This window comes from Xiphias gladius, chromosome 19 (genome assembly GCF_016859285.1).
Source record: "Xiphias gladius isolate SHS-SW01 ecotype Sanya breed wild chromosome 19, ASM1685928v1, whole genome shotgun sequence".
Taxonomy (NCBI): Eukaryota; Metazoa; Chordata; class Actinopteri; order Istiophoriformes; family Xiphiidae; genus Xiphias; species Xiphias gladius.
The window spans coordinates 1,001,695-1,072,498 of NC_053418.1; the positions used below are offsets into that span (position 1 = coordinate 1,001,695).

At 46.2% G+C, this 70,804-nt stretch overlaps 4 protein-coding genes and 2 non-coding genes across 6 annotated transcripts; 5 read left to right on the forward strand and 1 right to left on the reverse strand.

Moving 5' to 3' along the window:
- Positions 1-420: 420 nt before the first annotated feature.
- LOC120804648 (actin, non-muscle 6.2) lies at positions 421-5,863 on the forward strand. Its single transcript, XM_040154138.1, has 9 exons — positions 421-553; positions 2,025-2,149; positions 2,247-2,375; positions 3,022-3,132; positions 3,358-3,442; positions 3,598-3,759; positions 3,941-4,132; positions 4,521-4,702; positions 5,270-5,863. Exons 2-9 carry the CDS (start codon positions 2,027-2,029, stop codon positions 5,411-5,413), a joined length of 1,128 nt encoding a protein of 375 aa, XP_040010072.1. The 5' UTR covers positions 421-553; positions 2,025-2,026; the 3' UTR covers positions 5,414-5,863.
- Positions 5,864-13,956: 8,093 nt separating this feature from the next.
- LOC120804649 lies at positions 13,957-21,052 on the forward strand. The gene is made up of 3 exons (XM_040154139.1): positions 13,957-14,267; positions 17,170-18,110; positions 18,797-21,052. Exons 2-3 carry the CDS (start codon positions 17,344-17,346, stop codon positions 19,050-19,052), a joined length of 1,023 nt encoding a protein of 340 aa, XP_040010073.1. The 5' UTR covers positions 13,957-14,267; positions 17,170-17,343; the 3' UTR covers positions 19,053-21,052.
- A 6,187-nt stretch (positions 21,053-27,239) lies between these two features.
- On the reverse strand, positions 27,240-33,169 carry LOC120804647 (cilia- and flagella-associated protein 157-like). Its single transcript, XM_040154137.1, has 8 exons — positions 33,012-33,169; positions 31,957-32,228; positions 30,994-31,147; positions 30,633-30,873; positions 29,492-29,592; positions 29,021-29,171; positions 28,326-28,483; positions 27,240-27,765 (listed from the first exon to the last, which is right to left on the reverse strand). Exons 1-8 carry the CDS (start codon positions 33,092-33,094, stop codon positions 27,468-27,470), a joined length of 1,458 nt encoding a protein of 485 aa, XP_040010071.1. The 5' UTR covers positions 33,095-33,169; the 3' UTR covers positions 27,240-27,467.
- Positions 29,216-29,289, forward strand: trnac-gca. Its single transcript has one exon. It is a non-coding gene; the product is annotated as a tRNA-Cys (tRNA).
- On the forward strand, positions 30,517-30,588 carry trnac-gca. The gene has a single exon. It is a non-coding gene; the product is annotated as a tRNA-Cys (tRNA).
- Positions 33,170-63,807: 30,638 nt separating the features above from the next.
- On the forward strand, positions 63,808-65,204 carry ier3 (immediate early response 3). The gene has a single exon (XM_040154512.1). The coding sequence runs from the start codon at positions 64,116-64,118 to the stop codon at positions 64,707-64,709; it is 594 nt and encodes a 197-aa protein (XP_040010446.1). The 5' UTR covers positions 63,808-64,115; the 3' UTR covers positions 64,710-65,204.
- Positions 65,205-70,804: the final 5,600 nt, after the last annotated feature.

The window sequence follows — 70,804 nt, forward strand, 5'->3', positions numbered from 1 at the left end:
CTCCACTCCTCCTCTCCCAGACGTCTCCAGCCTCCACGTCATCACAACCAGTCCCGTCTAAACTAAGGCACCTCGGGGGTCACGCTTCAACAAGGTAAGAGACAGGTCCCCCAAGTCCACCATGGAGCGGAGACCCGGACGTGGGGCGGGAGCCAACCTTCCGGCGTGACGGGCCGGTCGCGGCTCTCCCGCTCCGGTGGACTCCGTGATTTCAGTGAGAAAAAAAAAAAAAGAAAAAGCCCTGCGGGGCGTTTTCTAGCGGGAGGAAACCAGTTTTCACCCCGCACAGGCGCGTACCCCCTCCCCCTTGACGGATGCCTTCTCCAGCCAATCGAGACGCGAGCTGGGACGACCCGAAGGCTCGCGCTCACCTGGACAAATCAGCGCGGCAGGTGAGAGAACGTTACCTTTTATGGACAACGCCAGCGGTCCCGCCAAGGCCAATAAAACCGGTGCGGCTCCGCTGGCGGTGCTGCATTTACCGAGCACAGCTGGGGCCGAGAGACACCCGCTAGACCTCACCGACAGACTCACCCAAGACTCACCTGCACAGGTAAGAACCCTCCGCGGTTTCTGATCTCACCGCAAAACCCAAAGAAACAAAAAAAACAAAAAACGCACCAAACCGCTGCAGTCGAGTTTAGGCAGAGGACAGAGAGGAATGGATGAGACTCGCTTCCAGCTGAAGACCGGACGTCTTCTTCCTTTGGAAATGAAGAGAAATGGTTTAACTTAACTCACAAGTCTCGCGTCGGCCAGAACTTTTCTGACAAGTTTTATTTGGTTGTTTTTCTCCGAGTAATCACACAAACGGGTGTAGGTCTCTCAGGAGTTAAACCAGTATCTGGTCGGAGATCAGCATGTTCAGGAAAATGCATCTGACCGGGTTCTCTGAAAGTCTGAGAACGGGCGTTTCTCAGCAGCTAAACCGGGACAGAGACCGAGATCCATCCTGAAACCAATCATGCAAAAGCAAATGGTCCCAGGAAGCTTTTTAAGCTTCTGTGTCTAAAGGCTTGTTGAAGGAGCTAAAGTCTAATTATTCCCTCGCGCTTCCTGAAATGCCTCATTTCTTTTAATCAGTCAAGTTGGTTTTTTTTAATTTTTAAATTTATTTTCTATTTATTGACTGAATTTGCAGCTGAGTTGCTGGTTACGTCAATGAGCGGATGTGAGTTGAGCAATGTCCTGAGGGGAGGGCTGGGCCTTCCCACATCCTGGCTGCTCATTCAGCACGAGAACCCGTTCCCCTCGCTCACGGACCTGGTGCTGCAGTTAACTCGACTCATCTCACATCCAACGGTTTCACTTTAAAATATCATCCTTTTTTTTTATTTTTTTAAATTAACACGTTGCATCAGAGAGAGAGAGACACGTCCTGGATCAGAAGAATTTGCTAGAAAGGTGTGGTTTTTTTTGTTCCCCCTGAACTGGTTCTAAAACTGTCCCGACTGGGTGATGGGACTTGCAGCTCACGAGTTTATCAGGTTGGATGACTCGAACTGCCACGCCTGACAAACAGCTGTCGGTCTGCGTGGGCCTCCAGAGAGGGAACGTTTTTAAAAGATGTCCTGAAAGTAAAGCTGGTTCCAGAAAGACTCCTCATGATGGACTGATTTTTAAAGTATTTAAACCCTGCGAGGAAACGATCACACATCTTGACATGTTTCAGATGCATTGGATAACTTGTGCTTAAATCTTTATTCCAAATGATGTTTTATTTTTAAAAATGCACATTAAAAACTGACTTCTGCTTTTATATTTGTATTAAATTAGCATTGAAATCTAAAACACTGCACGCGCCCCCAAAAAGGTGCTTTTTAAAAACTGAGAATTTTATTCAGATTAACAGGCTGTTAACTAAAGTTTAGAGACACACTAAACAGAGTAATGGTAAATTAACTAATAGTAACACTAATGAAAGAAGCAACAAATGGAGAAAATGAAGGGGGGCGCAGAGCAGCTTAGTGTGAATGAATGGAAGAAGAAAACGCAGAACGCTTCATTAATCTGTTTGCTTTCAGAAATGGATGACGACATCGCTGCCCTCGTTGTTGACAACGGCTCCGGCATGTGCAAGGCCGGTTTCGCCGGAGACGATGCCCCCCGTGCCGTCTTCCCGTCCATCGTCGGTCGCCCCAGACACCAGGTAACGTCCTGAGAACCACCTTCTGTCTCTGGACCGTTAAAAACCCTCAACACGGATCAATTCAACGCGTTGTTTTATGTTTGTCGTGTGCGCGCAGGGTGTGATGGTGGGAATGGGGCAGAAGGACAGCTACGTGGGAGACGAGGCTCAGAGCAAGAGAGGCATCCTGACCCTGAAGTACCCCATCGAGCACGGTATCGTCACCAACTGGGACGACATGGAGAAGGTGAGGACATCGGCGTTATGTTTTACATGAGTTTACGCCTCTGAGGCTCAGCCGGTCCTCCAGGTCTGATGGGGACACAACTGACCCTAGAATCCGTAGCTTTCTGTCCTGCACAGTGAAGTGTCAGAGGTTCAAACGAACACATTACTGTGGTTTTTGGACACGTCCGTGCTGGAACCAGAACCACTGCACAGAAAATGTTTGTTTTTTAGTTTGGGATTTCAAAACGTGAGTCCCACGTTCAGAACTGTTCCTGGACTCTCGTTTTGCCACAGATGCAGTTTTAACGCGTCACGTGTGGTCAGGCTGATCTGGATGCGCCCCCTTGCACAGGGACGCTTGTGTAGAATAAACCTGTGTCTCTGCTGCTGTAACATGTGAATGTCTCTGTTTAACTTCCTCCTTTTTTTAATCCATCCCTGTGAATAAGAAGCAGCAAAGTGAAATCCCTGATAATCGACATGCCGTTTTTGTTTTTGCTGCTTTAACTTCATTATAATGAAGCAAAACTGGAAAATATGTAGAAACATGTTAAAAGCTGAAAAGTGCAACGGGAATGCAGGACGTGAACGGGCAACGATCGCAGCGAATGTGTCGGATGGTTTTTCTGTTAGTCACAGTCCTAACAAGCTGTCCTGTCTTGCAGATCTGGCATCACACCTTCTACAACGAGCTCCGTGTCGCCCCCGAGGAGCATCCGGTCCTGCTGACCGAGGCTCCGCTCAACCCCAAGGCCAACAGGGAGAAGATGACACAGGTGTGTGTGCAGACGGGTCAGGCTGAACTTTAAACCGCTCATTTTAAAGCTCGCGCTAGCACTGTCCATGCTAGCGACTGGGTCGGTATCCTCGGTTACAATACATCCAGTGTGTAAAAAGGAGGGAAAACGAGCTACCAGTTTTTAGTCTGGTCTTGTCAGTTCGCGTTCTGGCGGTTGTCACTGCTTCCACAGTCACGCACATCCCTTTTGTCTTTGGTCCAGATCATGTTCGAGACCTTCAACTGTCCTGCCATGTATGTGGCCATCCAGGCCGTCCTGTCACTGTACGCCTCCGGTCGTACCACAGGTGAGAGAGAACTAAACCGGTCCCTCTGAGCTGTGAGACCTTAGAGCACTGTCACAAACTGGCCTTTGACAGATTCACTTCCTGCTTAAAAGCCTAACTCAGCAGGTTGCTGATTGGTGTGAAATCAGAATTTTTATATTTTCCCCGCCTTGCAGGTATTGTGATGGACTCTGGTGACGGTGTCAGCCACACTGTGCCGATCTACGAGGGCTACGCTCTGCCTCACGCCATCCTCCGTCTGGACCTGGCTGGCAGAGACCTGACGGACTACCTGATGAAGATCCTCACTGAGAGGGGCTACAGCTTCACCACCACTGGTACAACACACTGACTTTTACCTCTGAGGCAAATGGTTTAGGCTATTTTATAATTTTTTTTTAAAAACGAGTAAATGTCTGCAGACTTTTTGAATCATCTCAATCAAGTTTTCTATGGTCAGAATATTTGTGGAACCTGTTCCGTCTATTCTCTAACAAACATCTCAACTCTGAACTCCAGCCGAGCGCGAGATTGTGCGCGACATCAAGGAGAAGCTCTGCTACGTGGCTCTGGACTTTGAGCAGGAGATGCAGACGGCGGCTTCCTCCTCCTCCCTGGAGAAGAGCTACGAGCTCCCCGACGGACAGGTCATCACCATCGGCAACGAGAGGTTCCGCTGCCCGGAGACGCTCTTCCAGCCCTCCTTCATCGGTTTGTAACACACACCGACTGATGCTGAGAACCTGATCCAGGAGGATGGTTGGGGGTCTAGCTTCAACTCTACTTTTCTTTCCTGTTGAAGTGAATTCAGTGAACAATTTTGTGCAGTAAACATCCAGATTCACAAGGTCCCATGACACAATCTTTTTAAAACTAGAACTAGCAATCAGTCCAAGAGGAGTCCAGACCTCTTTGGCACTTTGAGTTTCTTTCAAGTTTTCTAGTTCTAACGGTCTAAAGACTCCTATTTCTATCTGATCTTTTAAAAAATAAAAAATAAAAATTTGTAAATGTTTTCCTCTGCCATCAGGACGTCGTCATACGTGATTCTGGTCTTGTATGTACCAAACAATATAACTCCCGTTCTGTCGGTGTTCAGGAATGGAGTCGGCCGGCGTCCATGAGACCACCTACAACAGCATCATGAAGTGCGACGTGGACATCCGTAAGGACCTGTATGCCAACACCGTGCTGTCCGGCGGCACCACCATGTACCCCGGCATCGCTGACCGCATGCAGAAGGAGATCACTGCCCTGGCCCCACCCACCATGAAAATCAAGGTACAGTTTCTGTTCATGCAGATCCGTGAAGGACAACTCATCACATTCTAATTCACCTAATCTGTCGTGAGAGGTGAGGACTGCAGAGCTTTTTCAGACCCTCAGTCTGCCTGCAGGTCTGTCTTGAGTCTCTGGACTCTGTCTTTTTATAGGTTTTGCTGCTCCAAGTGAACACACTTGGTTTTTCTCAGGGTCTGATGTGTAAACCCAGATTTTTAAGAGTTTTTAATCCCATATGATCAGTTACTTTAACCTTGGGATATTTAGTTTGCGAACAAACTAAGACGACAACTTAAAATAAACGCTGCCCCGTTTCCATACCCAGTGCAAGTAGATTTTGAATCTTTAGTGTGAGACTCAACTAGACAGTTTGTTTTTTAAATCTGTCAAGCTGCTCTCAATACACTCTGACCACATTTTACAAAGTGAAAACGTGCTAAGATTTTCCTCATAGTTTTGAAAATTCACTTTTTCAAACACTGATGTGGTTGTGACTGGAGAACTCAATGCTTCAGTTTTCAGACTTTATCAACTTTTTTTTTCTCTCTCTTCCGTCTTCACCTTCAGATCATCGCTCCCCCAGAGAGGAAGTACTCGGTCTGGATCGGCGGCTCCATCCTGGCCTCCCTCTCCACTTTCCAGCAGATGTGGATCAGCAAGCAGGAGTACGACGAGTCTGGGCCCGCCATCGTCCACCGCAAGTGCTTCTAGGCAGCTCCACGTCGTCGTCCTCTGCCGCGGCAGAAGCCGACATGCTCTTCATCTGTTCCATCCAACTAGAAACGTCTCTGGTTTATCTTGTGTGAACAGACTAAAAGATTCGAGATGCCACATACAAGAATAATGCAGCGACTGTTTACATTTTAATGTCCTCAGAATCTTACTGAACCTCCTCTGACCTTTCAAACATTTCTCAACATGTTGGTCTAACTCTGCTCACAGCTTTCGCTCCTCCTGGTGATAACCTACTGATGGTCAGAAAACAGTATTATCACTGAATCTTTTTTTTTCTACTTATTTAACAATCTAATGCAATAATTGCACATCAATATTCACCCCCCCATCCATTCTGTCAATTGACTGTCTTGAGTCAAGCTGTATCGGTGGTCTCCAGCAGTGTTTATACTTATCAATAAAATGCCAACAATTGTTTACAGCTTCTCTAATTTGGTCCTTTGCTGTCTGGCCTTGCACATTGCGAATTTTCGTTTTTTTTACACACGGAAATCTGAGTCCTCCGCCCGCGTTCTTACCGCCCAAGCACCGTTTCAGCTGGGAGGTGACTAAAATGTCAATAGGCTCATCTAGTTTGCCTTTTCTCGTTTGCTAAGCGATCGAGCTTGGACAGCAGTGTGTCATCTCAGTGCTACTGCTCTGATCTCTGAATATTTGTACCTGCAGGCAAGATTCAGGGTTAGGAAAAAATACTGGGTGGCTGGGGATTTTTAAAAAAAAAAAAAAAAAAAAAAAACACACTTCTCTTAAAACATCTCTATTGAGATGAAAACACATTAAAGTGTGAAGTCTATAATGAAAACAAAATTTTGTGTGGGTGTGTCTAAAACATCTTAACTCTTTGGGAAACCAAACCAAAACTGTTGCTGTTTAAGATTTAAAAGAGAAACCTTTTTAAAGGACAGCCATCATTAAAAGGCAAAGTGCTCAACCTTTAATCCTAAAGAAATGGCTTTAGTCCTCACAACTGCTGACTAAGTTGCCCGTAGGTGTGACTGTCTCTTTCTGTGTCAGCCCTGTGATAAACTGGCAACCTGTCCAGGCCCAACCTAAGCCTGGACTGACTCCAGCCCTGCAACCCTCGAGGGTGAGCGGTGCAGCTAATGGATGTCACTTCCTGCTAATGTCCTTGGGTGAAAGAGAGTTGCAAGTTGGAAAAGAGGTTTAAAAATCATTTTTATGGAACAAAAGTGTTTTTCACAGATGCTTTTAACAATCAGATGCTCATCTGTATGACCTGATGTAATTATACATGAGAACAAACTGGTGCTATGATGAAATAGGAAATCAAATTTCAAGGCTATACACACACATTACATATTATGCAAACAAAAAAACCCACTTCCATTCAATAACCTCTGATTTTATTGAGCAGAACAAAAATGTATAAAATAAATAGATTTAGCTCCACAGAACAAAGTAGTGTTATGAAGACAGGCCACTGTGAACTTGACCTACATGGCCGGATGTCTCAAGAGAAAGATCCATACACACACGTGTATGTGTGTGTGTGTGTGTGTGTATATATATATATATATAATGTGTCTGTGTGTATATATATATATGTGTGTATATGTATATATCTTGCTGATTGTAGTGACTGGTTACTATCTACTGTTATCTCTTCTGTGCTCCGTAACACTGGCCTGCCTGGAATTCGGGAGTCTCCTGGTTTTGTTCAGACTTTTAAAGGGAGTTTGAACCCTGAGGTGCCACTATGAGGACGGGACCTCTGGGCAGAGAGAGAGACACACACAGTGAACCGGGGCTTGAGAAAACCTACCTTAGCTACCATAAAGGTCTTTACACGTCAGGAACGATGTGATTAAACAACATGAAATAGCAAATGTTCGCGTTTAACGCACCACATACATTCGCATCAAACCTTATGCGATAATGTGAGTGTGGGTTCGAAAATATTGCTCTGACAAAAATGTAATCGTCAAATGATATACATTTTAATATAGTTCAGCTAGCATTAGCGGAGTAGCTAGTGTTAGCTGGTTGGCAGAAAAGGTTTCACAGAGTCCCCGTGCTGTTTGTCCTTTTTTGTCCCAAAAATACAGCAACAACCAGACGATCCACCATGTCGAACGTTTTTGTGTTTCCTCCCAGCAAGCTGCATCGTGATTGGTCAGATGTGTTCCTGGAGCTGCCAAAAAGTCGTAAAAAAACCCCAAAACAGAACCCAAATAGACCTTGGGGCTAAAAAAGGCTTTCTTGCACAGCTAAATTCTGTCATTGACAGGATACTGCTTCAATAAATATTACTGGCGTGAAGTTGGTGTGGCAATTCCACACTGGTGTTTAAAGACCTTAACATCTGATTCTTAGTCTGGTGGGTAGATCCATTTTCTACACCCCTCAACACACTCCTGTTTATTAGTTATTTGTGTTGTCAGTCATATGGCAGGTGAGTAAATCAATTTCTATTTTCTCTCCTCTCTGTGTTCTACTGAACCCCTTTCAGCCAGGAGCGTAAACTTCGGGTGTAAAGTCTATAAATGTAAAACTGCATCTTTTGCCTGGCTAGCAAGTTGTAGGACCCTTCAAATGAGTTCTTTTGCTCTGGCAAAAATCTGTAGTGTGCAAGGATGCATACCTAAATCAGAAGGCTTCACTGACAGCAGCAGAACATTTGGTCCAGGGAAACGCAGATTCCTGCATGTTTTCACCTCTCTTCTCACTGGGTGCTCGGACAAAGTGAAGATGTCTGGGGCACAAGTTACACATACGGTGAGTTGCATGAGTATTTGGACGGTGACGCAGTTTTAATGATTTTACCTCTGTACACCACTTCAATCAAGATGTGACTGAAGTGGAGACTTTCAGCTTTTAAGGGGTTTAACAAAAATATCACATTGACTCTTTAGGAATTACAGCCATTTTTATACATAGTCCCTCATTTTCAGGGGCTCAAAAGTAATTGGAAAATTGATTGACAATCACTTTTCAATCAATCACTTTTAAACCGAGTTTCTGGCTCTGCATTTAAAAACGCAGGCAGATTGACTGGACTGTCCCGTATTCAAACCAGTGCGACACCTCTCTAACACGAGGTCGGCCAACAGACCCCGTTTGGGTTCTGGGCACGACGAAGCGACGCATCAAAACATCTCGCCACGATACTCTTGCTTTGAAAGGCTGATCTCCACACATAACGATCAGGTTTGGAAATTTGAGAAGTGTCTACAGTATCCTGGGAATAAGGAGTGAATTCATTTCTACTAACCTCTCAACACAGTTGTACATTAATGCATCAGTGGTAACTGGAACACCAACCCAACTGTTCCCTGACCGCCACAAAAAACGGGGAAAAAAGGGGGCTGCGTGAAGCCTTTGCCCAGGTGTTGCTGACTACTCTACCTAGAACTCAAGCAGGGCTAAAAATGAGTCTCTGCTGCTGCACATGCCCTCAGGGTCTGGTCAACCACTTTTGGTCCAGATGTATTGAAGTAGCTAAACTTGTGGTCATTCCTTCCTAAACTGCTGCAATATTACTCCTAATTTGTCAGGTACTTTAGGTCGGTGTAACACCGCAGTCGGATATATGGCTGATTCCATGTGAAAGACCACAAACAAGGTCATTTCTGCTTTGGCCACTAGATGGAAACATAAACCTGGAAATGGCGCAGTCACTGCATTATTCAGCTTATCCAGCTGGCCTGGGTATGTAGCTGCATTTTCTCTATTTCAATCAGAGACGTTTATGTCCAGGAATCGACCATTTATATGAAATGGTCAAACAGTTAAGATTTTGCAGGAAAGGCTCTGCTGCTTGAAGGAGCTCTCAATGAATCCAAGACGCTACAAGGATTCTGCTGAGAGCTCATCACCCAAAACAGAATTATTCCTCCCGGCTTATTAAGTATTAGCAGGACAGAATATCTCGGATAAACATATGGCAGGATACTAATAGTATCATAATACGAGGCTTCAGATTGTTCAGGGATGTTGCCCCATATTCAAATATAATGTTTTGTATTTAATGTGAATATTGAGCCATTGAAACATAATGAGGTTCTAAAGTTTGCTTTTACTTCCACTACTTAGCACGTTAACTCGAGTGCACTTTTTGGCCGCTGTACCCATCTGTGACCACTGCAACGAAAAGGCCGTCGCTTGTGATTTATTTACAGAAGCCAATACGCCTCATGTCGAGTGAACTGCAGCAGTAGATTCATTTAATTCGCTTACACCGGCTGGTTTTACTTTCGACTGGTGATGGAGCGCGTGAAGCACGAGACCTGGTCACCGTCAAAACACAAAACCGCCGACCGCAGCACGCCGACGTCTTCCCGATGCCTGGGAAGTTCTAAACTGTTTGTTCACTGCCGTAAACTGCTTTTTGCTGAATACCAGATAGATTCCAGCTGTGTAACAAATGTGATGGGACGCCCGTCCACATGTTGACATTCTGACCCATGAGTCCTTACTACATTATTACATGAGTACTAAGTAGTCATTACTAATATTGTTTTCATCTTGTGAGTCTGTGTGTGTGTGTGTGTGTGTGTGTGTGTGTGTAATAACTCTTATCTTAATGTTTAAGCCTAATCAACGACCATTTGTATTCATGACATTATAAAAACTGTTCCTGAACCTACCAACAGCTCCCACAGGATCCAGGTCGGGACTGACTGCCTCCCCAAGTTTCATGCTTCCACGACCACTGGATAAATAAGACCCCGTGTCCTCAAGTACGTCACGGATCACGTGATCTCCATCGTTCTCCTTCACAATTTGGCTGAAGCGTGCGAAGAGCTCTTCAAGTTCAAGGTTCTCCTTCTTCAAGTGTCTGTATCGACACACTCTGATCATGTCTTTTAAGGGCGAATGGCTAATGTAGTTTTGACCTGAACTCTCCTCTCCACGGGCTGATATCAGCACGAGAGAATGATCAAATGATTGATCACTGAAGAGTTGAAGGACTCTGCAGGGACTCAGTTTGTGTTCCTTGGTGAAGTCTTGGGGCTGTAGAAGCAGGAGGAACATGAGGTCCAGGATCAGGGAGTCTCGCACAGGTTTCTATAAACTTTGTCAGTTTGTCTCCAGAGACACTGGGGAGCAGCAGATCTGAGGTGTTGATGAGAACTGCTTCTTTCTCCTCCAACTGTCCACTGACTCTCTGACGACAGTCTGGTTCTTCCTCTGTCTTGAACTTACTCTCTCCCAGTATGAAGTTCCCCACGTCTCTCCTCTCAGACCAGCTGTTCCCCAGCAGAACAACCCTCGGTTCAGACACTGAAAAGAAAGCACCGAACTATACAACCATGTGTAAACTTAATCCAGTATCACCAGCCGAAGCTATCAACCGGAGAGGGAATGGCAGCTGTTTAAAGGCATATTCCGAGAAATTCAGTCTGCCATGAAGAAACCTGCCAGTGTATTTCTTTTAACCTGAAAATGTCTAAAAATGTCCATCGCTGTGGACATGCGTGTATCTGTCCCTGAAACAAAGTAAGTTTAACATCCACTTCATCGGGAGAGCTGACCTATGACACAGATCTACAGATCAGTCAAATCTGGCAGATACAGTTTGGGTGAAATTACAGGGTTCTCCACATGTGAAGTTTGTCCATTTAGGTTTACAAAGGAAGGATCTGCCAATGTAGTAAAAGTCTGCTTCTAAGTTATACAATTTTTTGCCAACTACAAGCAATGAAGTGCACCAGCTATATTTGAAACACAATTATTTATTCTACCTTGCATTAAGAATAAACACAGCATCAGGATAATCTGAAAATAGAAAAAAGGTGACTGTTGATTGCGATATTATGAGTCTGCAGCAAGTTTCAAGCCTCTACGCATTGATTTTCAAGGAAAAGGAGGCCAGTGGTTGCCTGAAGAGATGGAAAAACTTTCAAAAACAAGAAAAATTATGTCATGGTGTGGAAAATGTTAGAAATAAAGTGAACTGGTATACTGTGACGATCCTAATAACAATGTTAAAATGTCAGATTAATATGAATATATGACAGTATACAGTATGCAGCCAAATACTGATCTAGAGCTTTCTCCTGCTCCTTTTCTGAATATGATCCAACCAAACTTGGCAGCGACACAGCCACACTCAATAAATCAGAACTTTGACCTGCAGTTTGACTGTTAATCACACCTCTGAGAGCGATGAGGTGTCTGTTGGGAGCGTTGGTCAGCCAAAAAGAACTTCACACCAAATGACTGATGTTAAGTTTTTATTTCATTAATTGTTAGTAATCGTGCATACATTAAATCAAGAACCATGGCTCTGAAATTTCTTCATGTTACACGTTTTCACGAGCTTTTTACTGATCTGACGCCCCATCAGCTCCTACCACTTGTCTGGGCCTTCCGTTACCAATCCCTGTTTCACAAATAAGTCAGTTTTCAGATCTAACAGTTATGCTTCAAAGAAACGAGACGAATCATTACAGCATATGCTACATAAGGACCACACCCATGGTTAAACAATGGATCTTTGCTTGTCATATCCACTCTATCTCCCCATGTTTCCTGTCAGCTTCTTCACCATCAACTATCAAATAAAAGGAATAAATGTCGACTCTTGGTAGGAAATGGGAATCAAACAGCAGTCTCTTTTTACTTGAACGTAAACAGTGGCTTCAGAAAGAATTCAGACTCTTTCTTTTTTTGATATAACATACAGTATGTTTAGAAAGGCACACACCTGTGTATATAAAAGGTCCCAGAATTCACACTGCATGTCAGGACAAGAACCAAACCATGAAGTCCAAGGAACTCTCTGTAGACCTCCGTGATAAAACTGTGGTGACGCATAGATCAGGGCAAGGGTGTAAAAGCATTTCCAAAGCTTTGGGTGTTCCCAGGAACACAGTTGCCTCAATAATTGTGAAATGACAGAAGTTTGGAACCACCGGGACTCCTCCTAGAGTTGGCCGTCCGGCCATACTGAGTATCCACGCAAGAAGGGTCTCGGTCAGGGAGGAGACCAAGAACCCAACGGTCCCTCTAACAGAGCTTCAGAAGTCCTCCGAAGAGATGGGAGGCTGGGGCCACGTTCACCTTTCAGCACGACAATGACCCAAAGCGCACAGCCAAGACAACGCTGGAGTGGCTTCGGGACTAGTCTCTGACTGTGCCAAAGGGGCTTCTACAGACAAGGTTCTGAACACTTTTGTGAATGAGAGATTTCAGTTTTGGATTTTCAAAACATTTGCAAAAAATTTTAAAAACATGTTTGCACTGTGTCACTATGGGTCACTGATCGAATTTTATCAATTTAAAATGAACACCATAAAGTGTACAAAAAGTAATTAAAGGGATGCGCCGACCAAGTTTGTTGGCCCCAAACCAAGAGTCCTTTAATATCGGGAATCTGCTGATACTAAGGCTGACCCAAAACTCATACTGTATTTACTCATTTTCGTACATTCGAAGTTATCGTTCAGTGTAATCATTTTTCTTGTCAATACTGGTTTGACGAAAGGCTTTTGTAATGCAACTACGCTGTAAAAGATGGGGGTCAAAATCCACAGTCCTCAAGCCTGTAGCTCTGGTAGTTGGCCGAATCCAAAAACCAAGTGGGTATCTTCTAAAGTAAGAGTCTTTCTAGCGCTAAATTCCACCTCTCTACAGCCATTACGTCCGCGCTTAGCTCTAAGGGACATGTCCTGGGTGTCGTATGTATAATGTACATTGGAACAAAACTCCAGCAATAAACCTACACAAGAGTGCGAGTAAGTAGATCCACAATATGTGTGTGTATGTATATCACACACACACACACACACACACACACACACACACACACACACACACACACATTTACGTTTATTAATTTGAGGTACGATCCAAACCACAGTAGAAATGAAACTGAAATCTGATTTCATATGACCAGAAGAGAGAACTGCAGTTTTTCAAGCGTCCCCTTCACTATTTGTGAAAAGGAGAAAATGGCCGCACAGCCGACACCACCGCTGGGAGTCACATGTAATTAAAATCCATAACTAGTATCATAAATTCAGATTAATAAAGAATTACAGCGTCAGTACTGTTCCTGAATATGAAATTGAGTTTGATAAGGTTATCAAGCAGCCATACAAAAGTTGGCGGAGTAGCTAACAGTCCACAGTTGCATTGCTTATCTGCTGCACACAATGAATTTTTCTGTGTTGAATTCTGATGAGTGTATCATAATGTTTAGAAAAGACGAAGAGACCCGGTTATTATTGGCAGTTTTTCTCAGGTGGATAACGTTTCATTTTTTTAAGGCCTCTCTGTGGTTGTTGTGCGTAGCTGTTAGCACCAACTGCTAATTGACCAGCTAACTGCTAAGGAAGCTAGCTTACTGTGGAAATTTAACTTTTTTGGTGTAAGCCTCACATTTCGGACGTTTTCTTGACCATTATGGAATAGTTGTATGAAAAGGGGTCGTTTAATATGCATTTAAAAATCAGTTAAAATACGTGAATAATGACGGAAAACCACGTCAACGAATGTTTCCGGGCTAATTACCGGGCGAGGGGCTTCAGCCTCTCGGTAAAAATGCAGAGCTTCACCTTCGGCTCTCCGCTAATCAGCGTCACTTTCTTCAGGTGTGTTAACTTTCGGACGCGGCCAGGAAACGCCTGAGGCCGGCAGGTGATTTGATAACCCGTTTCCTCGTTTCTTTTTTTTATTCGGCTACTCAGACGCCGTGTCGCCACCGCAAAAGCAGGGCGAAAGGGAGAACCCGAGCTTAGGGGACGACCGCAAAAACTCTGGCCGTCAGACCCGAGCTCCAGCGAGGCCCGAGTGCGTGACAGCGACCCAATGATGGTGCAGTGTGGGGCGGGGGAGGACATCAGTCGGCGGTGACTTTTAAATGGTAAGAGCAGTGTTTTCTGCTTGCACACCAAACTTCATTCGTAAACCTTATAGTTTTATATTTCCCGTTCACGTGCAACGGCACGCACCTCGTCGACAGCTCATTTTAGATGTTTTTTTAAATGAAAAGGGTCTCAAGTCAGATTCGGCATTGATGGATTAGTGGACGTAGAGGTCTACTCTGCAACCGGCTCCTGCCCCGTACCCGCCCCGTGAAGGCGCCCGGTGTTGCAGCCTCCGCCGAATTCGGAGGCCGCTCGTACATTTTCTTAGAGATTCTCACAACAACGCCAGGAAACCATGGCGGTGCTTCCCCCAGTGTCACTGGAACCTTAAAGCAATGGAAGATTGTTGAGCCTGACGTTGACCAGCCCGAGCTGAAGTCTTCAGATGCCTTGTTTTGTCCAACAGTCCAAACCCCAGTGATGTTATTGTATGTGAACATATAACGAGCGCGGCGCCGGTTCAGGTCCTGCTCGGCTTCTCATCAGTAGGTCAACGTTCAGTCCTCATCCAGCTTCCGCCTCACTGCTGTGTTATGGTGCTAACGATAACAACGGACGCTGCTGGTCAGAAACCTGATCAGAGAATACTGGACCACGGATTCAGAAGAGCTGCCGTGACACACACACACACACACACACACTTGTATCAGGTACATCTAGGTGAATCTAAGGCGGTGCGACCCACCAGGCCTGTAATAAATCCTCCCTCCTGAGGATTATAAAGTTGTGGAGGAGGATGTCACTTTGGAGGCCGGGACTTGCGGTGCTGGGTCTTCCTGAAATTTTCCCACCACATTTATATGAATTAAGCTGGAGGACATAGTTTTATCTGGGTGTACCTAATAAACTGGTGAGTGGTTGTAGATTAATGTAATCACTGGGAGTCATAGTAACCTTTTCCCTGAACTGGAGAATCAGTATTTTACTGAGGAACTTGACTTAAACCTTAAACTGAACCTGACACGGATTTATTTCATCACTGGACTCATTGGCAAATGTGTCAAATATTTTCCTTAGTGATGAAAGGAAAATATTTGTTCTGCTGCAATGAGCCATTTCCAGTTTGCAGCGCTGGGGTCTCTGCTTTAAACAGAACCAGACTTTAGATGATCCTGTGTGAGGTTTCGTAGCTGCAGCTTGTTTTCCAGGGAATCCACGCTCTGACCGGGCGCAGCCATCAAAGCGCCGCGCCGCTGTGTAATCGATGATGTCGGTTACGTGGATGAGTCGTCCCCAGACCTAACAGCCTGTCCACTGATGTCTCTCTCTTTATGTTTCTCGAGAATCGCTCATGCATCAAAACTTCAGTCCACGCTGCACTTCCTTGGGTCCGCGGCGATAAAAATGTGAAGTGTGACGTCGGTCGGATGAACACTTGAAAAATCACTTTAGTGATTGTTTGGTTTTTTTTTCAAAATAGTTTCCCAGTAATTTTCTGTCGCTTGACCAGTCGATTAATCAGCTAATCATTGCAGCCGTGTTGTCGATCTAGAACGGATGTTTTCCTCTCGACCCCTTGGATCAGAGATGGGACACCGAGTGTGTTTGAGGTGATCTGTTGATCGTGGCATCTGCCTCCGTGTCCGCGGCAAAACTACACATCATAACAGGAGATGTCAAGTCAGTGTGTGCGAAGACAGACTGAAGGTCAGAAACCCGAAACGTGAACGGACTGGCTCAGATACGGGTCCTGCAGTTCCTGGTTTATGTTAGAGGAGCCTATTTTTGCATGTTATTTCCCTTCTGTAAATAAAACGACCATGCAAATTTCTGTTCTGCGGACACCCGCTAAGCTGGAATATGAGAGCATTTGTTTGGTTTCAGCGTTAGTCATCCAGACGCAGACCTGGTGCGAGTTGAAGCAGAGGAAATGTGATCCCTGAGCTAATGTGTTAGAACTGACTGTAGTTCTCCGTAACTGTGGAGGTGGGTACCGTCTGTCTTCTAATTCAGTGACCGTTAGCTTTCTTTCGAATTCTGGAGAGTTAAAAGAATATTCCAGATGACTTGTGCATCACTTCATACATTCCCAAAATTCCACCTGCTAAGTTTGGTGTGTTTGGGAACCGTGGCATCTTGTGTGAAATAACCTATAGTTCTTTGCGAGTCTGGAAATTCTTGTGTGGGTGTCGGTGGTTTAACCTCGACCAGATGAGCGGTGTTACTCTGAGCCGAATCCAGATAGAGCCTGGTGGAAGATGCAAAGCGTCCATGGACACCGACGTTGCAGCAGCATGTGGTAGCAGAGCATCGTTCCAGTGGAGGAACATTAACAGTGTAAAAGTCCCGCATGGACGTCACGTCAGTGAAAGTGAGGAAGTAAAATCAGGAAAATGTACTTAAGTCATTAAAAATACTCAAGGCGGAAAAATGTCCCTTGTTACTGTTTTACTGTTAAACATTATATTGTTAGATGATTATTATTATTCATTATTATGCTTCTGAGCTGTTTCACTGTGTATAGGACTGCAACATGGGATTATTGTCATTTCTCGATTAATCGATTGATTGTTTGGTTTGTGAATAACTGAAATTATGATCAGAAAAAGCAGAAAACTGTCGCATTTGAAAAGCTGGATGGATGAAGGAACATGAACTTGATGACCAGATTAGCCGCCAGTTAATTTTCCGTCAGCTGACTAATCGTTTCAGCTCAATTTATATCGACTGTTTCATATGACCATTAATGCTGAAACAGAAAAGGGACAAATACAAACTATTGACGCAAAGATGCAAGAAATCTGTCGTCTAAAATATGACCTGGTGCTGAAGCGTTAAGGGAAAACCTGACGGGTGTCCGCATACATCTGGCCACATATCATTTAGTTTTGGTAAAGCCTGTAAGTGGCTTTAATCCCGGTGGTTTGCGGTGTATTGACGAGGTCTCTCCCCCCACAGGGCGAGTTCTGATTAGGGCGTCTGAGGCTGCATGAGGAGCATCTTCGTCACGTCGTCATCAGGCCTCCGTCCCGCTCGCGTGCGTTGACCCGTCGCTGCCGCCTGCTGAAGGCTCAGCATCCCCCATCTCTGCAGCTTCTCTCGCTCGCTCCTCCGTCCTGCTGTCCACCAGTCATGGATCCCTGCGGTTTCGGGAACCGGAACGCTCCCCCGCGCGATGCCGCTGCTGCCGGCCCTCCGAGTCTGCCTCCATATTCAGCCCCTGGCCCCTATGATAATTCCCATAATCCGCCTTTCTCCGGTTTACCATGCCCTCCAGTCATGCAGACAGATCACAGCTCCCTGACAGTCCCGAGCCATAGCTCTCCTCCCCTTCAGGCCTCGTCAGACCAAGATGGAGGTCAAAACCCGATCCTGTCCCCGAACTCGGACTGCTCCGCCTTGCCACTTCCAGCCCCAGATCCAGGCTTCGGCCTCGCATCCAGGCCTCTGTCTAGCCTAGCTCCGGTCTCGCCTCGAGCCCAGACTCCATCTCCAAACCCTTACCTCGCCCCCGCCACCCCCCTGTCCCGCCAGGTCTCCGTCGTCATCCCGTCCCCGGACCTCCGCCCCTCTCCTCTCCCGTCTCCGCGCTCCGACGACACCTGCCCGGACCTGGAGTGCGCCATCTGCTTCAGCGAGTTCAACAACATCTTCCGCTGTCCCAAGATGCTTCGCTGCGGGCACACGTTCTGCCTGGAGTGCCTGGCGCGCATCAACGTCAAGTCGGCCGAGCCCAGCGCCATCCAGTGCCCGCTGTGCCGCAGCCTGACGCCGTTGCCCACCCTCGGCCTGCCCAAACTGACCACGGACTCGGACGTGCTGTCCTACCTGCCGGCCGCCATGCAGAGGGTCTACAGCATCCGCTTCCAACGCAACAGAGGGAAGCTGGAGGTCAAAAGGTCAGGACTCCGGATTCTTAATGAGCTTTAGAAAAAAAATGTGATTTTAAGAGTTTTGAAAGTCGACTCTCGTGGTTTTCAGTTTTTACGTGTGACACTCATGTACAGGTTTTCTGTCGTGCTCTCGCCTCCCAAAAAAAACACGCGTGAACTCAGAAAGGAAATCCCATTAATTCAACCCGAGCTCTGCTCCCTTTACGCTCTGTGGACCCGTGGTGAGAGTTTTGGCCGGGTGTAGTGGTCTGTGATGCAGACATTGCCTGCACTGAGCCGAGGTGTTGCCGTTACACGCCACACTCTGGGACATCGAGGGTGTAGCAGTTTAAACGAAGGCTGCTCACACTCTCTGTGTCCTGAAGAGAAACGACAACCTGCCAAACAAGCCACTGGCAGGAACTGTTTGATTACGACATGGAAATAAATATGGTCTGACATGCCGGTCTGTTTTTACACGCTAACATCAGCTCAGCAGTCTGGTTTATTGGAGGAACAATTCCACATCCGTTACTGATTAACCTGCATATTCTGAGAAGGATCCCCGTCGACGAAAGATGTGATAGTCTACCTGAATAATATTCAGTTGCCACTGAAAATAATAAGACGCTCCCGATGATTTTATTGGATTATTGATTGTTGGTTCACTCTCAGCTTCATTTGACCAGTAACGCTGCCTGTTTCTCATTAAGGTCATCTGAAAGTCGTGGGCAGTGGACTCAGAGGTCGCTGACATCTCTGAGGTCCGCCAACCGCTCCCTGGACGTGGGGCTTCCCAGCCCGCCTCTCAGGGGCCGCGGCGAGGCGGAGGGTGTGGGCGGCGCTCTGTTCAGACTGACGGGCCAGCCGGCGTGCCGAGCCTTCCTCCTGACGTCTGTGGTGATGATGATGGTGCTGCTGACCGGCATCATCATCTTCCTCTTCACCTTCAAAAAAGACTCGGACTGACCGTGAGTGACATCGCATTACATCACATCCTGTTTTCCTCCGATGAAACTGCTTTTATTTCTGTGATCGGAAAAACGCACAATGGTGAAATTCCACCGTCTCGAGGGAATTCTGTGAGTGGACCCGGTTAATGAGCAACATCTGTTTCAATGCTGTGGTTAAAAGATGAAAACACATCCAGATGTGCAATAAAAACCATCGTTCAGCCTGTTGTGCAACAAGCAACTTTCAGCTCACCGATCACATCCAAAGCCGAGACTCCGAGGAAGAGCTGAGAATCAGCTGACATCAGAGCTGAGCACGTACCTAAGAAACCGAGAAGCAGTGGGCTCCAATCTGCCTCTTAGCTTTTCACTTGTGCCCAAAGTTTCAAACAAGCATCAAGCTGTCCTTTCAAAGAGAGAGAGAAATAAACACACACACACACACACACACTGCAAAATGGCCGACAGGTATCGGCACAGGTGGGAAATTACCTCGGAAGTCTGACAGGCAGCGGACGTAGTCTGCCCCTCAGCACTTTCACCGAACTTGCCAAAAGCTTCAGTTGTTCCCCTCGGGTTCGGTAAAAACTTCACACGATCACCAGGTCTCGGGCTACAAACTGGCGGTCAGGGTCTCTGGTGGCTTCGGGATGGGAGACTCCGGTGAAACGCAACGTGTAGCTGTGATTTTAGACCTGAAATGAGGCCTGTGACCGGCCGGTAACTTTCGGCTCCTCACCTCACTCTGAACACGATTACATAAACCTGTCAGCAGGGGGCGTCTTCCTCTTCCTCGTCCTCCTGTTCTCCTGCTGTAACCTGTCCTGGCGGCTTCCAGCTCTGTGAAAACACTGAACGTTCATGTTGGCTTCTGCGTGTGTGTGTGTCCCGTCTTTAAACGTGACCGTCGTTTACGGCAGAGTCTGTTTCCTCCTGCTGGAGCGGCAGCTCTGCCCGCGCTCTTAACCAAATGCTGCAAACGGGAGCCATGCAAATGACGCAGGCCCCAGTCCGAGTCCGAGTCCGAGTCCAGCAGTTTGACACGGGGCTCAGGCTTTAATATAGGGTCGTTGTTTTGACGCATGAACCGCGGTTGAAAACTGTAAAGGATTAGTTCACCCAAATTACAAAAAGAAGTTTCCCACCTAGGTGTCTCTCCACGCAGATGGTTTTTGTGGTGTTAGTTCAGGTTTTCAGGCCTCCTGCCTCAGTACAATGGAGGTGACTGGAATATGGTTTGAGGCGTCAGAAAGACGTCAGTCCTTCTGAGAGCTCTCGGCAGGGATTTTTGTTGGTTATCCAGAGACATTCTTTATGCAAAGACGTGATGCCATCTTAAAGACCATTAACTAAATTCCATTCTCCCCCACCTGGACAAATCAAGCCTAAACCGTCTTCCTGGTTACACACCACAAGGTGAGTCGACCTTTTAAAGGAGCAAAGGCTTGTCTGTGGTTGAAATCCCGAGGCAGTGAAGTACCTGGAACGAACTCTCAAAGTCAGAACTTTGTGTGTGTGTGTGTGCGGTTTGGGGAGCATTCGGCCCGTCAGCTCGTCTGCTACACCCTGTGGGACGGTCCCTGAGGTGCTGCACAGCGGGACTCTGTGTCTAGTCCAGCTGAGTCCTGTTGGGTTACAAACGTGGTCATGTTTCAGACCAACCAAGACATCGGAGTGACCAGTTTTCCATTGAAGAGATCATGATGGGTTGTTTTTTTTTTCTGGAGAACGACAAGCAAAACTTTATCAAAAAAAACACTTTGACTTAAGTTACAAATATTGATGTGATGATTCAAGAGGGAAAATAGATTTTATTTCAGTGTATTCCTGCTGTTATTGATTTCACCACTCAGGTTTTTATGTTGTGTGTACTGTGTGTTTTAAGGCTCAGACCTGTTTTACTGTGCAATGTAAAATAAATGGTTTTATATATTTTTATGTAACTGTTTTAGCGAAGGTTGCACGATCACCATGTTTGCCTCATGTTAAACTTGAATAAATTCCTTTTCGAACTTACACACACACCGTGTCTTAGAGTTTGAGTTGAACTGACGTCACTTCTAGGAATGTAATGGGGTGTTTTGGGTTTCTTTAAATTTAGAAAAAAAGGAAGCGATGTGAAGTTTCCACGTGGTAAAATATAAAAATCCAAGACTTGGATGTGATTTGGCAGATGACATGTTAGGAGACTTTCAGTTTTTTTAGGTTTCAAAGACAGTTTGGACAAACCTGAGTGTGTAAACTTGAAACTAAATCTGAGCCCAGTCCAGACAAATAAAACATTTTTTTTTAAGATTCTCAAACTATAACTTTTTGCAGCCCGATGCTGACGTGTGTCAAACAAATGTCAAACTTTCCTCCAGTGAAAAACTCTTTTTCTGGGATTTTCAGAACATTTGAAGCTGGAGAAGCAACATTAGGCATCCTCCCGGTAAAGTTCGTTTTCTTTAAGCACCTATAATGTGTTTTGAGCAGAACTATTACAACTTGTCTGTTTGTTTAACAACAGACGTGAAATCCTTCGTGTATCAGCAAACCAAAGTGTTTAGTGAAGTAAAGTCTCCGTCTGCAGGTAGAGAACAATGTTTGTTACAGGCCCGATTTGTCTTATAGCCCCAAAATGTCAAAATCGCCTCAGAGGGCTTTACAATCCGTAGAGCACGTAACACCCTCGATCCTCAGACCCTCAGTTCACATGAAGTAAAAACAGTGAAAACAGTTCACTGGCAAAAGCAGCAGAGGAGGGATCGCTTGTCCAGGACGGACAGATTTGTTTAATATATTTATGTGTACGGAGTAGATGGAAATGACAATAATAAAATGTGACAATTGGGTAAATGCAGAGCAAACACGTGCAGAAAATGATCCTAAATCATTTCAAGCTGCTTCCAGGTGCTGCAGAGAATCGGTAGGTAAAAGTTCCAGGATACATTCACACAGAGCGAAGAGAGGACGGATGCTAAGACGGGACGAAGCAGTTAACTGCACATGATGTGAGAACAGTTACACACTGTACAAAGGCAACACTGGCTGAGCCTCCCGGAGGACCAGGACCCGGATCGGTGACATCTGGATGGCGCTAGCCCACGTTCTGGTTTAAAACCTGATTGATCCTACCTGGATATTCGGGAAAACACCCGAAGTCTCATTTAATAAAAAATCCTCCATAATCCTCTTCATTGTGTTGCACCTTTAATCAACCAGCAGGTGGAGCTGTAGCATCTAGAAATAAAGTTTGTATAGCTACAAGAGGCCACTCTGTGTGTGCGTGTGTGTGTGCGTGTTTGTTCACAGCATTGGAAAAGGGAATTGAGAATTTCAACTGTCAGATTTCTACAGAGAACTCTATATAATAAAAGAGGAATTTTGAATGTGAAATGTGTGGGACCATATTTAAACACTCCTGTTTCCGTGGAGACCAGCCGTGCGAACCGCCGCTTGAATCCCACCCATCTTAGGGGCTCCCTTCCCGCCCAGGTCATCCGTAAAAAGTCTGAGAGCGTGACTACCCGCTACCTGTCAGCTGCTGCGTGGCCCTGCCGCACCCTGAGCGGTACGGCGCATCCCAGCTGGATGTGGACCGCACCTGCACAAACCAAACCAAGCTTTAACCTGCAGCTCACGTGGCTGAAAAGGCACGATAACGCACGGCACCCGTGGTCCCCAAGATGAGCTACGCTATTTGTACGCGGAACGGCTGTGTCGGCTACAGACGTGCAACCTAGCCTAGCTCGCTGCGGTGCTGCCGGCATGTTTTTGGTCCTTCTGAAGGACACGGACAAGCAGCGCATTGTGTTAAATTCAGAGGCCAAATTCTGGCTAGAAGATATCAGCGTTTAAATGGTGACAGACACGTGGCACAAACGAGCCTCGGGTGCGACAGTCGTCGGTTTTATCCTATGCAGTGACAACTGACAACTGATCTCAAACTGGTCCTTGGAAAGACAGAAGGAGAGCACGCGCTCTGTGACACACTTTATCAGTGAGGAAGGCTTTGTGTTGTCTCAGCCGCCGCCTCTCTAACACCGGGTTGTGTAACGAGACAGAAGGTGGGGATGAGACCCAACCAACCAAACGAGGTAACGCAATAACGCGTGACACCGTGCGCGTGCGCGCGGCTGGCAGACGTTCTTCTCGTTCACCAGACCATATAATTTTTATTTGGGTTCAACCTTTTGACCTGACGAAAACAAACTCCCACACGTCACTCAATCACTTGCGCTCACTTCACCAGCTAAATTTTATCTGACAACAGACTGAGGACTGAAGTGTCGTCCAGTGAGGGAAAGTGTGGTGGATGTCAGACTTCGCCCTGACACACGAACTGCGCCTCCAAACCTCGATCTCTTCAGACGCCTGCCCTTCTTCCCACATTTCTATCTGCAGTTACAGGACGGATTGGCAACCTTCAGGTCTTGAAACGGTTTGAAGGGAATGATAACAGCAGGCCAAAAACTCTGTCAGTGAGCACCTGGCTGTTGTTTTAGGACAGAGGTTTGAACCTGTCTTTTAACCTGCCCGGGACAAAGTCTTCTTCTGACTTCATGTCGCTAAACACCAAAATAATCAGCTCTCCTTCTCCCCTTTTCTTCCACAGCGTTCTTGGCAACAATGAACGTATTTACATTTTTTCCTCGCTATTTAAAACACGACCGTAATTTCCTCGATCCTGCTGAAGCCGGACACTTTACCCGCTGGAACAACCTGAGCTAAGATTGTGTTTTTTCTGTCACTGGACAGACAGGACACAGGAGGGGTTCTTGAGTTCATTGACCTCATTCTGAACAATTTCATTCATCTGTCCAGAACACACACACACACAGGTTTTGTTTGTGTGATAGAGGCTTGTTGTTGAAGCAGGAGAGAACATCCACATTGTCTCATGATGCCTCGCCAGTTTCCCAGGATTCCATTCTCAGCGTGAGCACGTAGGCTGTGAGAGTCTGAAACTAAACCAACAGTGTTACTGGACGGTCAGTTGGTCTGATGCAGCCGATCACAGGTCCGGGGGGACGGGGACGGGGACGACTGCTCTCGTTACAACTTCACGCTTCCGTGTCTGTCAAATTTGTATCGTCTGAAATTTCTTTCCGATACATTCAAGTGTTTTACGCTAACATTATAAATTCATGACTGAATAAGCAACAACCAAAGTTAAGAAAACATCTTTAGGTGTTACTCATTACTTGAACTGTTTTCAGGTGATTTGCCAAACTCGTTTCAGATCTGTGATGATCCCAGTTTCCTTCGGCGTATCCGTCGCTCCGCTTTTTGGGGACCATCTCTGCAAATTTGGACGTTATTTCTGACACTTGATATTCCCCACATCTTGCTGGCGTAGCTGTAACTTGTGAGCCTGTTATGTGGTCACATGGTCACGTGGTCACGTGTCGCTGTCCCAGTTTCAGTGCTGGTAACGTTAGATGAACCACCAGTAAGATTAAATGTCCTTGTCTGAGAATAACTAATGATAGTTAATGCTGGTGCATAATGAATAATGTTGGATCTCTTTGTCTTGTTTTATGGGCTATTTGGGATTTTCCTGGTAATTCATATATAATAACAACAATAGTTTAAAAAATGCAGAATTCGAATACGGATTTGGACATCAATTACCACGGCAACGGTAGAAGCTGCCAACTGTCATCAGGGTTTGATTCAAATGTTGCTAAAACCCAGCCCTCGTCTTTCGTTGTTTTTCAGCTGCATGTCTATTTCTATCCTTCTACGGAAAATTGTTCCTGGAACCGTGTGTAAGTTTGGCCCAGTCCAACTGAGTCAAACTCCTTGTGCGTGTACACATACGTGGCCAATAAAGCTCATTCATTGATGCGATTGGCCACTAGAGGGCGCACCAATCCCCAACTCTATTGTCTCTTTATAAACGTTGTCCTGGCTAACGTGTTAGCAAACAGTCGCTTACCCAACAGACAAACATGATCATCCCGTTTCAGGGGTGTTTACGTCCACATGACGGATGCGAGTCCAGTACTCCATCTCGTTTAGCTCTGGTTTGGTCTCAGTCAACTGCTTAAAAAAAACCATCTGGCTCTTTAGCTGCCAGATGTTCTGTCTTCTTCAGCAGCTGGTCTCTAACTGTGTCTGTCAGCGGGTGGTGGACAGCGGCTTTATCAGAGCTATTTTAATGAAAACAGCTGCCTGCTGCCGCTGGAAACAACGAGACTGAACCAGACAGAAAATGTGCTGCGAGACCAAAACTAGGAGCTAAAAGAGGCTAAAAAGCTCGGCAGAGCTGCCGAGACAATTCTCCGTGGGTTCGTTACCATAGTCGTACCACAGTCATTTGAATTACTCTTAATATAGAAGTATTTCCAAGTGGAGCTTTAAGGACATATGGCTGATGTTCAAAACTAGACCTGGATCGGCAACGTCTTCTACCTGTTAAAGGTTCTGGTCCACTGACAAGCTTTTGTTCTCCAAAAGGTAAAGATCTGACCCCAGTTTAAATGAAATGCTCAATATATACAGCGCTTGCAGTAACAGACTGCCAGTGATGGGACGGTGGTCTGCTTTTGGATCCCCCAGTCGGCTTTGGAGGTGAGATCAAGTATCTCAGAGAAAGTTGTTTGAGCAGAAAGTGGATGTGAAGGCAGAATGACTTTCTGCAGGAAAAACAGATGATCCAAAGCTTACTGAAACCAGATGTTGGTACAGCTGGAAGTTATTTGGAGCACTGCAGGAAAAGTGGTAAAATACACAAATGTATCAGAGCCTAATGACTGTGTGTGTGTGTGTGTGTGTGTGTATGTGTGTGTCAGTTGGACATTCCAGGCTGGCTCCAACTTCCTGTTCCACCAAAACTGCCCCCAAACACTGTGGTTACACTCTTGAGGTCTGCTACTGCATCATGTTAAATCAGCGCGCACACACACCGTCCCGTCACTGCACTCAGAGTCACCTGGGAATTTTGGTAGTAAACATGGTGTGTGTTTCACTCTCAGTGTTGATTGTATCATCCCGGATCAGCAACGGAATGACATGTAAACATATGTCATGTAAATCTCTTTGGTTCCTGGACTGTTGGTCAGACAAAACAAATCATTTGGAGACATCAGTTTGGGCGTCCCCTTTTTTTTTTTTTAAAGACGAACCTATTCAGTTAATTGAAAACAATCAGTTGGTAGAATAATCATGATAGTTATAAAAATGACTTTGCAATCTGTAAATGTTCAGAACAGTAATTATCTACAGATGAGCCGGGAGATCAGAAGCAGGATTACAGTGACTAAAACCTTTATTTTGAAGAGCAACATTCATCCTTCAGAATGTTGACTGGATTCGGTTCCCGCCTCTGAATCGATCTGCTGAGGAGCCAGAGCAGACGGGTCGACAGAGCGTGACGTCTCCTTGCTGCAGAGTTTCCCGAGAGACAGACAGAGCAACGGCATCTAAACAAAGAACCAACTATACATAAAAAACAACTACTTTTGTAAAACAGGAAAAAACAACAATCCTGGTATATTTTTATCTCTTTATTGTATTTTTGGCCACTTGGCAGCGGTGGAAACACGCTGAGAATGCAACACCGACATATCGTCCCGTTATAAAGTTGAAAGGGTGAACTTATCCACACATGCAGCATCACAGAGCAACATTAGCGCTCAGCCGGAGTCATTTCACCAGTTTTTGGCCACCAGATTAATATAATTCCATCTCCTCTCGGTTTAGCTGTTCTTGGTCTCCACCAGCTGCTTCACGGTTTTCACCAGCTGGTCTCTACCTGTGTCCGTCATTGGCCGCTGAGCAGGTAGAGTACAGTGGCTTTTTACAGCTGCTGCTCTGAACAGAGAGAGATCAACAGTCAGAGTAAAGTAGCAAAGCAGGAGCTGAGGGAAAGTGCAGAGTCTGCTGATAATTCTCCGTGACTGTATCTCTACGAGGGTCTTCTCTGATACAGTTAGTGCTCATGTCAGCCAGTGTTAATATAAAACTACTGACTGTAGCCGCTATGAGGAAGTGACTGATCCTTGATTATCAATAGGAAACGACATTCGAAAACTGAATCCTAAAATATTTGAAGATATAAAATTCTGAGTTTTAAATGAGGATTTTTTTTTAATATCCTGTATTTTTTTTTTTTTTTTGTAATTCACGTTGTTGTACACCCACTAAATTAAAATATGCCTTTTCTGTATTTCTGGTTTCCACATCTACATTGTTAAAAGTCTGAGCTGAAAAAAGAGCTTTTCAAAAGGCTGGATTTGTCCTGCGTTAGTACATTTCTTTTACCACCATGGTGCAATAATTTACTTTCTGACTACACCTTTAAATTTGGCGAGTGGGTCCTTTTTCAGCTTCGAACAGAGACGTGAATCTGTCTCCGCTCCCCTGAAGGATCAGGACGCCAAAACAATCTGGCGTCCGGGGTTTTTGTTGCTAATGGTTTTGCCATTTATACTGTAAGCAACCTCTATGAGAACAGATCGGTCAAGGGAGAAACGTAGTTCTTGGCCGACTGTAATGCAGAATGATAACACATTTTCACACGGGAAAAAGTGATTTGACTCAACACTGCCCCCCCCCCGATGTTTAGATTCTGCGTCATACCAAACCTGCTGGGAGGAAGCTGGGTTCTGGTGGACTGAGCACCCATCCTGGAGATCCCTGGTTTGTGCTTCCATGTGGGTCGAGGTACGAGGCCGAGGTCGCCCGGCCTGTAGCGGGCCAGCAGGAACAGTGGATCCGTGTCTAGGTTCAGGGTTTCTGCTCTGTGAAGGAGAGACAGGATGATACTTTACTACCTTTTTGACTTTCTGTGAGCTGACTGCTACAGATGTGTACAGATTTTACATTTTACCAGAGATAAGCTCATAAAATATCCCTTTTTTTAAGTCTTCTGTTCTCCCAAATTAATTCTCTGTTCTTTATTTACAGGAAAAGAAATGATGAAGACGTTGATATGTAACAACTCAAATCTGCTTTACTTTTTGGCATATGTGAAGTAATAGCAGAGCATTTAAAGCAGGGACGCAGTATTTAAAACAGTAAAAGTACAGACGTATTTAGAGAGGAGTGCATTGTTGTTGAATTATCAGCACACTGTCTCACTGTAGCGAGCCTGGTAAACGCTGAAGGAAAAACACCCCTCCCCTCCACCCAAATAAAAAACTTCTGGGATCTACATGAATGAAGAGGGAGCCGTAGTTTTGATTCAAAACTGTTCTGAATTTTCCTGAACAGGAAGCCAGCTGCCAGCAGTGTTCGCACCACTGTCACCACAAGTCATTAAAACTAACTGACACGATCCAGTGGAGAGTGGCTCCAGTACCCTGCTGGTGTGGGGCCCGAGGTCTGAGGTTTCTGTCCTCCACCGCTCTTCTCAGTGGGGTTGTTGGGGAGGGAGCCTGTTCCCTGGGGGGCGGTGCTCTCCAGGATCTCCAGCAGCAGGTGCATCTTCCACTGAGTCTCAGACGCCTCCTCTGAGTCCTGCAGAAGACAGAGAACACCAGAGCTTCAATAATCAGAAATAATCTCAGGCCTTAGTGGACGGGTGTTTGTTTATACTTCTTCTCCATGACATTACTGCACTAATTACAGTACATGTTAATGCAATACTATTGATAATACAGTGATGTTTGTGATATAGCAATATATCACTGTGAAAGTAATAATGATATGTGAGTAGTTTTCCATTTAGTTTCTTCTGGAAGTTCAAAACATTACTTGAAATGGAGAACTTGACACCGTTGCAGTGTCTCTGATTTGCTAAAGATCCTTAGTGAAGGCTCTTGATACTTCTTGCACCACTGGATGCTTGTCTGAGCAGCAGCAACCGTCCTGGTCTAAAACCAGCCAAACTGAACCGACAACCAATAAATCATCTCCTCCTTGTGAAACACAGCTGCCGCTGATGTTATGATATTCTAGGGCCAAGGCCGCAGGGTTTCGTTTTCAAGGAATCAGATTCTGCAGCAGGAACTAACGCAGCTGTCCTGATGCTCCTGGTCCAGACCGTGCTTTTACCGTCGGGATGTGTCTGAGAATGGTGGCTGCTTCCTGCATGTGGCCCTCCAGCTGCCACCTCCTGCTCCTCTCATTCTGTAGCTCCGCCCTCAGCCGACCCACCTCGTCTGTCTTTTGACGGCGCTCCTCGGACACCGAGGCCAGGCGCTGTCTGAAAACACACCAGGAAAAAACAGCTGTAAAGCCTCTCCCAGTGAGGGTATAGCTCAGTGGTAGAGCATTTGACTGCAGATCAAGAGGTCCCTGGTTCAAGTCCGGGTGCCCCCTCAGACTCATTAATGTTTCAGCTCGTCAGTAATATGTTTAGATTGTCTAACTCGGTGGAAGAACAGAGGCAGAGAGATAGGCCAATGATTAGTCTTAATAATCGGGTTGGGATACTTTACACCCTGAGGACTATAACGCTCTTGAAATGCCCCTCACATAACATGAGTTTTAGATATGGACAGTACGAAGAGAGGAAGATGTTACCGGAGAGCCTCCTCCTCGGCCAGCGTGCGCTCACGGGTGATGCTCCAGTCCTTCAGCTTCCCCTTCTGCTGCTGCCACTTCTTCGTCAGCTGCTCTGCCTCCTGAAGAAGAGAAGATGATGAATGATTTGGTGATTTTTGTTCCTTAGCAAAGTGATAGTTTTCTCTTTCCAATTATCAGCTGATTCGATGCTGATCATGTTTTTGAACTGCCATCAGAGGACTTTCATTTTTTTAACCATAAATAATATTATGCTGAGGTGGAAAAATGAAACACGACAAAGAAACACTTATGAAGGCTGCAGCCTTTTGTTTTAAGGAACTGCAGGCTTACTTTGCCTGTATTTCAGGCGCTCTCAGGTGCACCTGTGGAACTCATCAACGGAGGATGAAGAAGAATCCTGTGCAAACCTTACTGACCCATGTCCAATGAGTTTAAAGATGCATTTTCCATCTTGTTCTTGGGTGTATTATTCAGTTATCTATTGTTCAATTTCAGAATTACATTCTACAAAAAAATTCTTATATCAAAATCCCATAACGTTAAGGTTTGAGTGGTAACTTTTTTTATACACTCACCATGCACCCAATAAAAAATCCCACCCACTACGCTGTGGTGGAAAAGAAGAGAAAACCAATTCAAGAAGGCCACAACTGCACAAGCTCCTCTGCACAGTTGTGTTAAAAAAATCTGTCGTTTAATTTTGCCTCCCTATCAGCGACTTCTCTCGTCTGCTGGAGATGAAAAAGAATCCTGTGCCACGGCAGTTTAAAGGGCAGCTTTACATTTTTCAAATCTGTCTTAAAACAACACCCACGTGTCCACATGTGCATCGCTAGAGTTTCTGTTCACTGTAATTTCTGCTCCTGTTCATACTGGCCACAAAGAGAATCTAGGGGGCTGTGGTGGAAGAGGTGCTCGAGACTACTGAACTACTGCTGCTCCTCGGGCTTATGCTGAACAGTTACAGGATAGTTAGTTGCACATACTCGCTGACTGCCGGTGTGAAAAGAAAACAAGGACGTGGGGGTATAGCTCAGCGGTAGAGCATTTGACTGCAGATCAAGAGGTCTCCGGTTCAACTCCGGATGCCCCCTGCACCAGAACATTGGTTTACTTCTGTCAATTGATGTCCGATTACCGTCTTTTGGGTCAGGATCGCCTGGGTAACCTTGGTGAGATCCTCCCTCAATTTCTCTACGTTGAAGCAAAGATAAATCTCCTTTCCTTGCAGGGCGTTTTTCTCTTTCCATAGAGCCATGTACTCCTTGAGCAAGTCCTGGACCTCCTCCTCGCCATCCTGAGCCCTCTCCTCCAGAAGAATGTCTGAGGTCCTCGTCTGAATGACGTCGTCCACTGTGTTCCGTCTGTCCTCAATCAACCTGTTGTCGGAGGACAGGGGACGGTAACATTTTAAAGCAGCAGTCAAACCAACATAAAAACGGCGATCCCCCTGCAGACGTTCATGTTAACTGTCAGTTTAACTCTGTCCTAGACTTTACTTCTCCCACTCCAACATTGCGTCCATCATCAGGCTCTGGACGGCAGCTTCATGTTCCTCCTTCTGACTGACCAGCGTCTTCTCCAGAGACTTCATGCCAGACAACTGCTGCGTCAGCTGCAGCAGCTGCTCCTTCTGCTCCTCCAACTTCGCCACTGAGGGGAAGAGAGCCGAGTAAGCAAGGAGAGGATGCTTCCCACAAAATGCTTGGAGCAGTGTTTAAAACCCCCACTCACTACAGCTTTACAACGTCAGGCTCGGGGGACTACGTCCGACGTCCTTTCCAAAACAGACAATCTGACGACCGCGCGCAGTTCACGCACCAATTTTAAACGTACTGAACCATTCACATCAAGAATCTAGTCCGAAACATAGTGGTTCTTTGCCCCGCCCACTGAGATTTAACCAAATCACTGAGAACGAGATTATCGGCTTCACCGATCCTATCGTCTTTTTTTTTTAAGTTTAACTTTCACAATCAGCTTATTGAAAATTGACGTTTCAGGTCCCATGAGATGGACTTTTCCATCTTGACATTTGTGTCTCTGGGTTGTCTTCGTCAAATTTCAAAAACATTTTTATATCAGAATCAAAAACAGTCAAATGTCAAAAATCTCAGACTTGTCCTGTGCTCGGGGAGCTGACTACAAAATCAGTCAATCACAGGTCTGATCATAGATTAGGAAACAATCCATCCAACCACTCCAATCGTTTACCTTCCTTCAGATCTGCCTTTGTCTGTTTGCAAAGTCGCTTACGTGATTTGTCCATCTACAGAAAATTAACAGCAATTTTCGTAACTGCCGAATCATTAAAGTTGTTTATCAAACTAATCAAAAGTAGTCGCAGTCCTTGTTATTTCCAAAGTGCTGTCACTGCAATGCAAATCTCTCAAATTCAGTCTGTTCAAAGAGAGTGGAACAAACGTTTCTACAATGACACATGCATGTCGTGACCGTCTCACCCTGCATCGTGCTCACTGAGTTGAGTTCGTCAGCCCGCTCCTGAAGCTCCTGCATCTCCTGCCCGTGCCGCAGCCTCAGGGCCTCTCTGTCCTGTTCGGCAGCCTGCCGCTCACTCTCCAGCTGCTCAACCAGCTCCTCCGACCTCTTCTCCTTTGCAGCCACGGAGCGTTTCAGGTATTCCGTGATGTCCTCCTTGTCCTGCTCCAGCGCGGCGTACAGAGAGGCGAGGTCCTTGTTCTGCTTCTCCAGCTCGCCACACTTAAGTTGGCATCTGCATGACCAAGAGGGACACCGGATCAATGAGTTTAAGCAAGGTACGAGTGAAGGTAGAGGCTTTGACGCTGAACCACCACATACACTACAGGTTTTTGTAAATGTTTTTAATTAAATGAGTTGATACACAACGTGCATTGATTTGCAAAAGAACTGGAAAAAAACTGAGGTCAATTAAATGCACATTGACATAAAAGTAACGAAAGAGACCAACTTGACCAACTTAATTTTATTTTGATAATCTATTCATTGTTTCAGTCATTGACGCCCAACATTTTCTGGTTCCAGCTTTTTCTGTTCCAGTTAAAACACACAACTTGAACACAGCATTGTATAGACAAAACAATTCATCAAAGAAGATAATCTGCAGATTAATCAATAATGAAAATAGCTGATAGCTAGTTGCAGCCCCAGCGGGAAGAGCTAGGCTGGAAGAGAATGCCACTTGATGTTAGCTCTGGGTTTTATTTATAATAATGCGTTTTTTGCTATATTTATATCATTGTATATTATTGTAAGTTGAGTTTTTTTTTTTATCACAACAGAATATTTTCTTATGAAATATTTCTCAGACACATGATTATGACACACGTGGGCCGCAGCGCCATCTTAGGGGGCACGAGCCGGTGCTAACGCTAACACAGCTAACGTCGCTCTGGCCAGTTAGCTGCATGACAAATTAAAGGGGATTAAAAAAACCAAACAAAAAGGACTACGCATTTCTATCTCCATCTTCACGTACAATTAAAAACCACTCTGTGTGATTCATTCACAGTCTCACCTCTCCAACTGCTCATCCAGATACCGAATTTGTACCAAATACAACGACTTCTCTTTGTCCTCAGAACCGATTTTGTCCGCCATAGTTACGTATTTGTCTTTTTCCTCTATATTTTTTGTCTTTCTGTTGTTTGTCTCCGCTCTTTTTAATCCCTCCAACTGGGGATTTTTTTGTTTTTGTTTTTGTTTTTGTTTTGTTCTTTTTTCAAAAAATCCACTTTCAGAAACCAGACCGTTGCGTTGCTAGGGAATGCTGCCTTCAGGGGCGGCTCGTAAAAGTCTACGCTTTTCAAACATGAACCAAACATATCAAGTTTCAAACTATTGCAGCTGTTACTAGTCTCACTTCAGATGAAGTAGCACTTTAGTTTTAACAACTTTTGTATAATTAAACTTTATCATAATTTTTTAGTCATAGGATTATTTATTTCAAAATGTGTTATTTATTCATTTTTATCGACGCATTAAGGATTCATGTCTCTGTGAAACTGCCTGGTTAAGACAGTTATAATGAAGATAAAGGTGGAAACGCTGCAAAGTAATTTTGTTTAATCTTTACTACTAGAGTCTTTTTGTTTGTTTAGTCTGAGGTACCTCAGTTATATAAATAAATTGAAACTCAACTCGAAAGCAAAAATGCTGGTAAAGGACTTGACCTTAGGGTAGTGGGATCAAACCCAAACACTGCCGTGTGGATGATACAAACACATACGGACAAATATACACACAATGATTCAGCCAGGGGTTAGGGAGTGTAAACTGAGATGAGTCCACAGGCGTTGGACATGTTTCGGATTCCGTGTAAAAAGTGTTTTTCTCCTCGGGTTCTTCCCTCGAAGAAGCAGATTCACCTCCTACAGGGGACCGAGGTTATGAGACGGTCATGTGAAGATCTCAGATGTTTGCATCTCAGTCAGTCGGCAGATTCTTGTCTTGCCTGAGGATTCTTCACTCACAACATTACTGACTTGCCTACATGCACGCAGGCGCACACACACACACACACCCATACAACCACACACACACACACACACACACACACACACACACACATAAACATACACACACACACACACACACACACACACACACACACACACACACACACACACACACACACACACACACACACACACACACACACACACACACACACACACACACCCATACACCCACGCACACACATACACACACACACACACACACACACACCCACACATGCACGCGCACACACACACACACACACACACACACACATAAACATACACACACTCACACACACACACAACGCACGCACGCACGCACATACACACGTTTGCTTTCCACAAAAATATCTGATCCTGCAGAACAACATCCGCCTGTAGAGACTCCAGCATCATTAAACTGGTTTACGGTTCTGCTCAGACTCTCACAGCACCTGGTTCAGGTTCAGGAAAGATCCCGGTCTGGTTTAATACAGAAAAAGTTCACAGAGACTTCAGACACCAACCTGTTTATTTACACTGAACCAAACCTGAACCACAGAGCTGTCATCGTCTACACCACAGACGGGACTTTGGATGCGAACCCGGTCTCTGGTGTGACGGTCCTGCACTTTTGGTGCCGTCCCTCCTCCCAGTGACTCCATTGCGGTTTATAAATGTAGCGCTTTGTTCATTCCAAGAAGACTTTCCCTCGGAACATAGTCTAGCCGGGAATTTTGTAACACATCAGTCGTGTAGTGTTTCCGAGCGGAACAGCTCGGGCAGCTGCTGGTTCCGGTTCTGTGATGAAGGTCAGAGATGTTGGATTGGTTGGATGCTTCCTCCCTCCCTTTAGGTGTGAATTTAAGGTAACACCACAGGTGATCCTGCATCTGGTTTTGTTCTTTTGTTGTTGTTTTGTTCTCGTGTTTGCACTTAGCTGCCCCCCTTTAGATCTAGTTTTGTAATGGAGCTGCGTCCTTTTCCTGTGCTCACGCTCCAAACAACCTGCATATGCACATGAATCAGCTGAAGTTATACAACCGCAGCTCAGAGCTCAGACAGGACACGGACAATAGCAGCCGGGACGGAGGAATCAGGGCTTTGAGACCGCGGCCGTGACCTAAATAGGGTCGACCGCCAGCTGAACGTGAGTTCACCTGCGTGAGGATACCTTCGGGTCGTTTTCATAGCTGAGGTTTCTCCTCTGCACAGTGTTATAACCTGCGTGGTGTCCTGCCCGCTACCTCCACCCCCCACAAATATTCAGCCCGAGGCCGCCGTACTGTACCTCAGTTGTCTCTGTGCTACGCTCTGTTTTTCTTGGCTGTATTCGTGTCCTCTGTATCAACCCAGCAGAGAGATTTAGAGAGTTTAGCCTGAGAGCACGATGCATTTCAAATACAAGTAATGTGCCCTTTGCACGAAAAGTGGGAGGAATATGTTTCCTCAGCAGGAAAAGCTTAGACAGAGGGAGACATGAATAGAACGACAGAGGGTGTGGAGGTCGAGGAGGTGGATGGGAGGAGACGTTCAACCCTCATGACAGGGGTTCAACTCCCGAAAACACATTTTCACTCAACTAAAACTGAAACTGTAGTCCTGAGGTGAATCACAGATCTCTCAATGGCCTGACACATTCGTTCTCATTGTCTGACATTTCGGTGGTGATGACCAGATGAAAATCGTCTCTCCGGCTCCTGCTGTTGTCACATTATTCATCAGTATCGTTGTATGTTTACAGACACTAAGAATCCAGAAAAACAACACTGGAAAAAAGACAACATAATCAACTTTAGTATCATTAAGAAAAAGAAACTGTCACCCAGCCAGCAGGCAGTCGGCCCTATCTAAAATATTGAATACAGTTTTGTTTTGGTTTTTTTTTTTTTTAATTTCAAAAATAATTATCCAGCTCTCTAGTTTGAGTTAAGTTTGAATATGTTATCGCCTTATTAGAACCTACAGCTCAGACCCTACAGAAGCTGCTGTTGAGGACACTGAGCTCAAGTTCTGGGAAACTTTTTCCACGAGAATTTGGAATTTTTCTAGTATTTTTTAGTCACTAAAAAATTCATATTGTTCTACTGTCGGGTTAACGAGAATGAGTAGATTGTCTCTTTACTAGAATTTTAGTCGCGGCAGTACGAAGAACACCTCAAAACAGCACATACAGTAGTTTTTCGTGCTGGGAAATGAAATGTACAGTAAAACTGTAGAACTGAAGAGTTATAATTAATAAAATGTTAGACTTTGGATCATGTAACCTGGACGCCGTCCTCAGAAATCTCTGCGTTTCATGACCTACGTCCTGACCACGTCTGCAGTGGCTTGTGCTCTGCCCGCAGCAGCAGCAACAGGTGACGTGCATGGAAACAGGCCCCTAAGTTCTTCTGGTCACGGTCCCTATGCAAATACATCAGCCGTTTGCTTCCCCGTTGTCATGGCAGTCTGCAGTCGCGCTCGTAAACTCACCAAGTCTTAGTTCTTGCCCAACACAGGAAATAGCTTCAGACATCAGCTCCTTCTGCTTTGTGTTTTCAGATTGTCTTGTACTGTTATTTGGCAGCTCCTGTCACAGAGAGATTGAAACACAATCATTGTACAGAACTGGTCCATTTCTCCCTGTTGTTGGAACAAAGTTGGGGTCTACAGCTGCCAAGAACAACACAACAAATGACGCCAAGAGGCTACGGTTATTCTGCATTTTTCTTATTGTCAACAAATCCAGTGATAAACCCACAGTGTGTTAGTCCGTCTCTCAACACTTTCTGGCCTCCCTCCTCCGTCTGTGGCTCTCAGCTCCGAGCCCATTGGTTCCTGCTGAAGACGTAAATCTTTAAAAACACCTGACAGATCGATAGATTCATTTTAAAAGAGGCTCAGCAATTTTCCTAAAACAGCTGCTCACGGTTTGGTTTTAATCAGAACAAACAGGAGGAAACCGTGCATTTGTCGGGGACTCTGTTCAGCGGCGGATGAATCCACATCTGGTTCTGCAGTGAGTGTTTGTGTCAGCAGGACTGTGTGTGTGTGTGTGTGTGTGTGTCGGACTAAATAAATAACAGTGTGTGTGTTCATTTTAATAAAGGAGCATGTCACCCAGCGCAACAGTGTGACGCACTGATGTGTTTTAATTGTTTCTGGAAACAATGGAGCTCCGAGGCTCAGAGGAATCAGATGGATCAGGTGGTGATACACACAGTTCTGGTTAGAAGGAGTCAGTCGTTGTGGGTTTGGGTGGGATGTGATGAGAAGAACAAATAAATTATCATCCGCTGTTTGTTGTTTAGCCAGCTTTTCTGTGACCCTTCAGACCCTGCTCATTTATAAATTCCACCTCCAGCTGTATTATCGTTCCCGGGCTCCAGATTAGACGCTGTGCTATAAGAACGATTACGTGTTTATCCCTGGTTAACACCAGAGATGAAAAACGAAACTTCTTTTAGAAGCAAATTACTGATTCAAATTGGAGCTTTCGGGCTTTTTTATTTAAATGAACTCTGAACACGGGAAACTGTCTCACAGGAGAACGGGTGACACTAAAACTGAATTACTGGTGAAGTCACACCAGCGCAATTAGTCTGCAGGTCACCAAAGCAGCCGTTTCGACCCAATGAAATTCTACCTAACAACAGCTTGACCATCAAACACTAAAACACTCGTTTACACTCGACTAAAATGCTGCGTGAGACTGACACTTGTTACTCAACCACTACGGTAACTTTAAAAATTCTCAATTCAAACAAACTGTATCAACATAAGCTGCAATGCGGGTACAGTAGCAGGTGCAGTTTATTAAAGATAATAATTATCTCCTGTGAAACCAATATTGAATTGTACACAAATTTCCAATGACGAGACGATCGATCTCGACGTGGCAGCAGCTTTCTGTTTGACCCAGTGGTTATATGGTTGCTTTATTTTTGCACGAGATGTAAATGTTACCAGAACCACCACCAGGGGCTTTGAACCGCAGTGAGAGGCTTTTTCTAAATGAGGAGGCTGTCGAACGTGAACAAGGGTTTAATTTCTCACAACGTATACGTTTATTCAGCTTCACCAGATATTCAGACCCGACTAACAGTAATAACGGCAGGGCCACGGTCATATACTGACACCAGGAGAGCCTCCCGTAGGAGGGACGCCGGCTGAGGTGCGGCAACGCGTTGTCAGAGGCGTAAATGAGACGGAGGGTTTGACAGCAGCTGCTCGTGGCTGGTCAGCGATCCACGCTACAGCGAGCGACGGCGCGCCAACCGAAAGCTAATCTCCACAGACAGCTGTTTAAATCACACAGCTCTCTCAGTGAGTGCACCGACAGGCGCGTTGGTATACGGGTTCTCAGTCTTATCCTGGTTTTGATCATATTTGGGATTTGGTTCTTTATTTCCACACGACATGAGAAACCTGGTCATTCATTTCCCCGCTGACGTGGTTCGAACAGTCTCCCGGTTTCTGATCGTCTGAGTGCACTCAGGTCTCGATGTCCCATCATCTCAGTTACCGAGGTCTGTACCGACGGAGAGAGACCAGTGACCTGGATAAGGCATGACACACTATCCTGGTTTCTATCGGACTACTCAAAACCCTTAGGGGCCTTATCCCGGTTCCTTAAACCAGGATATGATGTTTGCGTGCGCAACACAGAACCGGGCTATTCCAAAAACCCGATGACAACCAGGATACCGGTGCACATTGTTTATGTGGTGTGAGCGTAGTGTCCGTAGTGACCGACCAGGGCTGCCAGCGTCACTAGGAGCCCCCTACGCTAGGCGGGGACCTAAAGTCCATGATAAATATTAACAATGCTGCTTTTTTTCCTGTTCAGTCATGCAACCTACTTGAAAACTACTTATTTCAGTAAGTTTCTGATACCGGTCGGCCTCTGCCCTCTCTGCTCCCGAGGAGCTGACGAGCGAGTGGAGGTTGGAGTCGGCGTCGCCTGAACGGACCAAACGCAGCGCTCGTGTCTCGCTCGTGTCTCGCTCGTGTCCAGCTTTTAATGTGGATTCCCAGTACTTAGCCATCAGGCCACATCTCATACGTACGTTTACCGCCAACTCCTCTGTTGCGTTTTTAAAAGAATTCGGGTCCAGAATTTGAGAGTGGACTAAATCCTTAAGACACAACATTCAGCCCAGTTGACTCTAAATCTCTTGGAAATCTCAATGCATCCAGACCTGATGAAGGTCGATAAATCCGGCAGTGAAAACTCTTCATTTAACGTGGAACCAAAGTCAGGTCCTAAATATCCCACTGACTAAATCTCTAAATCGTGACGCAATTTTTCTTTTTTTTTGCTTTAAAACAATTATGATTTGACAGTTTATTGCAGCTTTCTGCCAAAACTGAGAGATTTCACTTTCATCTCTCAAGGGATGAAATCACAATTTTCTGATTTTATCATTCAACTTGGGATGAACCCGTAAACAAACTTCATTATAAAACCCCATTTTATTGTATAGTTGAGAGAGGAAATTGGTTGTCAAATATTTTATGGATGAAATGATTATGTTCACCTTAATTCTAATTCCTGAATCAGAATAAAGTGGTTTGGCTTCAACTCGGGTTGAGCAAAACTGTAATTTTCCTACAGACCCCTCCTTCGAGAGCAAAGTTAAATAATGTGAGTGAATTCCTTCAGCAGGGTGTTAGCCGGTGTGATCCCAGCCCTGGGAAATGTTTATCTCTATCATTAAGCTGTAATAACTGTGATTTTCAAGCTCTAACGTGCCTCCAGCGCTTGCTTCCTGCCGCCGAGCCTTTTCCTCCCAGCAGGTATGAACCAACACGTCGGTATTCCGTTACCATGCCAGTGCAAGCAACAGACGGCAGCCACTGCAGCATCCCGCAACATCAAGGACGAGGAGAAACGTTTGGGCGACAGGAGAGTGAAACGTTCCCAGAAACTGCAGTGATGTGGGGAAAAAGCTTTCAAACATCTCTATGAACCTAAAACTGTCCCGAAGCTTAGCTGTTATGTGGCCACTCCGTCCTCTAATCGTGTCTTTGTCTCTTGCCCTGACTCTGGTACCTGACGTCAGCCTCAACAAAAGTCATCACTTTCTCTCCATGCTTCAACCGAGATGTCAGTCACATCTGCTCTGACACAACGATTTCCCGGTTACCGCAGCTGAATACAAAGAATTTGGTCAGGTATTTGCCAGGAGCTCTTCCCAAAACCTACTCCCCTTCTCTTGGTGTAACACCTGCGGGGACACGGGATTTGTAGCACGTGCGGACCTGGGTGTTCACGTATTGAAGACCATCATTGATGCTGAAATAAATAGCGTGTTGGCATGCGTGTCCCAGTCAGCTTTCTCCGGTGAGATGATTTCCAAAGTGTTGTAAACCGGAAGCCCGGTTTCTGTAATCAGGGTAAATGTTTGGAGGAGACGCCTTCGCCAAACCTCATTAATTCGGCTGCGAGGTCGTGGTTGCAGTGATGTGACGGGATCAACTTTTCTGCTTCAGAGGTTCCTTCTTTTTTAGAATATGTCTAATCAGAGCGCAAAATATTTCAGTCCAAATGACGGGGCATTAAAAACCATTTCTGAACTGGAGCCAGGTCCAATTTGTCCGTTTCCAACATCGTTATCAGCAGCAGGTTTCTTACGAATGCAGCTTTGTGGACTTGGCGGTCATAATTGCTGAAATCCGACTCAAGAAAAAAGCTGGAAGGCTGGAAAGGCTGTCCGAGACTATCTGGAGGGTCATCTCCTGCAAGCCGGACATTGCAATCACTCCGGAACGTGGAGTACTCCACCAGAGAGAGGGGGCGTAACTTCCATTCAACTCAGTACAAATCGTGCGAAATCACAGATTTCCTAGATTTCTACCTTGCACGCTGACTTTACTGACTCACTGACTTTTGATACTTTTATTTCCACTGTTACACTGGCCCATGTGGAAAGAGAGACTGTCCTCCCAACGGTGGCACAGGTCGTCTTTGCAAGCAGCGCATTACGCCCCATGGTTACGTTTATCGTTGAGTGACATCTAGCGGTCGCGTGAGACGGCATCAGTCATTTCAGCAAACGCCCCAACACCACATGTTTACGTTCCAGTGAGTCTTTTCCTGAACCTGACCAAGTTGTTTTTGTGCCCAAGCCCTCTCTGGGAATCACTGTCGCATCGTAAGAAGTTAAAGCTCTGGCAGAAAAACTTTCACTGCAATGCCACGAGACGTCTCCTGGCAAGGAATCGAGTACATTCACGGTGACGCGAATGACGTTGTTCTACTCTTTACCTCGTGATCCCGGAGACAGAGGATCATTTTTTCGAGGTGTAAAATCCCATTTCATCTTTTCACTCGTGCCTGCAGGCAACACACCAACAAAGACCCTTGTGTTTTTCTTTAACAAAGGGCTATTTTTGTTCTGCTAATGGGGAGAAAATGTGTCACGTCAGTGTGTCTGCTCAGGACAGAGCAACATACCGACGCCAACCTTAAGCTGGACAAAGTTTCACATGCTGAGTGACCTTACTGCTTTGAAAACAGAATGCGCTGACGTGCGACCGCTTTGAGTCGTGACGGCAGATGTGCAAACAACACACTGTGTTAAAACTGAAGCGTATGCGTGTAAACAAACAGATTTAAAGTGCCCTGGTTGTGGTTTCTGGGGTCGGCTAAGTGTGTTAAAGACATTCTCATGTTTTTGTGACGTTCGTATACCCGCTGCATGTTATCAGAGCACGCCGGTGCCGGCGGCGTGGTGCCGTGGACGGCATTGTCCGTCAGCCGCTCCGCCGCTTTGGTCTGAAATATCTCAACAACAGCTGGATGGATTGCCACGAAATTTGGTTCAGACAGTCACGTTCTGACTTTTCATCCAGCGGCATCAACAAATACCTGCAAAACTAATGACGTGTCCCGTCAGCATAATTAGCAACTGGAGCTGACGGGACAAACTTCAACGGTGAAAACGTTATGTCAGACATTACACCTGGTTAACATCGGCCTGTTCGCGCTATATTGTGAGCATGTTAGCGTGCTGATTTTAGCCTTTAGCTTAGGGCAGCGCTAAACCTAAGCACAGCTGAGCCATGTCATATCGAATCAGCTTTGAATTTTAGTGAATCCTAGCGTTACATGTTGTTTGTGTAGTTTTGTGTCTCACGTTTGAAGGATTGATACTAACCTGCATGAACCAAGACAAGAGGAATTCTACTCTCCAGTGATCTTTAAATGTGACATTCACCTCCCATCTCCTCCATGAGTGACTAGTTTTAATGACTGTTTTATGTCTTGCCTACTTTTTTGTTGTTGCTGGCAGTGGGTGTGGACAGACTCAATACAAGAGCCTTGACAACAGTTGTGTGAAACATGAGTTCCCTTTGGCCGGGGCCTGAACCTGTGACACTCCCTCAGTGAATCACAGTCAGACCAGATCGACTCTGAGGGTTTGGACTCTGTGAATTCATGGGTTTTAAACCGAGAGGGGTTCAAAGGGTTGTTGGTTAATGAAGCAGCGAGTCGGACCCGTTTCAACCAGCTCCGTTTGTCGTTCATTTGAGCGCACGTCCAGTTTGTCTCCAAACGTGAGACGCTGCTATGCTTTTGTCCTCTCTGCGGTCACCGCTGTCACTTCTTCTTCTGCTCCTCTCTCACGTGACATGTGTCTGTGCTGTCACGATGCTGTGTGGCACAGCGGCCGTGGGAAACACAGAGGGAGTGTTTCAGTCGTCCAGTCCCCTTCACCAGCCTGTCGTCCTTGATTCCCCCTGAAAAATATGCCAGTACGTGCATTTGTAAATCCTGTAAGTGTAATATTTTACTGTCGTCAGATGAAAGTCCAGATTCCTCTTTTCAATATTTGTGTTTAAAGTTGGGCTGAAACTTTAAGAGGCGGGAAGTAGTTAACAGAGTCAATCACGCTGCCAAATTTCTATCTTAGCAATTTAATTACGAGCAAAATCTCATTTACCGTCATTTGATTAGAGAGAACTTTTGATACGAGTTGATTAAATTAATCAAATCTTAATTGAAATTTTGTTTTGCTTTGCACACGATCAACGTCGAGGTGAAGAGCGGCGCGCAGTTCGTACTCTAGGTGTGTTCTGCGTAGGTTCACGTCACCAACGACGAAGTGGCAATAAAGCACCAGAAAGCCACAAGAAAGAAAAAAAAACTAGAACGAAAACATCAGGACCTGCAAAGACCTTTTGTTAATGGATGTAACTTAGTTTAAAACAGAAAAAAGGGAACAATCCTCTATTTGAGAAAATGAGTGAGAACACAACTCTTACAATTCAGACACTGTTCATGTGTAGACAGAGTTATTCATTCTTTGTTTTTATGATTTAATTTTACAGCTCGAGAGAAGAGACAAAGTTCCTTGTTTGCCGTATAATTATATGCGCAAGAAGTTGTGTTCTCTTCTGACATGTTGTTTGAACACTGCAATTGTGTTCTGGGCCGTTTGGGCTGGGCTCTTGAATGTGCTTGACACAATAAGATCTGACTTACAGTCAACATTTTTCCACTTAAACTAGCTGTGTCAGGGTCAGACAAATCTGGAGGAGGTCTGTGACCTCCCTTATCCAACGGTCACCACTGGTTCCGTTTCGATACTTCCTGAAGCTTAGCGGCGTACTTTTAGCCGCCTGATCCCACCTGAACCAGAGGGAAATCGTAAAGGAGCAGAAATGAAACGAGTCCAAGGTGTGAAGGTGGAGGCGAGAGCGAACAAACTGCAGAGAGGGTGTCGTCTGTGCGCGTTGACTTATTGCGACTTATTGACATCTAGGCAGACGGTGGGCATGTGTGCAGTTGTGTGTTTTTATATACAGCTTACTGGAACCAGTGTGGCACGACTGGGGTCGACTCGCTGCACTTTGCATGCAGCGCTTTGCGTGTGATAAGTTACTGCACCTCCCCCCCTAACGTAACGTAATAATGATATACAATACGTTGCATGCAGTGATTTGTTTGTGTGCCTGTGTGTGTGTGTGTGTGTGTGAGTGTGTGTGTGCCTGTGTGTGTGTGTGCGTGTGTGTTGCGTGCAGAGAGAGAGGCAGGCAGGCGATCAAAGCAACTCAAAAACATTCCAGGAACTTCGGTGAGAGTCTCTGTGGTCGAAGCCTGAGGAGGAAGAGGGAAAAACAAAACTGAAGTTTACACGCGAGGAGACGAGAGGAGCCAGCCGTCTTTATGACCTGAGCTGTAGCTGCCCTAATGACAACCCTGTCTCCTAGAAATAGCATTCTTACATTACTGGATCCTTTTCCCAATTAAGTTGCGGTGAAGAACGTAATCAGTGGCTGGATTATGTTCACAGGCAATGTTTTCTTGAACGAACGGAGAACTACATTAGTTAATGGCAGAGCACTTGCAGGTGGAGGTTGGGGAGGACGACCACAATGTTTCCCTGACCTGAACCAAGTGCCGTGGGAGTCTAAACAGAACCGTAAACCGGTTTAATAATGCTGGATGTTGTGCTGAAAGATCAGTTCATGTACGTCTTTGTCTGTGAACATTTTACTGATACGCTCAGTATCAGCATTTCTGCAACTTGCCAAATAGGTAAATTAACAACATATTCTCGTTATGTGTAACAGAAAACTTAATCTGATAGCAATTACGTTGCCTTCAAAACCTATCTGCTGTTTCAATTTATCTGTATAAAAACCTCATTTCTAGGCGACGGAGCTGCTGATGATGCCCAGCTTCTTAATAGAAAAATCCATTCAGTGTATCTGAAAGCTTTTGCAGTTCAGGAACCTTTTCTTTGGCGTTTTCCTTTACCGCCAGGGTTAATTTTTCCATAGAAAAACTGGTGTTACAGTTTTCTTATAGTCAACAAATCCCACAACAAACCAAAGCCGACAGTGTCTCAACACTTCCTGACCTCTGTCCTCTGTCTGTGGCTCTCAGCTCCGAGCCCATTGGCTCCTCCTGAAGATGTCAATCTTTAACAACACCTCACAAATGTGAAACTTTTATTTAAAAACATTTAAAAAGTTTGCCTGGACATGCGAATGTCTGTGACTGACTAAGTGATCAAGTTATACCACTGGTCGGCTGGCCGAGTGTCGGAGTGTCCCCATTGGTCGTTGCTCTTTCAAAATGAATTTGTGCAAACAGTTTCTATTGCGTCATCAGGGGCGTTTACAGACGCTGTTGCCAACTTAGAGCCTTTGTCGCTGGATTTACCGACTTTTCAGACCCTTTCCTGACAAATCCAGCGACTTTCTGGACAAACCTCAGCTACTTCCTGTAGAAGAGAGTCGCCAGTGTTGACCCACGAGCACGAGGTCTGGCTTTCCCTCCTCAGACACACCTCTCTATGGGGTCTCATTCAACTGACCTCACGTCAGCTGACACAGACCCGAATGGGCTTCTAACGTTCTCTCTGACTGATCATTTTACAGGTAAATACACCTGAAATCTCAGCTCAGCCGTCGTCTTTAACTCGTGTGTCTGGTGATTCTGTCAGACGACGTCGTGGTTATAAAATAAGGATCTTAGCAGCAGAGCAGCAGCTTGAAGTGGCTGCTGGGTAACATGTGGTCTTAATGGGCCACGTTTTAGTCACTATTTCATAATTGTTCCTTCGTCAGACAACAGAAACAGAAACACATGTAGATGAGAGCAGCTTTATTGGGAATTCAACTGGACTAAATGACTGTAAATGTGAGCACAGAGAGTAGATAAAGGACGAGTCCAGCTACGTACTAGGATTGGGCCTGGTCTTGTTATAAAACAAACAGGAGGACTATTTGTGACTCACTGATGTGTTTTGATAGTTTCTGGAAACAGTGGCGCTCCGAGGCTCAGAGGAATCAGACGCATCGGGTGGTGATACACACACACACACGACTTTGGTTTTTAACTGGGACTTGTTGACCATAAGATTGATACAGAAAAAAATCACCAGACTGATCAACTCCAAGCAGATTCAAAGGCCTTAGTGCCACAACAACGTGATGAGTGACAACGTGTGCACTCTCTGCTGTGGCTGCTCTCGGCATCTTCAGACACTTTGGCCTTTGCATTTGGAACACAGCAGTCGGGGTTTGTCAGACTCACCTGCCTGCAGGTCTGGTGAGTCTGAATTTGTGTCTTCAGAGGATTCACTCAGTAACAAATGTGTGATCGAAAGAGGGTTTTAAAGGGATGTGTACACTACATGTTTAATTAGTCCGACTTTGCCCGTCGGCTTATTGAGTGGCAGCTTGTGGGCTCAGTTGTTGGCTGTGTCCCCTTTCCTACGTCTTTTCTCTGGTGTATTGTCTCGTCATCAACACTTTGGCTTTTTATCTTTCTTCTGCACGTGTTCATAGACTAATAATTCTTCTGTTTTTAGGACGGTTTCATCCACATTTTATCAGCAAATTGATGATGGAGAATGATGCGCTGGGCCAGAAATCCCCGACCCCCCCGACTCCAGCCCGCTGTGCAGCCGCGGCAGGGATTTTCTCCGCAGCGCTGAAATGTGATGCAGACAGAGGAGAAGGAGCTGGAGGAGTTTTGTGCGGGGGAGAAGAAGTTCGTGTGCATCTCTAAATATTATTATATTATTTAACTCGCAACAAAAGAGGTGGGTGGGGTCTATCTGGCCGCAGGCAAGCTGACAACACCTACTCTGCACATATTTAAACAGTCTGTTTGCTGAATTTAGAACTAGATTGGTGATGGAGAAAGACTTTCGGAGAGAGAGGACGAGAGATAAAAGAGTAGAAAACAGGCTGAAAAAAGGTGCAAGTCCGAGAAGATAATCGGAGACGGTTTGTGTTGGAGAGTCACTGATAACAATCAGGAGAAGACTGAAAGACAAGACGGAGCAGAAGAAGATGCTGCGTGACAACAGCAGCACCTGCAGGTTTCTGGCAGAGATTTCCAGGTCATGACTGAGCCGATGAGACTGGGGGAGAAAAAAAAGTGAAAGCAGAGAGAAATAAAGGTGCGAAAGAGAAAACTAGCAGCAGCAGATCAGATTACAGGTGGTGTCTTGATGGACAGATATCCGTGCGTTTGCTGACAGCAAGAGGCAAGAATTCTGGAAACTCAGCGGCGAGGACAACGAAAAATAGCAAACCACAAAGCCGAAAAGCTGAAACAAAAGAGGAGGCCGTTACATAACATCAGTCATGCCCTCATCCTCCGCCTGCAGACCGCTCCCTGTGGCCCTGGGGCCTTTAGAAGCAACCACCTCCTCCTCTTCCTCCTCTTCCTCCCCGCATCCCTCGCCGCCCCGGTTCCGTCGCCCCCGCCGGGTCCTGTATCCTCCTCTCTCAGGGAGAGGCCCCCCCTGAGAGGAGGCCCAGCCCCCCGCTGGCTCCTGCTCTCTCCTCCTCTCTCTCTCTGCAGAGATCTACACAGAGACAGACACACACCTGCACACTGCACTGCACTGCGTTGATGCATTAATTGCATTATGCATCGACGACCCATTTTACACACACACACACAGAGTGAAGTGTGGTGAACAGGGAAAAAAAAAAAATGTAAAAAATGTGTGTAAAAAAAAATGTGGTTGTTAGTAAACAGTTTTTTAGCATTGTTTCCATGATCACACAACACAACATACACACTGACACACAACACACACACTATAACACATTTTGATTTTATCGATTATATTTGTTTTTTTTTTTTTGATTTTTTTTTATTTTTTTTTAGTGTTTAGTTTTGATGAAAATGCCTCACGTCCTTTCCCATGTGATGTTTGTCAGTTTAAGTTTAGGTTCAGTCGACAAAAACCTAAGACCTGCTTGATTCCTGACTCTGCAGAACTTAGTTCATTTGTCCACTTGTATTTGTGTCATTTGCATTCATCCGCCTTTCGCATTAGTAACTTAACACCGCGCAGTTTTTCCACTCTCTCTAATTAAGAACTTCCAAGCGAGTTGTACGTCTGCCCGCGGCCAGCATCACCAATCCTCCGGTCTAGATCTGTCTCGGGTGGTGGGGGACAGTAATGGGCAGGAAAAGACAGCAATGATTAACCAACAAAAAACTGGACTAAGCTGTAACAGCAAGCAGTGGACAGCGCGTCGTGGTCTGCGTTTACGTGTCAGTTGGGGCTTGACGTTCACGACAGTATATTCCTCTTCTTTCTTTTGATTGGACACGATAGTGCTTTAATAATATAATTATTCATGAAGATTATAATGTTATAGTCAAGCTTTATGAGTAACTGGTGGTTTATCACAGGTGAATTCATTGCAGCCACATTCTGATTTTCCCTTTGACTATTTCTCACATATGCTCGAGCTGTTTCTGAAGCGAAAGCGATCTTAAATGTTGTATCTTTGGTTTCTCTTTCTGTCCAAAGTATTTGACAAATACTCTGTTCTTCCTCCGTGCTCGCAGAGCTCCAGAGCCAGTGCCCAGACCTGGCGGTCTGCCATCCCCAGGAGGGTGAGGGCAGCCTGGGCACAGTGTGGGGACGGACGGGGGAGGAGCCCTGGAGGGTCCAGCCTGTGGGTGAAGCATCAGAGGCTCAGCTGGAGTGCGTGGTGGCCTGATGGCGGCATGAGATATTTTCATTCACGCCATTTTGTGTCCCCAAATACACTGAAGGGAAGAGGCAGCAGACGGATGGTAAAGGTGACGGCAGTGGGGATCCATACTGGTTGGACTGGGGAGAGGCTGTGTCCTGACAGTAGTGTTATACTGTTGGATTGAGACTTGAACTCATGAGACTTTTTCTCTGTGTAAATGAGTCTATCAGCTCTATGGGTGACTTGCATGATTATTCTCGGGTTGGAGGTGACCTCCGACCTTTGACTTCTGTGCGGTTTGGACTCCTGTAGTGATGCCGAGTTAGGACACGAGACCACGTTGATGTTTGTCCCCGGGGGAGAATCTGAAGCCTTTGAAGTGCTGTCGCCGTGGCCACTGACATGCTGATGCTAATGTGCTCGGTCCTCGTAAAGGACTGGGTTCAAGCCAGAATTTCTCCAGCTCAAAACAGAAACTTCTGCAGTGCAAGACATGAATGATACATCCAATATGAGAACTGCCTAATATCTGTATTACTTTTTTTTTTTTCCAAACTCTAATAAATCAGTCACTAAAGTGTGTTTTGTGTGTGTGTAGCAGAGGTGGAAAGTAACTAAACACATTTACTCCAGCACAGTACTTGTATTTTAGTCTAATACTTCCATTTTCTGCCACCTCACGCTTCTATCTGACAGCTTGCCTTAGAAGTTACTTTACTGACGATGGTTCTACACACAAAATACATTATAAGCTTAGTTAAAACTGGCTCTAACTTGACCAGTTGCAACACTAAAACGCTACTTACACATTAATGCATCAGTAGTAATTATCCAGTAATACACAGTATCATAATATCACGCTCACTTTTGATTCTTGACATACATATTGCGGATAACACCTGTGAGCTTTTTCTTAAGTAAGATTTTCTGCGGTATTGCTGCTTTTATTTTGGTGAAGGACGTGAGCACTTCCTCTGCCACATGTGTGCAGTACAAAGTCTGCATAATCAGACAGTGAGCACATCAGTTCCCGGTCCGACCTGCTCTCCGCTCTGAAACCTGCTAGCACCGTCCCCGTAAAACCATGCACGCCAGCACAAGGTGTTTCCTGAGGCAGTCTGTGTGTGTGTGTGTGTGTGTGTGTGTGTGTGTGTGTGTGTGTGTGTGTGTGTGGGGGGGGGGGTTTACTTAGAGCAGAGTGGTCTTTGAACTGAGGCAATGACTCAGAGAAGGGGGGTAATCCCTCCTTCAGCCCCAGCAGCCTCACAAAACAAACACACGCAAGTCTGAGACTGTCAGAGAAATTATGCGACTGGCCGGTAACGCTGTGAGAAAGTCGGCATGTCTGTACACGCCTCGGTATGCGGATGTGCACTGTTAAATAAGGCAGTTTTTGCTCCCTGGGAGGATCATAATTCTTGTTTCAGGAGCAGAGGAGACAGGGAACAGAAGAATAACTGTATAAAATGAAATAAAACTTATGATGTTGGCTCCAAAATATACGATAATGGGATGACGGGCGATTATTTGTTTTACCGTGTCCAACCAGAAAAGTCTAACCGAATTTAAAAAGTGTCTTTTTCAAGAGCACTGGGGCCAAAAAGTCCCGACGACATGGAACAGAAAATATGCCGGAAGATCAAAGTTGAACAGAAATGTGACAATAAAAGCATACCTGCGATTTCAAATAAGACAAGAACAAGAGTTCCTAAAAGACAACCTGAGAGCTGTCGGCAAAAGTAAAAGAGTAAAAGAGTCCTAAACGATCAAGTAATAAATGACTGGGACATCAGAATGTAATCAACCCCAAAGCATCTGTAGCCAGAGGAGACAGCACAGCTTCTCTGCAGCTTTTCCGTCTTAGATCTATGTATATAGATAGATCTAAGACAGGACTTTGAATTCCTGATGGATGGCAGATGGCTGGATAAAAGAGAGACAGGACAACAGACATACTCTAAGAAGGTCACATGGCCTGCCTCCAGGCAAAATGATGTCAGTGTGGATTTGTAATATTTCATATCAGCTGTGAGTCTGTGTGTTCAGTCATACCAAGTTGTGTGTCTGAGCTCACTGTTGTTCATTAGTAAGAACGAAAACATCACGTCACTGCAGAAGAAGACGGTGTAACGACACACGGTCGGATTACAGCAGCCAATAGGGGACCACAGAAGACCTGACTGACATGTACCAGCATGCACTCTGCTTGGTGTTGTCAACAGCAGGCGTTCAGAGCGGACCAGCTGAGGGAGCTACCATGCCCACCCGGCCGCTGCGGACCAACGCGTCAGCGCCGGCTGAAGGTGAATGTTTCTGCGTCTTTTTCAACGAAACCAACCGCTTTTAGCGACAGGATCGTCAAGAAACGCACCAAGGCTCCTCTATTAAATGCTCAGGTCTTTTCCACGCGACTCGTGGCTCTGGGATAAATAATCACCTGCTTCGATCGCTCCCGCTCTCTCTTCCGCTCGCCCGGGCAACAGGGCTGCCGAATGACTGCCGAACGTACCAGGAGTACCAGTACAACCCTCAGCAGATGAAACAACCTTCGAGGTTTGATGAAACTTCCCGATGGCCAGAGCGTAAAATAAGCCGCAGCAGTGTTGTGAGAGGAGCGCCAATGATGGGCAACCACCGCTCCCATGGGAAGATGGTGTTGCTCCGTGTCTGCCAGATGTGGAAGTAGGCGACTGTATGACAGTGAAAACACAACCTTCTACACTGATAATATGTCAGAGTTTAGGGTCTGTCAGTTTGCTCTTCTGGCCCCCTAGTGGTTAAAAAAAAAAAAAAAATCAATGACAGCAGCTTCCAAGAAAAACATTTTAGCCACCAAGTAGATTTCTGAGGTTGGTTGTATGTAACCAGCTGTAAAGCAGCAGTAAACAGAGGGATTGAGTTAACGTGTTGACAAACGGATAAAGCCCAATTATGATCTGATCTTTGAGTCACAGACGTTGCAATCTCACTTCTGCTGATGTCATCCAGAGTGCTGACAGTCTTCACCGTAAACAAGCGGCGGTCGGTCACAACCTCGGAGAACCACTCAGCTGAAATGAGCCATATATAGATAAGGAGTGCTGTGGTAGATTCTGTCCCTGTGTCGGAGTGAACCCTGAAGTGACTAAAGCTGAAACGGTTCTAGGAAGAGGAAGAAGAGGAAGACGTAACATGACCACAAACAGGATGACAGTTCCATGAGCAGGACTGTTGTTTTTTAATCAGTGTGTGTGTGTGTGTCTGGTTTACACGTACTGTAGTGTGTGTTGCCGAAGGTTAAAACAATCGCCACAACCATCGGGACACGCACTCGCGGCAGGTGCGTGCAGGTGTGTGGACTTGGTTCCCGCTGGGCCTCACACGGGGAGACGGACAAAACGTAAACCTGGTCGTGGTTTCTTCACACAGAAATGTTCTGCAAAGTGTTACGCTGGGTTTTAATCGGTAGTTTGTGTTCAGAGGCATCGGGGCAGTTCTCAGCATTTCAAGTTCAAAGGAGCAATTTGGTTTTTCAGTACCACATTGTTTATTCAAGGAACACCCCTCTGCTGTGGTTGGCTGCTTTTTCTTTCACCAGAGAGACAAATTTAGACCGAAGCAGAAAGAGTTTTTTTTCACGATGGAAGATCTTGTGAAATTACGGCGACACCTCAGTGTTTTCAGCACTTTGGTGGAAACCTGCCCGTCGTCTTCCTGGAAAGAGTTTCTTGGTTCCTGTAGCGGGAAACAAGAAGAAAAACACACCGCTCTGCAGGAATGTGCCTGCACGTTTTCAACACGCACCGTCCGATGACGATGTACTCGCAAACTCCAGCTCTAACTAGACACCTGACGTTTCCCCCAAAACCCTCAATGCCCCAGATTTTAGCTTCATTTATTTCTACAGCAGCTCCACGCAGTGTCCGTACAAACGCTGCGGTCCTCGTCCAATCAGCCACGCCTCAGCCTCAGGTTACGTGACCGGTCGTGTATTTCAGTTTGACCTCAGGTGCAACAACACAAGCAGAGCCGCACTGCAAACTGCATAGTAACGTTGCTATTAATACCTGACAGATTGAGGTTAGTGTCTTCAGTGAAGGGTGTCTTAGGTTCGCTTGAAGCCGGATAAAGATCAAACCGAGCGTTTCCTCATAGCTCCGTGTCATGTTATCGCTCAAGCTTCACGGAAATATTGTCAGGATGAACCTTCATCTCCAGGCTGCAGTGGCTCCGGATTTTCTATGTTGTTTTTTCTTAGCCACTGTTTTTGGTTCAAAATTCTGCTCAGCAACGGCCGGTTCGACTTTCTCACAGAAATAAATGGAAAACGATGGCTGCCTGGGGCGCACGCGCCAAACCTTGGTCGTTACCGTGCTGCTCTAGCAGCCTCCTGGCTGCAGTCTTTTCCACCAGATGTTGAACCCTCTGCAGGGATTCGCTCCCGTTCAAACACCAGCACCAGTGAGATCCAACACTGGTGTCAGAGTGCAAGGTTCTTCCACGGCAAACTGGGGAAAGCACGGGGGCATTTTCATGTTGAAATAGGGAAGAAAAAAACACAATCTGTTGACACGATGTTGGAAAAACACTGCTGTCTAAAACCTCTTGCTGCTGCACTAGACTCTCTCAACTGGAACTAAAGGGGGGCTGGACCAAGCCAAGAGATACTGCCCCATGTAGGCAGGAGCGTCCAGATGCTTTTCTCTTTCTGAGACTCTACTGGGTGGTTTGTAAAAGGGTTTGCAGCGGTATAAAGCAAAGTATATCGGTAGTTAAGAAGCTAAAACTGGTGAACACACCGGTTTTGACCTGAAGACACTGCTGAGAGACAGAAGCAGCCGAACGAGTCAAATCTAAATCTTTCGTTGTCATCAGGTCAGACAGTGAGAAGTTCAGGTGAAGTGTAGTTTACCTGCGTTCGTCACGTTCCTCTCTTAACCAGCACACGTCACCGCCAGGAAATGATCCTTATTATATTTAGTCTTATTACTAACCCTGTTGTTGTTGTTATTGGTTTTATTTGTAGTCTTACTATTATTATTCATCTTTCTTTGGAACCCGCATCGTGCCGTGCCCGCTTCTGTTAGGATTTGGCTCTGTACAAACAGAACTGAAACTTCGGTTCCACCTGCATTTCACAGGAGAACCCCCCGTCAATCAGCAGCAGACTGATGTTGTCACTGACGCCTGACACGGTTTTCGTGAAAGTGCAAATTTAAAACCCGCAGCAGCAGGAGGAAAAACATTCCTGTGCTGCTGTTTGGCCTCGTTACAGAGCGGAGAGGAGGAAACAGGTGCGTGGAGGAGTTATTTTAACACTTCAGGTTAATCAGATCACCTCGGGGGTTTGGCTCCGTCCACCTGAGCCAAAACCAACAGGTAATTCCTCTCTGCGCTCGCTGGTTTATGTTTCAGCCTCAGTGACCCTGATTTAACAAGTGCTGGCTTGGAGCCTGATTTGGCTCCAGTTTATGGAAGCCCTCTCAAGGTGAGGTGCTCAGCCATGATTTCTGGCTGCGATAAAGACAACGGCGGATTGTTTTGGTGAGGAAGTCTTTCACACAGGGAAGAAGGTAGCTTCTCACCTGTTTCCTGCTATAATGGGAAGAGTTCTCTGGTTTAATGGGCGTTTGTCTGATGAAGCCCCTTTCAACGGGGAGACCATTTTAATCCACCCAACAGGCTGCGCTGTCAGGAGGTCGTCACGGTCACAAATCTTTCTGTGGCTTCCTCCGATCTTCAGTATTTCTGTGCACGGACGAATGGTATCAGCTGGAGCCGATGCTCGACGTTAACTCCGCCCAGATACACAGAAAAAAAATTTTTTTTTCTTCCTTCTTGAATCCTCTGGCCAGTCCCGCAGACTGTCACGTACATAAAAATATTTTCTCAAGGCTCTGGGGAAGTTTTCAAAAACAATATGCTTGAAACATTCACAACGCAACAACTGACGTTCTAAGTGATAAATCACCTTGTTTTGCTGGAGTTGTCACAGCCCTGTTTACCAGACACAAAGGATTATATTTGTGTCTAGTAAACTGCAACAGCGAATGTTTTTTTCTATCCATGAGGAAACACTGTTGGTGAACTTGCAAAACCTTAAGGGAGAAAAAGTTTCCTTCATTTCCCCACCATTTTCCCTTCATAGCAACCAAAGCAGGATTCATGTTTTTTATGGTTCTGTCTTTAATTAAAAAGTGATGGTCACAGCTTGATGTCCCAGCATTTTTACCTTGTTCATATTTTTGACAGACGCCTCTCTTCTATTAACAGTTTAGCTGGTACTAACGGAGTCAACGCTCTTCGCGGATGCTGTTGCAGCACGGCCGTCGGCTGCTGGGGCGAACTGGCTTCCAGGGCTCAAATCTACAATTTTGGCCTCTCTCTGTGTGATGAAATGTAAACGAAGCAAACAAAAACCAAAAGTGATGACATCCTGCCCCATTCCCAGCCACGCATGTGTTTCCTTGTAAAATACAGCAGATGGACCGACCTGGCTCTGCTCTGCTATGGTCTAGTTGCCGAACCATGTTCTTTAATGTGTCCCAGAGTTGCCTGCTCCGATCGAGGCGTCTCTCGACTGACATCTGAAGTCTTCTGATCGAAGCGTCCGTATGGATTGAACGTTAGCGCTCGTCCCGAAACGGTTTGGCTCCGTTTCATGAATGAACAGAGACGAGTGCAAAACAACAGAGAGAGCGCGAGCTCCCGTTGAGTTGTGGGACCAGTGACTCTCTGCAGGTGTTGCGAGCGTCTAGTAAGAACAGGGGAAAACTCACGGCTGAGTTCACTGAGTTCAAAGACTGAGCCTGCACCCGCTTTTCTTGGCAGACTTTCTTAACAATGAAAACAGTGTGAACCGTGAAGAAAGTTGATGCTGAATTCAGTCCTGAATCCTGCACATTTTCAATATAAGACCGCAGGGAGCAGCCACATCTGTGAGTTCAGGTCATTTATTTTCTTCATTTCCTGACACTGACCCACGGTCTTTCAGGAATAGGTGATGAACATACGGTTCATCCCACGAATTTCTGCCTACATCCCGGTATAAATTCTGCCTGGGACCAGTCCGGCAGCTCTCCAGGTGATTTTCCCCTTTTTGTTACTGCGGCAGGTTCCCGTATTTCTTATAATACAGGTTGCGTGTTTGAATGTAAAGCACGTTGCGTTTCCATGTGACGCAGCCTTCTTTATCAATAAAATTCCATTTTCTCGCCTGCAGTTAGAGACAAACCCTGTCGTCACGATTATTCATCAAAACTGAGGAGTTCTGTCTCAAAACAAGCATCCTGACGATGCTAAAATCTGTTTTCAGCTTTAAAGAGTGACGACACATCACTGAGTCGGAGGTTTAGTCTGCAGATCTGATCCGTCACTGGAACGTTTTGCAGGTTTTTCCGAGGAGACGAGTGGACGCTGTGGATGAGAAAAAAACACACTGCGTTTGTGGAGGGGTTCATACTACAGCAAAAAAGGAATTGTTGTTATTGGTTGTTAAAATGATCTGAGCAATCGAACTGCAGAGCTCAAAATTTGAATTCTTTTTGATTCTGAAAAGTCCTCATTTCCTGAGTCGTGTGTATGAAGGAACCTGCTACGGCAACACTTCAAAGTGCGTTCCACTTTCAGGACGGGAATCTTTTTGTCAGAGCAGATGATCAATAGGTCAAACTGCCCCGAACTCAGAGATCTCTGGGATTTTCTGGCTGTCGGAGTCCGACAGTTGCAGGAAGAGGGAAAAAGCAAACCAATGACACAGCCGCATGACATAGAACCTCCTGTGTGTGTTTTGCCATGTGAGCTGAGCCGTGGACATCAGGCCGGGGCCGGTGTTGCTGACGCTGACCAGCAGTCAGAAGTTACTCAGAGCCAGGAAGTCGTCTGTTTTGTTTGCTGAGGTCGGGGTTAGCTGCGAAAAACAGCATGTTTCTGGATGGCTCGGCAGCGCTCCAACTGCTCCGGCGCTCCTCCAAACAGATGTTTCTGCTTTATATAGAGATTTCGCTTCAAAGAGAGTTTCTGCCGATACGTTGGTGAGAGTTACATTGATGGGCGAGTCTTTTAGAGCCCGGTGGCTCCAGATTTTGTGGTTTGGAGTCAGTACACAGGCTTTTTAAGAGATGCCTTCGTGTAGATGCAACGTTGCACCTACATGTAATGTAATGTGTTTCTAATTGTAATTGTAACAGTGTCATTAAAAGTCCCAATGGGAATTTAAATTCGCTTCCTGATGAAACGCTAATTAAACACAAACCGCTACTGCATTCGGGAAATGCGAGACAGACGGGGGCTGCACTTTTCTACAAATCGTATTCACATATATATAAATATATACGTAGATTTCATACAACAATTTATCCTCAAACGTCTTCAAAAGACTCAAAGGTTCAAAGCTCCATGTGGGATAAATTCTGATGGAGATCCCAGAGTTTCCAAAGATACCAAACGCGAAATGTGTCTAAAATGATGCAAAAGACATTTAGAAAATTTCCATGCAGTCGCTCCATCAAGCCAACGTCGACGAGGTTCCTCCGGCGGTTTTACAATCTGTACGATAAGGACAGAGATCAGCAAAAAACCTTTGTGACAATTTAAAAAAGGAACGCACACGAACATCACGAACGACAGCGACAGACCATCCAGAAATAAGCATGTGACCTGGTTTTAAGAGGCGCCTTTGTGCGGGCAGAGCCACAGTAAAAGTGGGTTTGGGTGGTCATGCAACCCCCCTCCCGTCGTCTGCCGGACGCCGCTCGGTCCTGCACGTAGGCCGGTTCACATGGCAACAGGCCAGCAATGAGCCAACACGGCCAATCAAAAGTGTCTTTGATCAGAATCAGTGACCTGTGACAGCTGTGTGTTCAGTGAAAATGACCAGTGAAAGTGTGTGTGTGTGCGTGTGTGTGTGTGTGTGTGTGTGTGTGTGTGTGTGTGTGTGTGTGTGTGTGTGTGTGTGTGTAATTATATTGCTGACTGACACTGTCCATGACTCCGCGGTGGTTTGCAGGATCAGAAAGAGTTACAGTAAAGCGTAAACGCAGACAGAGAAAGTGAACGCACACTAAACAACCCCTGTTTAAACAGAGACCACATGACTCAAGCCAAACTCACTTGTTTAAAAAGAAAAAAAAAAGAGAGGAAAGAAGAGCGGCATCTGCTCTGCTGGAAGTCGTTCCATCTTTTACAGTAAAGATGGAAAAAAACCGGCAGCGCCGCATCACAACGTAAACTGTATGGAAGCTCTGAGTAGCAGACGGCAGACGGGGCGGTGAGGTCATTTTGCCGTCTCTCCCTGTGAAACACGTGCAGAAAGGGAGCATCGGCGACATTAAACAACAAAAATGCACGCTGGATTTGTAATAGCTCCCACCAGAGTTACTGTCAGACTGGAAAAAAATGGTCTGAGTCGTGGGCTGGAGGGATTTCTCAGACCCCGGTTTTATCCACCGTTCTTCTCCGGCCGCTGGATTCCCTTCCTAAATTTCACCCAAGCTTTCTCAACCCATGCTGTCGGACTGTACCTCGCTCAAGTCCCCACAGCTACATAACAAAACGGTTCAAATAGTTAAAGTGCAATCAGCAGGAGGGTCCGCTCGGCCATTTTCTGATCTGCCAGCTCTACATGGCCGATGTATTGCAAGAGTAAGGGTCTGCAGTCACGCTGTTTAGGCGCAGCGGTGCTTTGGTGCTAAATGCCAATGTCCATATGCTAACATGCTCGTAAAGACCATGTTCCCCATCTTAGCGTAGCACGTTAGCATGCCCACAAAAGCAAATTAGCAGTAAACACAAAGTACAGCCGGGGCTGGTGGGAATTTTGGGAATAATTTTGCGGGTGTTTGGTCCCTAAACCCAAGTCCTGGAGAGGTTAAAATGGCGACCTGACGGGGGCGCTAGATGAAAGGTCAGACAGTCACCAAAGTTATCACAGTTCATCCTGAGGGGAGCGTGAATTTCTGAACCACATTTCACCACCAGCCATCCAGCAGATGTTGACATACCTCAGTCTGAACCACCAATGAAGACTTCGTGGTGGCGCTAGAGGAAAATATGAGGGATCACCAAAGACATTAGGATTCATCCTCTGGGGACCATGAATGTCTGAGCAATATCTCATGCCAATCTAAATGATACTTTAGTCCAGACACTGAAAATGCAGCAAGTTAAAAAAATAAAATAAAATAAAGATTTGAACATTGCAGAGGCAGTTTTGTCTGTTTTTTTTTAAACAGTATCCAAAAATGGCCTATTCTGATGGGTTGGCTTGTAGCAGCAGTCACATTGAGAGAATCTGAGGCATCACGTCTCTAAGCGGTGAGCTCTGATGGGACCACGGGTGCGGGAGTCCCCTCGCAGCGAGACCTGGGACCACCAAAGATTTCAAAATGTTTGTCTCACAATTCTCAACTTTCAGGCAGCACGAGGCCTTAAAACACCGATGACTTGGAAACGCTGACGCACCCTGGCTTTCCGGTACGTCAAAAAAAACCTTGAACACGCTGACTTCTTACAATATTCAACATAAATGATGGCACCAGAGTCGACGGCTAGCTTCAGAGCTGGCGTTCATCTGCAGTCTCTTGACAGGTCACCGGTGAGGATATGACGAAAAGCTTTGTCCAAACATTTACAAAGACCTTGTATACTCATGTTTTAAGAAGCGCTTCCCACAATTGTCTAGTTCTTGAGAAACATTCATTTCTGACACGACCGGTTTCGCGATTGATGTCTGCACATACCGGATCATTACACATCGCTCCGACTCTCACTCCGCGCCGCTAAACCTGTCTGCACATGTTGCCTCTGTCAAGAAATTTAGATGCTGAAATGGAAGTGATGACTGGATTCAATTAAGGGATGTCACAGATTTCGTGTCTCGGTTGCCGGGGCCGTAACACGCGTTGTGACATCTATTTAGACACGGAGCGCAACGTCACCCGTCAAACATCAGGCACTTTACAAGTATCACTCACGAATGCTGAAAAAACACGGTCAAATCCCTGTTCAATCGGACACATCGTCGACATTCTTCGGGGTTCATCCTTGACTTTTATCGACTCAGGATAAAAACGACGAAACCGACTCGTGTGTGTATTGTGTGTGCATGTGTCGGAGTTTATATGTGTATATGTTTACATACGTGAACAGCTAATCCGTTCAAACCCCATTCGGTGTTTGAGCCCCGTGTTGCTGTTGAGGGCCACCGTTTCACGTGTGCAGCGACGACGCTAATGTGTTTTTAATTCAGGTGGTGAAGCCTTTTCCATCTCTGAGCCTGACTGACCAATGGCTGGAGCTCTACGGTCACATCTTTTTTTTTTTTTCAAACCATTGAGCCATTCATGCGCCCAGATGTAGATTTTATTTAAAAAGAACTTTACGAAATAAGTTGCACTTTTGTAGAATCTGACGATGTTGCCCATTTCATTGGTCACGGAGAGGAAAGGAAGGAAGCATTTGACTGGAGCAAAGTGAGGATTTAATATGTTCAACATGTGCACAAATACAAATACTCATATTTGCAACACCTTTATTGTGAAAACACACAACGTACAGAACTATACACACAATGGATCGGACTCCTCACGACCTCTTGGGGCCGTGCGACGATCAGGATCGACGCCTCCCGGAGCAGCGGTGACACCAGTTGCCCGGCATTGAAAGTGCGTGAAGAGCCAAGTCGTGGGTCTCCCGGACAACCGGCTTCCCTGTGTGTTCAGGTTTATTCCCAGCTTTCCAGGGTCATTAGGACATTTTCACACTGATACTGCTCCGGGTTTTCAAGACTTTTCTGCACTAAACTCAGTCTGAGTCATGCGGACCCTCGTCGGCGGGCTGGATCTGACCTCTGACCACCACAGCAGCTACATGCCGTCACACATTTCATTCAGTTTTGCCGCTGGTGAGGATGGCTTACCTCACTTCCAGCCATATATGGAAACAGTTGTACAGTGGACTGAGTGTGTGTGTGTGTGTGTGTAGATGAATGTACAGCGTCAGGAATGTTACACCCTGCTGACAGGGAAAAAGTCTTTGTGACACATCTTCTTCATTCTCGTGTGCACGGGCGTGCGTCGTTGTCCTGCTGCAGGTTCAGATGCTTCTGATTCCTTCTGCTGAAGCTCACAGCGAAACGAGAGGAGCAGAAATATCCTCCAGGAATTTTAAACATGCAGGAGCCGAACACAACCAGTTTATCGCAGGAGCAGGGCGGCGCGGAACTCGTTGCCCAGCAACAGTGAAACAGTCCTTCCTTGAAAAAGAAGACACTTCCTGTCCTCTAGTCCGGGTCCTAAGAGCTTGTCGATGTGTTCAGCTGTCAGTTAAATCCCCTTGAATCTCAGCAACAGGAAACTGCTTTGTTTCATGGTGAGCTTTGATTGCCACATCACGTCACGCCGCTACTTGCCCCGTTTAAAATGGGAGTCGATGATGAATGACTGTCGACATTTTTCTACCATGAAAATCGCATATCGTCCAAATATTTTGAGACATCAACGCGGTCGCACAGAAATTCTACAGCTGGTGGCCTCGAAGGTATTTATGTGTTATCGGCTGACGGCTTTGTGGAGAGCGCCAGCGGGTCTTCCGGCGGAGAATATGATCATGTAGGTCGGACGAGTCATGGCGAAATTTTCTGAGCATATTCATGGTCCCCAGTGTGACACATTCATGTTTCACACGGCACAAATTGATATTTCAGACCAGAGGCTTCAACATCTGCTCGTCAACACAGTCGGCAGCTGGAACGTCGGCAGCGGCTGTAACACACAGCTCACGGAGGTAGATTGCCTCAATGTGTTTAAAAAAATGATCTCCTTCTTCGATAACTTGCTCAAATCTAAACACACAAATAAATCCACCTAGAAATCCACACAGAAGGCAACATCACAACACTCCTCACGAGTCCAGAACTTGCCTGAGAATCGTCCGGTTTTTAGGATTTCTTCAGTGACGGAGAAATCCATTGACCCTTGTCTGTACGTCTACGGGTACACTGCAAACTAGAGCTGCTGAAAGCTCATTTGGCGTACTCTTAATGGTGCCCCCGGACACGGCTGTGTCCCAGTGACCCCCAAGGAAAAGGTCTTCCCAGGTTTGGGGTGCTGGGCAGGTCGACACTGAGACCGAACCAGACAGGAGACCAAAAGTAGGAGCTAAAAGGGGCTAAAAAGCTATTCGATTCAGGATTAATAGAAGAATGAATGTAACGCACGTGGAACAGAAAACGAAAAGTGAGAAAAACATTAGATCAACTCACAAAATAACACCTATAGCGGGGTTGAAGTATTGTAATTCGTCGGGATCTGATCTTACGAAAGATAGGGAGAAAAGATTTCCTAAAAAATGGAGAGCTGTAGGGCAGGGTGGGAGCAGATGTGTTATAACATGATCTGACAGAAATGTGCAGTGAAGTGAAACTCGGCGTGGCTGGTGCTGAGTCTGCAGTCATTCTAGGGTACTACCAGGGAAAAGGAAGACACTTTCATCATAGACAGATATTCGCTGACACGGATGAGTCCACGTTATTTAGTGTTTTCATCAAAACTCAGCACAAACGCTGAGGGAGGAAAGAAATCTAAACTGGACCCAAGCAAGTGAATGGGGAGGGTTGGCTATTGATCTATTGATCTTATTGATTTATCGATTGATTTACTTTTGGACATTCGGTACCGTTTTCCTTAAGTGGAAGCCAAAGATTTGCGTGAAATCTTGTGACCCATTGGACACAAACAGTCACAAGCCTTGAATACACTGTGCAAATGCGACCAAATGTCAACGGTGAAGCATCCTGGCAAAAGAGGAAAAGCAGGTTTCACCATCGTTGTCTAACAAATCAGCTGACGCAGTGTAAAGACACTTTCAAGAAAAACTGAGACAGAAAATCCTTCTGATGGAACTGGAGTAAAATTCGCTTTGAAAAAATAATCCCTTTAAAAACACCGTAATCAGGGGAGCAACCTGTACATGCGGCTACTTAGTCACACACAACCAGGCCGGACTTTCTCAACGCCGACATCCTGACATTTCGCCACTCAGAGTTTGCAGCAGCTCGGGGGAGAGAAAACCCCCATGTTGAAAAAGGCTCCTTTCAACACCCATCTCTAGGGAAGTGGAGATATTTTTAGAACAGGTTTGATGCCGCTTCTGAAGATGAGAAGCTCTTTTATTCCTAATCGTGATTCTGCGCTAGAGTTCCTCCAGTATTTCAGGGGAAAGGTTTTTTCACCAGACACTGGAGGTCTGCGGATTTGATGGTGAAAGTTGTTGCTGGATCTGTTTTTTAGGGTTAAGCAGCGCTCTTTCTGTTTCAGGCCGGTGGTCACAGGCTGGGCGTCGCAGACAAAGCACACCTCTCGACCTCGCGGCCTCTTTTTTTGCTCTTTCCGACCGGTCACATAAGCGTTTTAACCGAATCCAAATTCAGTCCTCGTGTCGGCAGAAAAGTAACTGGACCGGTTCTTTGATGTTCGCCCGGTTTGTCTGCTCTCCGCCTCCTCCAGCTAGATCACCGCGGCAACCGGCCCAGGCCGCGTTTCGGGGTCAACGCTCGGCGAGGTCGTCGCGGTTACAGACCTGCTCCTACCTCATCACCTCATCAGACGATTTCGGGATTTGGAAAGTTTCCCGAGGAAAAATACCGCCCCGTCAGACTGATCTCTTTTTTTTTCTTTGAAACACGGGAATTTTTAATCAAACCCGGTTTTGTTTTTTTTCCCCTTGGGCATGAAATCTGTGTGTGTGTGTGTGTGTGTGTGTGTGTGTGTGTGTGTCAGCCCTTCTTTCAAAAAGACATTTCAACACAAAATACCCACATTACACCAGTCAACTTCGGTTTTTTTTTTTTTCTCTATATTTTCCATTTTTCCTTCCACATCATCTTCATGACACAACCAACATCCGCCGGCAGGTGGAAAACAAACAACAACAAAAAAAGCTTTTCAGTGAGACATTTATTGATTGATTGATTGATTGATTGATTGATTTTGTTGGGGTTTCAGTGCACGTCTGGTGGCAGATCTGAGACCTGCATCCAGCGGACCAAACAAACAGCCCGTTTCCAGCAGAGCGGCTCTCTACTCACATGCTGTGTTTACAGTAAACCTGAACCTCATCGGGGCCCCCGGCCCCTCTGAACGCCACGGGAGGGGGGTGTCACCACCACCACGCGTGCAGCAACACAATATTGATCATATTGGAAGAAAACTTTGGGAAAAAATGTTTGTTTTTAAAAATGGACATAAAATGATTAGTTATGCTTTTTTTTTTTTTTTTAATTTTTTTAATCTTTTATCACATTTATAATATTAGCACCTTTTTTTCCTAATGTGCATTTGATCACCTTTTTCTCAACATTTGAATAAATACGTAAACAGCGGACACAATGACACTGGAACTGGTCCGATGCGATTCCCACATTCTTCCGTGTGATCGTCTCACCAAACCCCGATGATTCAGCCCTCGTGTGGAGCCTGACCGCTCCGGACTCTGAGCCTCAGCCTCGATCGTTAGAAATATGCAAATGTTTCGGTTCTTTTCCCACTTGAGCAATAAGGTGAGTCGGCTGAACCGTAGGGAGTGGCCTGCCTCATGGGCGTTTCTGAAAAACACAACCTGAACTCGAAGATATAAAACCTGGGCTCCGGGCGACTTCAGGCATATCCGACTCACTGAGAGCTCCGAGACCGCCACACTAAAAAAACCCCGACGACATGTACACACGGTCAAACAGCGTGACTCTGACCGTTCGGCAGGAGAGCTTCGCCTTCTCCAGGACGGCGACGCGCAGCACGCAGCCGGAGGTCTTCACCTTCGAGCGGCTACCGGCTCAGGCCAGCGCCCTGCGCTCCTACGTGCCCATTCGGCCGAAGAAGCGCTGCACCCGGGTCATGTACCCCGCTAAAGTCCGCATGCACCTTCCCCCGCCGGAGAAGAGCCAGGCCAAGCGCTGGCTGGTCATCCTGTGCCTGGTGGTGCTGTGGCAGATCTACACGGAGGAGCCCTGCGCCGAGACCCCGCTGGGCAGCGCGGACGCCCCGGTCGCCGACTACCAGGGCTTCCCCTTCCAGTCTGCGGAGGAGCAGGCCGCGCAGCTTGCAGAACTCGGCGCCGGCTCCGAGGTGCATTCGGCCGCGCCGAGCAGCTGCGAGCAGGACGGCGGCTCATCCGGCGAGCAGATCATCCCGAACACCACCTGTTCCAGGTCCGGCCAGGAGCCAGACAGCAGCCCGTCGTTCGAGCAGAGCGCTGGGAAAAGCTACATGGTGGCTCTGCTGGTCTACCACAGGCTGGGCAGCGACAACTAAGAGTCCCGGCACTGCTGTGACCCTGAACCGCCCGAGTCTGGGCTTCTGGGATCAAGAACGAACCGAGCCGGAGTCGGTCCCGCTTTGCCTCTGGAGACCAGCGCTGAGCCCCGCGCGGCGAAGCCGAGGAGGGAGCTCCATGCGCCGTCTCCACCGTGCCAGCAGTCCCCCCGAGAGCTGAGGGGGGACACACAATCTGGAGAGGGAAGGAAGGAAGAAAGAAAGGAAGAAAGAAAGAAATGTGAACACTTGCAAAAAACTGAAACTTGAACTAAAGACAAACTTGAATTTTCCTCTGTGTGATTTACACATAAACTCTAACTGCACTTAAAGGCCTCGGGATAAACTGGATGTTTTCCAAGTTTCATTCTGTCACTCATGTAGCTCAACGAGCTAAAACTGACACTGTCTGCTGTTTGTTTAAATGTCCTATTTAGTTATTTATTCTATTATTTGCTATTTATTGAATAATAATTTTGATTAATAAAATGTCTGAAAGAATTTCCTGTTTCTGGCCTCTCGTTTACTGGCTACTTCCGTTCATCCGAGACACCACACACACATTTCGTTCATTAGATGATGAATATCGTGCAGCCCGCACTGGATCACAATCGAGAACTCCGCATCATTTGCGAGCTCGGATGTGAAACACCAGGTGTCCCTACGACTGCAAACTGCATTGAAAACCGTGTATATTCTTTTACCTGAAAGAAATGAAACTAGTCTTGTTTTCACACACATTTGACCAAAGACAGAAAGTCTTTTTAACTGCAGTGAATCTGGAAACATCTTCTCATTGCTGGCAACGACACAGAAAGGGATGGTTTTGTAAAGAGAGAGGGGAAAATTCAACCTCCAAAAAAAAAAAAAAGGGTCCCTGTTTTCAAATTCCTACTCTCATGCAACGTCCCTTCACAATGAACTCTGAGGAGTCAAGGCCAGCTGCATAAAGATGCGACCTTTGGGACCAACTGGCTAAAAGTCAGGTCCAACATCTGGTGGACGGACTTGGAACCGGAGGAGTGGAGGCTGTCGGCGCTCACGGGCTCCAACGGGCTCCAACGGGCCTTCTCTGGTTTCCTTTCACGCGGGGGGATGATACCTCCGCCGCTCATGGACGGACACGGGAGGGCGCCCGCGATTCCGGCATCAGTCCCGGGGTGACTTCTGCAGCATTCCTCTGCAGACTCACTTTCATTTTTTTCCTGTTCATCCTCTACGTCGCGAGCCATTAAACCTGATCCGCGCTGAGTCACGAGCCCGTCTGCGTGTAGCTGCTGCAGCTCCAGCTTACATCATCCACTGATGAGTAACAGGCGGAGAGTCTGAAAACCCTGCACGCTGCAGTGTTATTCTAGTGATGAATGCACGGTCCCTCGTTTTTAAGCATATAGCTCATGGCGATTATTCACCACTCGTTGCCGCTCTCTCTCATCGTGTCGATGAGATCAGCCGTCGCCGCCGGGCATCAGGGGAAGCCTGTTGATGTTGATGTTGAGGTTGCCATGTCGACATCCTCGCGTTCGCTCCGACAGGTCATACGACAGGTATGCCGGTGTGGGGTGGGGGACGCTGGGAACCTCGCTGCTGTCATTTCTTCGTATGTGACACAGAGTTTCCTCTTGAAACGACAGAGCGAACAGGGGCAAACACAGCGACCCCGATTTGTTTTCACTTATTCGTTAAAAGCACTGTCATTTCTGCTCATGTGTGGGTCCTCAACCTGTTGTAGATCAGATTTCTGCTCCTAAAACCTCCGCCTGAACACGGGATTTGATCAAAAACATCTCGCGCTGCAAGCGGACTGATGATGGACGGTCGACTCCCTTCATCAGAGTCATACCTGGGACGAAACTACGATACGTGTGTGTAGGAAGTTTAAAATTGATTATAAAGGACAAGTTACTTTAATGAGGGTTTAAGTGTGAGGCAGGACTCGGTATCGAGGACCCGGCGAAGAAGCCCAGGGGCTGTAGGGAAGGTTGCTGGTTCAATCCCCTACATTGCTTTCAGCCGGCGGTGTAGCGGTGGCGGGAAAAGGAGCATGTGCAGAATAAAAGGCACCTGAAATGCATGCTGGTTCTCTCTCTCTCTAGCACCCATCCACCATGCTCCCAGAGTCAGGTACACTGTGAAACTCCAGGTGACCCTCAGCCGGAGACGCCGAACGAAGACACCTGGAGAGGCTACATTAGCATATATTGAGTTTGCGTGAAAGGTTAGCATAACACTGAGGTCACGGCTGTGGACGTAGAGGCTGTGGGGAGGGAACACAGGTACTACAGGGAGTCGGAGGAAACTTTAACCCTCTTCCTCCTGCAGAGATGCCGTGAGGTTCCGCCCGCCGCGGGTGTTTGCTGTTCGACCGGTGGGGGACATCTTTTCCCACAGGTGTCTCCGGCAGAGCATTCGTGCCCTCGCTCCTTGGAGCAGTGCGTCCAGAGGGAGTCGGGAATTACGTCAGCCAGCTCAGGGAAAGTGGAAACTCAACCTTCGCCCAGAGAGCTGGGACTGATCGGGTTCACACTGGAAGCCGCTTCCTCACTTTCCGCCCCGCAGCCCTGTGTTATAACATGATCTGATGCTGCTCCCAATTACAGCTCCAGCCTCCAATTAAAAGACCATGTGTTTATGTAACGTCGAATTGGCTGAAGTTTAAAGACTTTGTTCTTCAAGAGCACCAGCCTTTGTTTTGCTGAGTACTTTTTTTTTTCAAACACAGCAGGAAAAAATTCTGCATTTTAAGTATTTTATATTTAGATCAGGTTAGAAACAAAATGTTAATTTTCATTACTGAAACTCTCTGATTTTCCTGTTAGCTGATTAAATCCCCTCTGACGTAACCCTTTAGTGCAGTAACACACACTGAAGTCAGTCAGCTCTTTCCTGGAAGCTGCTCCGTGGAAACGAACCAAAAAATCCTGAAATTTGCAGCCTCTTGTTTCTCGGCCAGAAAGTTTCTCCAGCCAAAACAATCCCTAAAGTTCCCCCCACAGATGGAAAATTCCGGGTCTGCGGTTTGAGAGAGAAAAAAGGGAAAAACGAGTCCCTCTGCAATGAGTGTGCTGTGTAATAGTATTGATATCAGGTTTAAATCGATCAATAAAAAGGTAATTAATCACTTTGTGGAAAATTACCTTAAATGGCCTCGTTCTCCTTCGGTTTTTGGTTCATTCAGGTAAAATGTTCCGCCAGCTCACAGAATACGAGCGAAAGCAACAAAATGCACTTTTCCCTTAATCTCTGCATTTCTGGGTTATTTGCTTTCTTTAGCTCCTGGTTTTGGTTCTCCAGCTGCGCATAGTTTCCCTCGGGTTCACAGTTTTGTCTTTAGCTCCTACAATAAAAATTAGTAGCAGAGAGCCCTCACAGTATAAAAGGTAAAATGCCAAGTACATAAAACATGAAATATACTGTAGATAGCTTCATTCTGCGCGTGAATTTGACGTGTCGGTTACCAGCAACAAAACTGAACAGGAACTAAAGACACTTCCCTCCAGTTTTCCTCAGTCTCAGTTTGGCTGTTCATAGATTTTCATCATATGTTTTCAGTTTTTTATCTTTAACTGCCACAAACGCTGAACAAACAACAACACAGCACCGCAAAACTATTAAAAGTACAACTAAAAGTATTTCGTCCGAGGGTCTGTGGCTCGTGGTTTTCAGAGGAAAGAAATCGTGTGAGAGTGTCCATCAGGAAAATGTCTGAATACTGTTTGTACTTTTGTTTCCGTCGCGGGTGTGTTTTTGTTCTGTCCCTTGGTTTACATGTCCCGCCAGTAAATCGTCTGTGGCTGCGTCCGGTCAAGGTCAGGCCGAATACACAGTTTACCCACTAGACTATCGCTCACGCGGGAGTTCCTGTTTACATAGCGCTGATAACGCGCTGACCTGCAACGCGGTCAGGTATCAGGTTCAGTTGTTTACAGAAGCTTTAGTTACTGTTTAACGCTGGGAAAACAGACGGCCTGACGGTTCAACTGTTCAGGCCTTTGCATAAAAGTTCAGTTAGTGTTGGGTATGAAAAGAGCTCATTTTGTCTTTGTTGTATTTCTGACCTCCATCATAAACGTTCTGAACCCTCCGTTTTCTGCGTTTGTCCGAATCTCCAACAAAAGACTCTGTGAATTTCTGGATTTATGAACGTTGCCTGTGAGAAACATGATGTTTTTCCCCGAGGTGACGTCTGTCGTCCTGCCAGCTTCCTGTTCAGGGTCTTCGGGACAAACTGAACTCCTGACATCGGTAGGTAGACCTGGAGGGGATTCTGCGACTCTCTCTTGATGGCCTATACCGCCGAGCTGTTTGCGGTTCCAGTGGCATATTTCCACCTGCACCACCTAAGCAGGCCGACAAAGCAAACTACATCACCTGCGTGTAGCAGGAACAACCAGCAAAGCAAATGTTGCTGAAGCAAAAGAAATCACGAAGTACTTTAAAAACACAGCAGATGAAGGGACAGTCTGAGATCGGAGTGACGGACTCTGCCTTAAAGTGCGGATCGCCAGCGGCTTCCGCTCTTTTCTCCATGAAAGCTTGGATGCACACCTTTACCTTCACCTCATAACCAAAGGATCAGCCGTGATGTAAAGTGTGAGCAATGTGTAGTACGTGGGCGAGAACTTGCATAAGCTGTGGTGTGGTTTTAAACGTTACAGGCACCGTCTGCCTCGTGGAGCACGTGGAGGATCCACACGTTGAGTGTTGCGCTGCCGTTTTCAGCGCAGGGGCTTTGTCATCGTGACCTGCTGTTGTTGTTGTTGTTGTCGCGGTTTCTCCTGCTGTTCCGTCGACCGTGGACTGTCTGAGTAACAGGCTCCGAGTGCTGAGGTTCAACCGCACGGTGATCACGCACTCAACGCAATGACATCACATCTCTCCGAACGCGATACCGCTTATATCTGTTTATACCTCAGCCCACGCACACACGCCCACCCTCGCTAACAGCACACGTCTAATAGATACATAATAAACAGTAGAAAGCGCCGCAGCGACAGTGGAAGTCACTTTAAATGTGCAACGTTGAGGCGAGAGGGTGAGCTCATCCGCCAGACGCTAATCTGAAGCTGTGGTCGTCTGCCGCCCCCACACATACGCACACACACACGTGCTCAGCACTGGAAAACTCTGCTCATCTTCGTCACGTGATCGCTCTTCATACACAGTAAACAGCAACTACAAAAACACTTGGTCCTTATTATCTCACCAGCAAGCCCGCGCGAGCACACACACACACACACACACACAAGCTTGATAAACTGTGCAAAACAGTTTGAGATTTGGACTCTTGTTGCTGAGCTTCAGTGCAGCCAGGTCACGGCCTGTTCTCTTTCTAACTGCCTGTGTGATAAACCCAGAGGTGAAGTTGGGCAGATGTGGAGGGAGCTGATAATCAAGGGCAGTCCACAGTGTGTGGAGTGTGTCCGTAGGCAAGTGTTAGGGGCACACGCATCTCCGGACGTCCATGACTCTGAGGATGGATGAAAGCCCCCGTCTTCCCCGTGAGTTTCCCGCTCCAATGGCTGGAAATGCTTCTCGGGGGCAAAATCAGCTCTGGGCCCCTACTGCTCCACACTCAATTTAGATGAATGAAATCACCACAAACAAAGAGACACACGGTGAATGAATGCGGGGGCCTTGGGGGACCCTGAGGGTCCCCACCCTGAGGGTCTCTGTGTGGTGGGTGGGGAACGAGCGTGCTGAGCCGGATCGAACGGGGTGACCCTTCGGCAGCGCCGGCACGCAACTCACATCTCATCCCGGGCGAGAAATGGGGGCGAGCCACGGCGTGGGGCAGCGTCAAAGCTAAGGCTTCGCCCGAAACAGAGCAGCGGTGAGGAAAACGGGACTTCTAGAGACGAATGGACAGAGGTGTGTGTGTGTGTACTTCAACTAAAACACAGGTGGCTGCTGCTGTCATGGTAACATGTTGACAAGTCATCAGCCTTTTTTACACGGACTTTGTCTTTGTCTACCTGCTAATGTTCGGTCTGGGACGTTTATGGCGTTAGCTTCTCGTCAGGCTAATGCACTCAGCGTAGCACGTTATGCTGTGTATGTGACTCTCAGCATGCGAGAATGCTGATGCATGCGCT

Bases quoted from the DNA above. Each gene is read 5' to 3' on its own strand.
- LOC120804648 (XM_040154138.1), top strand. From the start codon at position 2,027: ATGGATGACGACATCGCTGCCCTCGTTGTTGACAACGGCTCCGGCATG. The intron at 3,443-3,597 runs GTGAGAGAGAAC...CCCGCCTTGCAG, and splicing joins CGCCTCCGGTCGTACCACAG to GTATTGTGATGGACTCTGGT. The intron at 4,703-5,269 runs GTACAGTTTCTG...CTTCACCTTCAG, and splicing joins CACCCACCATGAAAATCAAG to ATCATCGCTCCCCCAGAGAG.
- LOC120804649 (XM_040154139.1), top strand. From the start codon at position 17,344: ATGGATCCCTGCGGTTTCGGGAACCGGAACGCTCCCCCGCGCGATGCC. The intron at 18,111-18,796 runs GTCAGGACTCCG...TTTCTCATTAAG, and splicing joins GGGAAGCTGGAGGTCAAAAG to GTCATCTGAAAGTCGTGGGC.
- LOC120804647 (XM_040154137.1), bottom strand. From the start codon at position 33,094: ATGGCGGACAAAATCGGTTCTGAGGACAAAGAGAAGTCGTTGTATTTG. The intron at 32,229-33,011 runs GTGAGACTGTGA...TTGGTCATGCAG, and splicing joins CTGGATGAGCAGTTGGAGAG to ATGCCAACTTAAGTGTGGCG. The intron at 31,148-31,956 runs GTGAGACGGTCA...TCTTCCCCTCAG, and splicing joins CTCAGTGAGCACGATGCAGG to TGGCGAAGTTGGAGGAGCAG.
- ier3 (XM_040154512.1), top strand. From the start codon at position 64,116: ATGTACACACGGTCAAACAGCGTGACTCTGACCGTTCGGCAGGAGAGC.